General features: G+C 51.6%; 2 protein-coding genes across 3 annotated transcripts in view; both read left to right on the forward strand.

Moving 5' to 3' along the window:
• Positions 1-24,445: 24,445 nt before the first annotated feature.
• On the forward strand, positions 24,446-55,709 carry sned1 (sushi, nidogen and EGF-like domains 1; the record flags this gene model as incomplete). Its single annotated transcript, XM_079739289.1, is given in 29 exon segments — positions 24,446-24,658; positions 24,660-24,665; positions 32,032-32,319; positions 32,757-32,897; positions 33,855-34,017; positions 34,486-34,611; positions 35,228-35,341; positions 35,663-35,776; positions 37,113-37,226; positions 38,302-38,349; positions 38,559-38,666; positions 41,013-41,105; positions 41,778-41,912; positions 42,588-42,707; positions 42,986-43,102; positions 43,371-43,517; positions 44,593-44,766; positions 45,391-45,507; positions 46,941-47,249; positions 48,135-48,318; positions 49,124-49,236; positions 49,688-49,966; positions 50,795-50,915; positions 51,201-51,283; positions 52,259-52,357; positions 53,192-53,223; positions 54,496-54,581; positions 54,681-54,757; positions 55,070-55,709. Coding segments are annotated over 29 exon segments (3,768 nt in total). The 3' UTR covers positions 55,117-55,709.
• A 1,223-nt stretch (positions 55,710-56,932) lies between these two features.
• The window catches only part of ryk (receptor like tyrosine kinase), a 47,523-nt gene continuing 33,397 nt past the window's right edge, over positions 56,933-71,058 (forward strand). For both annotated transcript variants that reach the window (XM_079739811.1, XM_079739812.1), the window contains exon 1: positions 56,933-57,635. In XM_079739811.1, the coding sequence (XP_079595937.1) occupies positions 57,407-57,635 (229 nt within the window). In that variant the 5' untranslated portion in view covers positions 56,933-57,406. The remainder of the gene's footprint in view (positions 57,636-71,058) is intronic.

Below are 71,058 nucleotides of genomic sequence, written 5' to 3' on the forward strand. Positions count from 1 at the left end.
CACACAGGTAGGCCTGCTGAGACCCAGGGCACACAGGTAGGCCTGCTGAGAGCGAGGGCACACAGGTAGGCCTGCTGAGACCCAGGGCACACAGGTAGGCCTGCTGAGACCCAGGGCACACAGGTAGGCCTGCTGAGACCCAGGGCACACAGGTAGGCCTGCTGAGAGCCAGGGCACACAGGTAGGCCTGCTGAGACCCAGGGCACACAGGTAGGCCTGCTGAGAGCCAGGGCACACAGGTAGGCCTGCTGAGACCCAGAACCAGAGCACACAGGTAGGCCTGCTGAGACCCAGGGCACACAGGTAGGCCTGCTGAGACCCAGAGCCAACAGGTAGGCCTGCTGAGACCCAGGGCACACAGGTAGGCCTGCTGAGACCCAGGGCACACAGGTAGGCCTGCTGAGACCCAGGGCACACAGGTAGGCCTGCTGAGACCCAGGGCACACAGGTAGGCCTGCTGAGACCCAGGGCACACAGGTAGGCCTGCTGAGACCCAGGGCACACAGGTAGGCCTGCTGAGAGCGAGGGCACACAGGTAGGCCTGCTGAGACCCAGAACCAGAGCACACAGGTAGGCCTGCTGAGAACCAGGGCACACAGGTAGGCCTGCTGAGACCCAGGGCACACAGGTAGGCCTGCTGAGACCCAGGGCACACAGGTAGGCCTGCTGAGACCCAGGGCACACAGGTAGGCCTGCTGAGACCCAGGGCACACAGGTAGGCCTGCTGAGACCCAGGGCACACAGGTAGGCCTGCTGAGACCCAGGGCACACAGGTAGGCCTGCTGAGAGCCAGGGCACACAGGTAGGCCTGCTGAGACCCAGAACCAGAGCACACAGGTAGGCCTGCTGAGACCCAGGGCACACAGGTAGGCCTGCTGAGAGCGAGGGCACACAGGTAGGCCTGCTGAGACCCAGAACCAGAGCACACAGGTAGGCCTGCTGAGACCCAGGGCACACAGGTAGGCCTGCTGAGACCCAGAGCCAACAGGTAGGCCTGCTGAGACCCAGGGCACACAGGTAGGCCTGCTGAGACCCAGGGCACACAGGTAGGCCTGCTGAGACCCAGGGCACACAGGTAGGCCTGCTGAGACCCAGGGCACACAGGTAGGCCTGCTGAGACCCAGGGCACACAGGTAGGCCTGCTGAGACCCAGGGCACACAGGTAGGCCTGCTGAGAGCGAGGGCACACAGGTAGGCCTGCTGAGACCCAGAACCAGAGCACACAGGTAGGCCTGCTGAGAACCAGGGCACACAGGTAGGCCTGCTGAGACCCAGGGCACACAGGTAGGCCTGCTGAGACCCAGAGCACACAGGTAGGCCTGCTGAGACCCAGGGCACACAGGTAGGCCTGCTGAGACCCAGGGCACACAGGTAGGCCTGCTGAGACCCAGGGCACACAGGTAGGCCTGCTGAGAGCGAGGGCACACAGGTAGGCCTGCTGAGACCCAGGGCACACAGGTAGGCCTGCTGAGAGCGAGGGCACACAGGTAGGCCTGCTGAGACCCAGGGCACACAGGTAGGCCTGCTGAGACCCAGAACCAGAGCACACAGGTAGGCCTGCTGAGAACCAGGGCACACAGGTAGGCCTGCTGAGACCCAGAGCCAACAGGTAGGCCTGCTGAGACCCAGAGCCAACAGGTAGGCCTGCTGAGACCCAGAGCCAGAGCACACAGGTAGGCCTGCTGAGACCCAGAGCCAACAGGTAGGCCTACTGCACGCCAAGGCCCAGAAACAACAGCTGTGTTTGTTTCTGTGTGTGTGCGTGTGTGCGCCTGTGTGTCATTGAGCAAGTGATCCTCGCCAAACTCGGCAGTGGAACATTGCTTGGCCGATTCGTTGCTCCACTGTTTCTGGCTCACCTTGGTGCCAGGGAACGACACCAGCTACAGTTGTGCACAAGAAGTGACATCACCCTACAGCCCCTCACTGTCAGTCCCTCTCTCCCCCTCAACAAACACTCCCGCCTGTCCTCCCACTCCAGTCCCACACCTGAGAACAGGTCAGTACTGGTGGTGATGGTGGTGGTGGTGGTGGTGATTCTGGTTGTGGTCCACCAGGCTCTGCTCCAGAAGGAGGGGGAGAAGGCGGTGCTGGTGGAGCGGTTGCAGGGGCTCCAGCAGGACCTGGTCTCCGCCGGCCTGGACCTCCAGCGCACCAGGAGAGAGGCCCAGAGCCGGCTGGAGCAAGACAAGGTTACACCCTCCACACGCACCCACAAAGACCTTCCATAGACCCCAACAGACCTCCAAAAACCCAGCACCTTCTGTAGACCCCCTACATACCACTTGAGACCACCTCAGTCAGGGGAGTGGAGAGAGTTCAGTCAAACAGGCTGTTAGCTAGCTAGTGAGTAGAATAGCTGCCAGATGCTAACTACTAGCTCCTAACCACTAGCCAGTAGTTATCAGCTAGCTGTTGAGTAGATAGCTGCTAACTGCTAGCTGCTAACTGCTAGCAGCTAAACACTAGCCAGTAGTTAGCGGCTAGATGGTGAAAAGCTAGCCACAAGCCGCTAATTACTAGCTGCTAACCACTATCGGCTAACGGTCTGTGCTGCAGGACTCCCTGGCAGTGCTGCATGGGCAGCTGCAGCAGCTACAGACGCGCTTCCAGGAGTCTCAGAGCAGCCAGGAGAATGAGAAGCTCACCCTGACGGAGCAGATCAGAGAGCTGAGCCAGCAGAGGGACCAGCTCCACCAGGAGGTGAGTGGCACTAACCCTGACCACAACCACTATCACCACCTAACCCTGACCACAACCACTAACACTAACTATCCCCTACCAGAACCACTAACACTACCTAACCCTGACCACAACCACTAACACCACCTAACCCTGACCACAACCACTAACACTAACTATCCCCTACCAGAACCACTAACACTACCTAACCCTGACCACAACCACGAACACCACCTAACCCTGACCACAACCACTAACACCACCTAACCCTGACCACAACCACTAACACCACCTAACCCTGACCACAACCACTAACACCACCTAACCCTGACCACAACCACTAACACCACCTAACCCTGACCACAACCACTAACACCACCTAACCCTGACCACAACCACCAGTAGTAGTAGTAGTAGTGTTAGTTTAGCAGTAGTAGTAGTAGTAGTAGTAGTAGTAGTAGTAGTAGTAGTAGTAGAAGAGCCATTCAGAGAGCTTTACAGCAGGCAGGAATTTGAAAGGGAGGGGAGGGGGGAGAGAGAGGGAGGGAGGAAGGGAGGGAGGCCCCTGTTGACCTTGGCCAGGATGTCACCATGGTATACCTTCTCCACTGCCAAGAAACCTCTCTCTCTCTCTATCTCTCCCTCCCTCTCTCTCTCTATCTCTCCCTCCCTCTCTCTCTCTCTCTCTCTCTCTCTCTCTCTCTCTCTCTCTATCTCTCTCTCTCTCTCTATCTCTCCCTCCCTCCCTCTCTCTCTCTCTATCTCTCTCTCTCTCTCTATCTCTCCCTCCCTCCCTCTATCTCTCCCTCCCTCCCTCCCTCCCTCCCTCTCTCCTTCCCTCCCTACATCTGGTGTAAACAGAGCCTTGTATTTAGTGTCTGTAGCTCTGGTGTAAACAGAGTTGTGTAGTTAGGGTCTGTAGCCAGTATCTGTGTAGTTGGCGTCTGTAGCTCTGGTGTGAGCTTAGTGCTGCTAGTGCGTAGGGGAGGAATCTCCCGGCTAGGGTAGATCTACGTCACGGCTCTGGTCCTCTGACCCCCTGGACCCCAGGATTCGTAGCGCACCTGTTGACTCCTGCTCACCCAAAACAACCCAGCACCCATCCAGTCTTCTCCCTGTTGCCTCCAACCATGGTAGAGGTTATGACATGTTCAGACCCAGTCAGTCCCTGTGCAGACCCAGTCAGACCTGCCCAGACCCAATCAGACCTGGCCAGACCCAGTCAGACCTGCACAGACCCAATCAGACCTGCACAGACCCAGTCAGACCTGCCCAGACCCAATCAGACCTGGCCAGACCCAGTCAGACCTGCACAGACCCATTCAGACCTGCCCAGACCCAATCAGACCTGCCCAGACCCAATCAGACCTGCCCAGACCCAATCAGACCTGGCCAGACCCAGTCAGACCTGCACAGACCCAATCAGACCTGCACAGACCCAGTCAGACCTGGCAAGATCTGGGATGAACCCATTTTCATCTAATCCAGTTCACTGTATTTGTAATCCCCTTTCGTGCCAAACAGGAACACAGAGCAAGGGAAACACAGCAACAACGAGTTGAAAATAATGTTAGTTGAAAATCTGGTTAGTTCTGACCTAGTGGGACTAGAGATACTGGGGCCTTATGGCCTGGTCTGACTGGGACACCCAGAACCCTGTAGGACTGTAGGTCTCCCTCTGGTTTGTCTCAGCGCTGGTCCTCAACTCAGAGCAAAACACTGGGGAGGGAGAGAGGGGGGAGAGTGGGGGAGGAGAGGAGGAGGAGGTGCTCTGAGGAGGGGTGAGAGAGGGGGAGAGTGGAGGTGCTCTGAGGAGTGGCTGTGTGGGCCGATGGTAGGGACCATGGTATCGTCATATGAAATCAGACTTTGACTTAACCCCTTGTGTAAATAAACTGCAGCCAGGGCTGTTTATTTTCTAGCCAGAGGTCACTGGAGCCTCGGAGAGCCCCCCGCCGTTAAAACACAGAAATACCCCCCCCCCCCACACACACACACACACACCTCAAACCCACCTCATCATAATTGGGTGGGAAGGACTGTGGATGGGTGTTTTTGTTTTATTTGATATTTTCTTACAACTTTTTTTCGACTTAGGACAAGAAACCATCTTGTGTGGCCGTAATGAGCTATGGGGCCTCCTCAATGCTCAATCCCCTCCCACCTCCTCCTCCTGCCTCCAACTTATGATCTTCCTATTCCAGTCCCACCTCACCTCCCTGGCCTCTCTAAAGCCAGCTCCACCCTAACCACCTCCATCCCCATCACTCCCACCCAACCCCTCACTATCTCCACAATCACCTCCATCTCCCCCTCACCCTCTCTCCCCTCCCCATCTCCCCCTCACCGTCTCCCCCCTCCCCATCTCCCCCCTCACTGTCTCCCCCCTCCCACCACCACCCCAGGTCCGGCCCCCTTCCCGGTGCCTGTCCATCATGTCGTTTCGTGGTAGGAGGTCCGGTCGGCCTGCAGGCCCTGGGGGCGTCCGGGTGCAGCGCATCGGGTGACGGTGCAGAATCTACTGGTCCTACCGTCTCCCAGCTTGGCAGAGCTGGAGCTGCGTGGGGGAGGAGGGGGGGGCCAAGATCTCGTGGACATTTAGTCATGTTTGCAAACAGAGCAGCAGAGATATGAACCTGTTCTGAAGAGCGGAGGGTTTAGGGAGGATTTAAAAGCTTTTCCTCCTCTTGTAGGAGTTCTTGTGGGGGGCTGTGGGAACATGTGTCAAGCTCTCCCTCCTCCTCCCTGTAGACGGGATCCTGTGTATGAGGCCCTGTAGCAGCTCCTGGGATGGTTGTTACGTGACGACTGATGGTCGGTGTTTGATGGAGCTGTAGATGTAACGTAGCTGTGGTCAGTGTTTGACGGAGCTGTAGTTGTAACGTAGCTGTGGTCAGTGTTTGATGGAGCTGTAGTTGTAACGTAGCTGTGGTCAGTGTTTGACGGAGCTGTAGTTGTAACGTAGCTGTGGTCAGTGTTTGACGGAGCTGTAGATGTAACGTAGCTGTGGTCAGTGTTTGACGGAGCTGTAGATGTAACGTAGCTGTGGTCAGTGTTTGATGGAGCTGTAGTTGTAACGTAGCTGTGGTCAGTGTTTGATGGAGCTGTAGTTGTAACGTAGCTGTGGTCAGTGTTTGATGGAGCTGTAGTTGTAACGTAGCTGTGGTCAGTGTTTGACGTAGCTGTAGTTGTAACGTAGCTGTGGTCAGTGTTTGATGGAGCTGTAGTTGTAACGTAGCTGTGGTCAGTGTTTGATGGAGCTGTAGTTGTATCGTAGCTGTGGTCAGTGTTTGATGGAGCTGTAGTTGTAACGTAGCTGTGGTCAGTATTTGACGGAGCTGTAGTTGTAACGTAGCTGTGGTCAGTGTTTGATGGAGCTGTAGTTGTAACGTAGCTGTGGTCAGTGTTTGACGGAGCTGTAGTTGTAACGTAGCTGTGGTCAGTGTTTGACGGAGCTGTAGTTGTAACGTAGCTGTGGTCAGTGTTTGATGGAGCTGTAGTTGTAACGTAGCTGTGGTCAGTGTTTGACGGAGCTGTAGTTGTAACGTAGCTGTGGTCAGTGTTTGACGGAGCTGTAGTTGTAACGTAGCTGTGGTCAGTGTTTGATGGAGCTGTAGTTGTAACGTAGCTGTGGTCAGTGTTTGATGGAGCTGTAGTTGTAACGTAGCTGTGGTCAGTGTTTGATGGAGCTGTAGTTGTAACGTAGCTGTGGTCAGTGTTTGATGGAGCTGTAGTTGTAACGTAGCTGTGGTCAGTGTTTGACGGAGCTGTAGTTGTAACGTAGCTGTGGTCAGTGTTTGACGGAGCTGTAGTTGTAACGTAGCTGTGGTCAGTGTTTGACGGAGCTGTAGTTGTAACGTAGCTGTGGTCAGTGTTTGATGGAGCTGTAGTTGTAACGTAGCTGTGGTCAGTGTTTGATGGAGCTGTAGTTGTGATGCTGTTTTAGTTGTGATGTGGATATCGCTCAGTAAGTCAATTCCGATAGCAGATCTTTAAACCAAGCTGACCTTGGATATTAAGTTACCTCAAACGTTTCCTGACTTTGTAACTTGGTTACCATGGCTACCTGGTTACTATGGTTAGCCCTATTTGGATACCTTCCTTTGCAAGATTTTGTTATTGAATTCCTCATGAGAAGTAAGTGCGTGTGTGTGTGGGTGTGTGTGTGTGTGTGTGTGTGTGTGTGTGTGTGTGTGTGTGTGTGTGTGTGTGTGTGTGTGTGTGTGTGTGTGTGTGTGATGCGATCCGAGACCACCCCAGGAGGGGTTTCATCATCCTTACTCTCACCCAAATGTTTCTCCCTCCCCTCTTACTTGCTCTCACTTATGCACTCACTCTCCCTCCCCCTCTGACTTACTGCTCTTACTCACTCTCTCTCTCTCACTTAATTTCTCTCCCCTCTCACTCTCTCTCCATCTTACTCACTCTCTCTCCCCCTCTCTCTCGCCCCCTCTCACTCACTCTCTCTTACTCACTATCTCTCTACCCCTTTTTCTCACTCTCTTTCTCACTATCTCTTCCCCCTTACTCACTCTCTCTTACTCTCTCTCTCTTACTCTCTCTCCCCCTCTGACTCCCCCTCTGACTCCCCCTCTCTCCCCCTCTCTCCCCCTCTGACTCCCCCTCTCTCCCCCTTTGACTCCCCATCTCTCTCCCCCTCTGACTCCCCCTCTCTCCCCCTCTGACTCCCCCTCTCTCCCCCTCTGACTCCCCCTCTCTCCCCCTCTGACCCCCTCTCCCCCCCCCTCAGTGTAGCTCTAAGTGGCTCCTCTGTAGTGTAACTGGTCCTGACGGAGGCTCCTCCCCCTCTCTCCCCCTCTCCCCCCCCCTCAGTGTAGCTCTAAGTGGCTCCTCTGTAGTGTAACTGGTCCTGACGGAGGCTCCGCCCCCCCCAGGTGCAGGTGGTCCGCCGGGCGCTGCAGCAGACGGAGGGGCAGCGGGAGGCGGGGCGCGGCGAGCTGCAGGAGGCCCGCCGCCTGCACCAGGAGGCCCTCCAGGACCGGGACACGCAGCGCCAGGAGGCCCTGGAGACGAGGAGGCTCCTGGGGGACCAGAGGGAGGAGAGGGAGGCCCTGCACGCCTCCAACCAGGAGCTGAGGGCCGCCGTCAAGAGGGCCGAGAGCGACAACAACAGGTACCACCCGTCTAACTGCTCCTCAGTGACCTGTCTACCTGCTCCTTAATGACCTGTCTACCAGCTCCTTAATGACGTGTCTCCGTACTGTCTGACCCCTACCTGCTCCTTAATGACCTGTCTCTGTACTGTCTAACCCCTACCTGCTCCTTAATGACCTGTCTCTGTACTGTCTAACCCCTACCTGCTCCTTAATGACCTGTCTCTGTACTGTCTAACCCCTACCTGCTCCTTAATGACCTGTCTCTGTACTGTCTAACCCGTACCTGCTCCTTAAAGACCTGTCTCTGTACTGTCTAACCCCTACCTGCTCCTTAATGACCTGTCTCTGTACTGTCTAACCCCTACCTGCTCCTTAATGACCTGTCTCTGTACTGTCTAACCCCTACCTGCTCCTTAACGACCTGTCTCTGTACTGTCTAACCCCTACCTGCTCCTTAATGACCTGTCTCTGTACTGTCTAACCCCTACCTGCTCCTTAGTGACCTGTCTCTGTACTGTCTAACCCCTACCTGCTCCTTAACGACCTGTCTCTGTACTGTCTAACCCCTACCTGCTCCTTAACGACCTGTCTCTGTACTGTCTAACCCCGGCTGCCCCTCAGTCTGCGGCGTGCGGGGGAGGAGCAGGAGCAGAGTGTGTGTGTGCTGGAGGAGGGCAGGAGGTGCCTGCAGGAGGAGGCGTCCACCCTGCGCTCCACCCTGAGGCAGCTGGAGAAGGCCCGCATGCAGGGCCGCCGCGAGCTGCAGGAGCTGCGCAGACAGGTGACCCCGACCCCATCACCACCAGACACTGGCCCCCATTAACATCATGGTCCTGCTCCACGTCAAGTCCTTCAGCGGACTGGTGAACACACTCACCAGTATCCACTGGCTTACTGGTGGTCTGTGGTGAGGACACTCCCAGTAAGGACCAACACACTCACCAGTATCCACTGGCTAACTGGTGGTCTCTGGTGAGGACACTCCCAGTAAGGACCAACACACTCACCAGTACCCACTGGTTAACTGGTGGTCTGTAGTGAGGTCACTCCCAGTTAGGGCTATGGTTCGGCCTTCAGTCCGTCCCTCCGTCCTGCCTGGGAGTGTGGGGCCGCAGAAGGCCGTGGTTTGAGTCCGTGGTTTGAGTCCGTGCCCGACGCCCGTCCCCAGGTGAAGGTGCTGGAAGGGGAGAGCCGCCAGCAGAAGGAGGAGCTGCAGGAGGTGCACGGCCGGCTGTCCCAGGAGGAGCAGAAGGAGGAGGAGGCGCGGCGGGAGGCTTTTACTTTGAAGCAGAGAGTGGTGGAGTGCGAAGCGGGAAGGGAGGCGTCCCTGAAGGAGGTGAGCCTCTAGAGATGGCCCACTTTAGACTGGCTCTGGTGGGCTCTGCAGGCACTCCCATGGTGTTTACTGCCTGGTTAGTATTATTATTATTATATCCTTCATTTAACCAGGTTGAGTCTCAGTGAGATTAAAACCTCTTTTACAAGAGGACCTGGCCGAGATGGACAGCAGCACACAGGCGCAACATAGAACGCAAGACAAAGTACAAGTTCAATACTAAGTGCGATAGTAATAATACACTGGTTGTCTGGTCTATGTCCTTCAGATGTACAGGGCACTACAGTGTGCTAGATACTTAGAAGTCTATGTCATGTGTGTCTTAGTGTGTAGTACAGTTTGAGTGTGCTGTATACTGAGGTGTGTGTCCTGTGTGTCTCAGTGTGTACTACAGTGTGCTAGATACTGAGGTGTGTGTGTCCTGTGTGTGTGTCTCAGTGTGTACTACAGTGTGCTAGATACTGAGGTTTGTTTCTTAGTGTGTACTACAGTGTGCTAGATTCTTAGATGTGTGTGTCCTGTGTGTGCAGTGTGCTAGATACTAAGGTGTGTGTATCGGGGGTCTCAGTGCTAGGTTCTAAGGTGTGTGTATCGGGGGTCTCAGTGCTAGGTTCTAAGGTGTGTGTATCGGGGGTCTCAGTGCTAGGTTCTAAGGTGTGTATCGGGGGTCTCAGTGCTAGGTTCTAAGGTGTGTGTATCGGGGGTCTCAGTGCTAGGTTCTAAGGTGTGTGTATCGGGGGTCTCAGTGCTAGGTTCTAAGGTGTGTATCGGGGGTCTCAGTGCTAGGTTCTAAGGTGTGTGTATCGGGGGTCTCAGTGCTAGGTTCTAAGGTGTGTATCGGGGGTCTCAGTGCTAGGTTCTAAGGTGTGTGTATCGGGGGTCTCAGTGCTAGGTTCTAAGGTGTGTGTCGTGGTTCTCAGTGCGCTGGCTTCCAGCGGCGTGTCAGTGAGCTGGAGGCGGCGGAGCGGCGGAGCAGGGAGGCCCTCCAGGAGAAGGAGGCGGGGCTCCAGGACTCGGAGCGGCGGCGGCGGGAGGCGGGCCAGCAGCTGGAGCGTGCGGCGGAGGCGGCGGAGGCCCAGGCCCAGGAGCTGGCCCTGGGGCTCAGCCTGGCCGAGGGCCGGGCCCGGGGCCTGGAGGACCAGCTGGGCCTGGCCGAGGCCGGCCGGCGGGAGACGGACCTGAGGCTGAGGGCCCTGTGGTCCGTGGTCCGCTGCGGCCTGGGCCTGGGGGGCCGGGCCGGGCTGGCCCGCAGCCAGGGGGCCCGCAGAGGACGGTCCCCCTCCCCATGGAGGAGCTACCCTCCGGCCCAACGTACGGACGCACTCAGACGAGGCTGAGTCACTTTGTTTGATAAGGCCATGTCCATATATTCAGCATACAGGGAGACTTACCTCAGAACTGCGTTTGTATTTAGTCATTGAGAAGATGCTTTAAACCAACGCGACAGTGGTACACACAGTAGTATTGATTTATTTAGAAATACAGGTCAATAAGGAGCAGGTAGGGGTTAGACAGTACAGAGACAGGTCATTAAGGAGCAGGTAGGGGTTAGACAGTACAGAGACAGGTCATTAAGGAGCAGGTAGGGGTTAGACAGTACAGAGACAGGTCATTAAGGAGCAGGTAGGGGTTAGACAGTACAGAGACAGGTCATTAAGGAGCAGGTAGGGGTTAGACAGTATAGAGACAGGTCATTAAGGAGCAGGTAGGGGTTAGACAGTACAGAGACAGGTCATTAAGGAGCAGGTAGGGGTGAGACAGTACAGAGACAGGTCATTAAGGAGCAGGTAGGGGTTAGACAGTACAGAGACAGGTCATCAAGGGGCAGGTAGGGGTTAGACAGTACAGAGACAGGTCATTAAGGAGCAGGTAGGGGTTAGACAGTACAGAGACAGGTCATTAAGGAGCAGGTAGGGGTTAGACAGTACAGAGCCAGGTCATTAAAGAGCAGGTAGGGGTTAGACAGTACAGAGACAGGTCATTAAGGAGCAGGTAGGGGTTAGACAGTACAGAGACAGGTCATTAAGGAGCAGGTAGGGGTTAGACAGTACAGAGAGAGGTCGTTAAGGAGCAGGTAGGGGTTAGACAGTACAGAGACAGGTCGTTAAGGAGCAGGTAGGGGTTAGACAGTACAGAGACAGGTCATTAAGGAGCAGGTAGGGGTGAGACAGTACAGAGAGAGGTCATTAAGGAGCAGGTAGGGGTTAGACAGTACAGAGACAGGTCATTAAGGAGCAGGTAGGGGTTAGACAGTACAGAGACAGGTCATTAAGGAGCAGGTAGGGGTTAGACAGTACAGAGACAGGTCGTTAAGGAGCAGGTAGGGGTTAGACAGTACAGAGACAGGTCGTTAAGGAGCAGGTAGGGGTTAGACAGTACAGAGACAGGTCGTTAAGGAGCAGGTAGGGGTTAGACAGTACAGAGACAGGTCGTTAAGGAGCAGGTAGGGGTTAGACAGTACAGAGACAGGTCGTTAAGGGGCAGGTAGGGGTTAGACAGTACAGAGACAGGTCGTTAAGGGGCAGGTAGGGGTTAGACAGTACAGAGACAGGTCATTAAGGGGCAGGTAGGGGTTAGACAGTACAGAGACAGGTCGTTAAGGGGCAGGTAGGGGTTAGACAGTACAGAGACAGGTCGTTAAGGAGCAGGTAGGGGTTAGACAGTACAGAGACAGGTCGTTAAGGAGCAGGTAGGGGTTAGACAGTACAGAGACAGGTCGTTAAGGAGCAGGTAGGGGTTAGACAGTACAGAGACAGGTCGTTAAGGAGCAGGTAGGGGTTAGACAGTACAGAGACAGGTCATTAAGGGGCAGGTAGGGGTTAGACAGTACAGAGACAGGTCGTTAAGGAGCAGGTAGGGGTCAGACAGTACAGAGACAGGTCGTTAAGGAGCAGGTAGGGGTCAGACAGTACAGAGACAGGTCATTAAGGAGCAGGTAGGGGTGAGACAGTACAGAGAGAGGTCATTAAGGAGCAGGTAGGGGTTAGACAGTACAGAGACAGGTCATTAAGGAGCAGGTAGGGGTTAGACAGTACAGAGACAGGTCATTAAGGAGCAGGTAGGGGTTAGACAGTACAGAGACAGGTCACTAAGGAGCAGGTAGGGGTTAGACAGTACAGAGACAGGTCATTAAGGAGCAGGTAGGGGTTAGACAGTACAGAGACAGGTCATTAAGGAGCAGGTAGGGGTTAGACAGTACAGAGACAGGTCATTAAGGAGCAGGTAGGGGTTAGACAGTACAGAGACAGGTCATTAAGGAGCAGGTAGGGGTTAGGGCCTCTTGCTCGACGATGGCTACATTGCAGACATTAGTTCCACGTTTCCTGAGCGTGTGTGTGTGTGTGTGTGGTGTGTGTGTGTGTGTGTGTGTGTGTGTGTGTGTGTGTCTCAGGGGCAGAAGGGGTCCCGGACAGCCCGGGCTCCTCGTCGCCGGGCTCTGAGGACCAGGAGGTGGGCGTGGAGGGGGTACAGGGCGCCCTGCGAGCGCTCCACCAGGAGCTCCGGGACACCCAGAGAGACAGGGTACGCCCCCGTCGCCCCTCCTCACCCCTCGACACCCACACCTCACACAGCGTCCAATCATCATGAAGCTGATTGTTGATACCTCCCGGAGTAGATGATGTTCCAGATGAACGGAGTCTGTCTGCACTGGGTTTTTTATGCGTTTAAATATGGGTTTCCAAGGAGAGGACAGTGGGTTGAGAGAGGGACCGAGTGAAATGTAATCCAACCTGTCTATCACCTGCTGTGTATAGATGGCACACTAGCATGTTTAATCCAACCTGTCTATCAACTACTGTGTACAGTTAGCACAGTAGCATGTTTAATCCAACCTATTACCTACTGCTTGTGGTTAGCACAGTAGCATGTTTAATCCAACCTATTACCTACTGTTTGTGGTTAGCACAGTAGCGTGTTTAATCCAACCTATTACCTGCTGCTTGTGGTTAGCACACTAGCAGGCTAGCTGACTGGGGGTCTTTGTGCAGGACGAGGCGAGGTCCCAGACCAGCAGCCTGGGTGAGCATCTGAAGGAGCTCCAGACCAGCCAGGAGAGGTCTGCTGCCCAGCTCCTGCAGCTCCAGGCAGCTCTGAAGGACTCCGTGGAGGGTGAGAGGCCCAGGGGAACCATGGCACAGAACCACCAGATACAAGGGTTAAATGAGTTCAAGACACTGAGAAACAGAAACCAAGCTAAACAATACTGATAACATCACAGATCTCATCAGTATGACTATCACAAATCAACGATACACATTGAATACACAACCCTACACACTGATACACAAAACAAATTTATAAGCGAATGGTTCATATGAAACAAACTGCAGTGGTGGTGTTCCTGTGCTTTAACCGGTGTCTCTTTAACCTGCGTTTCCCCAGGCCAGCGGGAGGCGTCTGACCAGCTGCTGCGGGCGCAGAGCTCCCTGTGCGTGCAGGAGGAGGCGTGGCGGCAGGCCCAGCAGGAGAAGAGGAGCCTGGGGGAGGAGCTGATCAGGCTGAGGGTGGGCCTCCAGAGGGCCGAGGCCGAGGCCAGGAGCCTGCAGGTACGGGCAGGACCCCCCGGGACTCAGACCCCCGCCAGACAGACAGGGGAGGAACTTAGGATCTCACACTGATCAGGATCATTTGTGAGGTCACAAGAAGATTCGTCACAGACCGATTAGCGTACGCATAATGTAGTGTAATTTTATTTACTTCAAAGTAATGATTTGTGGAATGTAACGTGATATTAAGGTAATCTATATCTAAAGGAAAGTTATGCTATCCTCTATGAAAATGTATATAAAGTTAATGTAAAGATAACCAATATGTAAAGGTAATGTAAGGGTAATGCAAAAGTAATCTATATAGTTAATATATGTGTTAAGGTAATGTTAAGTTAATTTAAAGGTAACCTATAAAGGTAATGTTAAGATAACCTATATGTTAAGGTAATGTTAAGTTAATTTAAAGGTAACCTGTAAAGGTAATGTTAAGATAACCTATATGTTAAGGTAATGTTAAGTTAATTTAAAGGTAACCTGTAAAGGTAATGTTAAGATAACCTATATGTTAAGGTAATGTTAAGTTAATTTAAAGGTAACCTGTAAAGGTAATGTTAAGATAACCTATATGTTAAGGTAATGTTAAGTTAATTTAAAGGTAACCTGTAAAGGTAATGTTAAGATAACCTATATGTTAAGGTAATGTTAAGTTAATTTAAAGGTAACCTGTAAAGGTAATGTTAAGATAACCTATATGTTAAGGTAATGTTAAGTTAATTTAAAGGTAACCTGTAAAGGTAATGTTAAGATAACCTATATGTTAAGGTAATGTTAAGTTAATTTAAAGGTAGCCTGTAAAGGTAATGTTTGTTGTTTTGTTAATGTAAAGGTAATGTTTGTTGTTTTGTTAATGTAAAGGTAATGTTTGTTGTTTTGTTAATGTAAAGGTAATGTGAGGTAACCTCTCTGTAAACGTTGAGGTGATGTATAGTTACCCGCCCCCCAGGAGCGGCTGCAGGCCTCTGAGGCGGCGGCGGCGGCCGACCTCCAGAGGCAGCGGGAGGCCCGGGAGGCGGCGGAGGGCCGGGCCGCCCAGCTGGAGGCCGCCCAGCGGGGGGCGGAGGCGGAGCGGCAGCGGGCCGCGGGCCGCGCCGCCGAGCTGGACGCCCAGTTGGGGGCGCTGCGGGGCCGGCTGGCGGAGCGGGGGGAGGAGCTGGCCGCCAGCGAGGAGCGCGGCGCCGCCCTGGAGGAGCGGCTGGCGGCGGCGCTGGCCCGGGCGGAGCTGCAGGAGGCGGGGCTGAGGGAGGAGCTCCGGCGGGCGGCGGGCTCGTTGTCCAGCAACCGCCGGAGCGCCGGCGCCCTGCAGGAAGAGGCGGGGCAGCTGCAGCGGGCGCTGGCCGCCAGCCAGGAGGACCGCAGGGTGCTGCAGGTAACCGGGTGCTCCCCGAAGGACCCCCCGCCTAGGGACCCCGACCCCCAGGGACCGCCCGCCTAGGGACCCCAACCTCTAGGGACCCCGACCCCAGGGACCCCGACCCCAGGGACCCCGACCTCTAGGGACCCCGACCCCAGGGACCGCCCGCCTAGGGACCCCAACCTCTAGGGACCCCGACCTCTAGGGACCCCGACCCCAGGGACCCCAACCTCTAGGGACCCCGACCCCAGGGACCCCGACCTCTAGGGACCCCGACCCCAGGGACCCCGACCTCTAGGGACCCCGACCTCTAGGGACCCCGACCCCAGGGACCCCCGACCTCTAGGGACCCCGACCTCTAGGGACCCCGACCCCAGGGACCGCCCGCCTAGGGACCCCAACCTCTAGGGACCCCGACCTCTAGGGACCCCGACCTCTAGGGACCCCGACCCCAGGGACCCCCGACCTCTAGGGACCCCGACCTCTAGGGACCCCGACCCCAGGGACCCCCTGCCTAGGGACCCCGACCTCCGTGGACCCCCACCACCAGGGACCCCGACCCCCAGGGACCCCGACCTCCAGGGACCCCGACCTCCAGGGACCCCGACCCCCAGGGACCCCGACCTCCAGGGACCCCGACCCCCAGGGACCCCGACCTCTAGGGACCCCGACCTCTAGGGACCCCGACCTCTAGGGACCCCGACCTCCAGGGACCCCGACCTCCAGGGACCCACATCACTAGGGACACGGCCTCCCCATTCAGGATGGGGGTTCGTGTCTGAGGGCGGGGGGCAGATCAGGTCTGGCTGGATGGGCCATTTCACTTCTCTAGCTTCGCATTGTATTCGACCAATCATGTCGGTTCAGATCTCTAAGAACCTTATTTGTGAACACAAACTGGAGTTTTATTAGTAAACTGTAAAAATGTGTAAAGGTTTCAAATCAACAATAGACTTGCCACTGTTGGAATGCACTATACAATATAAAATCCCTGTCTCTGTCATGAAACGGGAAACAAGACGCCACTCCGTCCCTTCACTTTCTGCTGTGCAGGAGTTCTGCTGTAACCCAGCAGGACTGCTGCAGCCAAGATTACTAAAGTCACGATGAGATAGTACTCTGTCCTGCACAAAGTACTGGACAGGCGTTTAAAAAAAACAAAAAAGAAAGTTACGAATGTGAAAATATGAATGCAGAAAACATCTATTTACACAATAGGAGTAGTAGCAATGAAAATGTTTACTCAAAACAGGGCTAGTAAACATGAGAGACAGCTGAGGCGTTAATGAGCATGGTGATTCATCGTCAGGCTCCGGGACCAGAGACTGCAGCGACCGGCGGAATTAATCGGCGGCATAATATTTACCCAGGCAGGTCGCGTAAAACAAACGAACAGAGCTGTAAACCTTCTCCGTTTTTCTAAGATGTTTAATTGAACCGGGGAACATGATGAATTGCCGGTCCTTCCGTTGCCCCACTTTGATTTAAAACTAATCCGCCGTGGCGTTCTGAGTTCTGGAAGGCGCCCGGGTTGTTCTTGTTCTTGTTGACCTAGCCGTTGGTTTTCCGTGGGACACAGAGGACCTGGGCAGTAAAACACTGCCCAGAGCTCGTTAATCCTCCTCCGAGCTCCTCCTCAGAGCTCCTCCTCCAAGCTCCTCCTCCGAGCTCCTCCTCCGAGCTCCTCCTCAGAGCTCCTCCTCCGAGCTCCTCCTCCGAGCTCCTCCTCAGAGCTCCTCCTCAGAGCTCCTCCTCAGAGCTCCTCCTCTGAGCTCCTCCTCTGAGCTCCTCCTCAGAGTACCGGGCCTCTGGTTGGTTCTGCCGTTTGAGAGATGTTGGACAAACAAAAACAAAAAGTTTTTTATTCCGCTCGGAAACCCGGTCAGCGCACGCCAACGCAAAGAGGACAAGCTCTGCCCTGCTGGGCTTAGCCCTACGTCTGTCAGAGGCTAACGAGAGGCTAACGAGAGGCTAATGAGAGGCTAACGAGAGGCAGCAGGATCAGAGGCTAAACAGAGGCTAACAAGAGGCTAACGAGAGGCAGCAGGATCAGAGGCTAAACAGAGGCTAACGAGAGGCAGCAGGATCTAAGGCTAACGAGGGGCTAATGAGAGGCTAACGAGAGGCAGCAGGATCAGAGGCTAACAATAGGCTAACGAGAGGCAGCAGGATCAGAGGCTAATGAGAGGCAGCAGGATCAGAGGCTAACGAGAGGCCTCAGGATCAGAGGCTAATGAGAGTCCAATGAGAGGCAACAGGATCAGAGGCTAATGAGAGGCAACAGGATCAGAGGCTAATGAGAGGCCAATGAGAGGCTAACGAGAGGCAGCAGGATCAGAGTCTAACGAGAGGCAGCAGGATCAGAGGCTAACAATAGGCTAACGAGAGGCAGCAGGATCAGAGGCTAATGAGAGGCAGCACGATCAGAGGCTAACGAGAGGCCTCAGGATCAGAGGCTAATGAGAGTCCAATGAGAAGCAACAGGATCAGAGGCTAATGAGAGGCCAATGAGAGGCAACAGGATCAGAGGCTAATGAGAGGCTAACGAGAGGCAGCAGGATCAGAGTCTAACGAGAGGCAACAGGATCAGAGGCCTAACGAGTAGCAGAAGGGGAGCAGAAGGAGGGAATCCCAGCACAGGCTGACATAGGCATGAGGTTGATGATCATGTGGTGTTGATGAAGCCACCACAGCTTTGGATGAAGGCCCCTCAGCTCCTCTACATGCTGTTCCTCTGTGAACCCAGGTCTTCTCTATGTCTCTACAGGAGCAGCTGGACGCCCTGCGGGACGCCCTGTCGGAGAGCCAGCGGCTGAACCAGGCGCTGATGGAGCGCGCTCACAGCCTGCAGACAGCCCTGGAGACGCAGCAGCTGGAGGCTGCGGAGCTGGAGAAGCAGAGCAGCGCGCTGAAGCAGGTCACCGACGGGCCCATTTGAATATTGAATTTATAATCAACTATAATTCAATACAGTACTTTAGTGGAACTGTAGGCAGAGCAGAAAACAGGATTCACTCTGAATTGGCCCATGAGGTCCGGCGACGGGTCCAATTTAAACCAATCAGAAGCAGAAGCTGCGGCCGGTTAGTTTAGAGGTTGAAGGTTTGTCGGTTGAATATTTCCCAGGCGTTGAAGCGGCAGAAGGAGGCGGGGCTAGAGGCCCACAGCTCCGCCCAGCAGCTTCAGCAGGAGAGGGAGGGGCTCCAGGAGAGGCTGAGAGGCCTCCAGATCACCGTGACGACGCTGCAGACGGAGCGCGGCGAGCTGGAGCAGAGCGTCGCACGGCTGGGGAGGGACAAGGCCGCGCTGCGCAAGGCCCTGGAGAAGGTCCGTCTGTCCGTCCGTCCGTACAGGTCCTCGTTCCCCCAGCAGGTCAAGGCGGGAACACAGGGCCATTCAGCAGCAGCTTGTGTCCACAGTGACACACCGTTCATAACATAACATAAGATAACATCAAACCAAGTCGCCTCCCTCTCTGAGGCTGAGCATCCCTCAGAGGGTCCGACCCTGGTAGGTAGGCGGTTTGGTAGCTCAGTCTCTCTCATGTCTGGTGGAGCCCTGAGACCCCACTAGGGGGGCTGAGCAGCTTGGGGTTGGGGGGGTGGATGGGTGGGTGTGGGTGGGTACCCACCCATCCACGAAGTTGCTGGTCCATGAAGCTCAGACCAGGACACCTCAGCTGGTCCCAATTAGAACCATCCAGGCTGCTACGATGTTCCTCTAGTAATGAGGGAGAGGTGGGGTCCAGTGTGGATGAGGTGGTTCCCACGGCGACCTGGAGGGGCAGGAGGTGCAGCAGGCTGACCTCCGGGTGTCTCCTCCTTCAGACAGAGCTGCAGAGGCTAAGGAGCGAGGAGGAGGTGGTGCTGGGCGGCCAGGAGAAGGAGCGTCTGCTGGAGGCGCTGCGGGCCCTTGAGCGGGACCTGACAGAGAACCAGGTGGAGCTGCAGAGCCTGCAGGTCAGAGGTCACAGCGTCGCTGCTCAGAATTTGGATCCGGGTCTAAAGTCAGACATGGTGGCGGACGAGTTCAAAGCTGGCCGAACGGGACGTGTAGCTTTCACTCGCGTCGTATTTGTTTCGACCAATCGTGTAGCGGGAGGCGGGATCTTTGAGTGCTTCAATGCAGATTACAAACTCGGCCGGCAGTAGTCAACTGTTAAAAAGTGTCTGTTAAGGTTTCGAATCAACGTTGTTTAAACTGGCCACTGTAGAAATACACAGAAATAAGGTAAAGCTGCGTGCATTTACTTCTGACCATTAGAGGGCAGTACTCTGCAGTAGAACTCCCCCTCCCTCCCCCAACCCAGATTAATCTTCTGCTCACTCTGCAGCCATTGAAGCTGGGCTCATTACTTTGCTCATTACACCAAAAGCGGTGTGAATATACGCCACTTTGTGTTCACTCGCACGACTGTAGGACGAGGGGCTGACCTCTTGTGCACGCCTAAGTTTCTTTCCACCAATTCATTCTCAACCAAGCTGAGGGGGAACCATCAACTCGAGCAAAGTGCTCGCGTGAGTAGAATCACCCCTTCCGCCCTGAGGAGTAACCAGGAGTGGTGGCTGCTCCTCCCCCCCCAGGCGCGGTACTCGGAGCTGGGCCACACCCAGTCCCAGCGCCTCCTGGAGGAGACGGCGCGCCACGTCCAGGAGATGGAGGCGGAGACGGGCCGGCTGCGGGCCGCCGGGCTGCAGGCGGAGCGGGCCCTGGAGAGCCGGGAGAAGGCCCACCGCCAGCGGGTCAAGGGCCTGGAGGGCCAGGTCGGTAGTCCGACACCCCCACCCTGTGCATACCACTGCCCAAGGGCCACTGAGCAAAGAGGGTGGAGTAGCCTGATGTCTCGGAGGCCGTCGTTGATAGAGGCTGTTTATGGATAGTCTTTGACATGTGTTAACTGGTTGACTGGTTGGTTGACTGGTTGGTTGGTGTGTTGTTGTTGGCTGGTTGGTTGACTGGATTACTGGTTGGTTGACTGGATTACTGGTTGGTTGGTTGGTGGTTGACTGGTTGGTGGGTTACTGGTTGGGTGACTGGTTGGTGGGTTACTGGTTGGGTGACTGGTTTGTAGTTGACTGGATGGTTGACTGGTTGGTTTGTGTGTCTGTAGTTGACTGGTTGGTTGACTGGTTGGTTGACTGGTTGACTGGTTGGTTGACTGGTTGGTTGGTGTGTTGGTAGTTGACTGGTTGGTTGACTGGTTGGTTGACTGGTTGGTTGGTGTGTTGGTAGTTGACTGGTTGGTTGACTGGTTGGGTGACTGGTTGTTGACCGGTGAGTGTTGGGTTGACACTGCGTCCCTGCGTCTCCAGGTTCTGACGCTGAAGGAGCAGCTAGATGAGGACCTGAGGCGGCGCCAGGCCCGGAGCCACAAGGTGCTGGGGTCCAAACACTGACCCTGCAGCAGGTCCTAGGGTCCGAACCGGACACTCATCATTTATCCCACAAGGTGCTAGGGTTCAAACCCAGCTCTTAACACTTATCCAGCACTATGCTGGGGTCCACAACCCCAAGGTGCCAGAGTTCAAATCCAGCTCTTAGCTCAATCCTGCAAGGTTCTAGCTCTCTAACTCAACTCTAATCAGAGCTGGGGTCGAATCCCATACGGTGGTGGGATTCGACCCCAGCTCTTTCTCAGTCAATACAAAAGATGCTGATTCAAACCCAACTCCTCACTGTGATCCCAGAATGTGCCATGGGTTCCGATCATAGATATGTATGGAACGCTAGGTGGCTCGTCCGCACTGCTGGCCAATGGAGTCGAACATCCGCACTGGCGGCCATCTTGCCACAGTGAGCTGCTCATCCATAACATTGTGTTGGTAGTGGTACATGTACTTTTTAAATAACCATAACTTGCTCAATTTCCAACCGATTTTCAAACGGTTTGGTTTGTTATAAACGTCAGAGATTTAGTTGTGACACTGCATACTTATGAATAATTATGTTAGGTTCTAAAGAAATTGAATAATGTTCTAAAATAGGTACAAGATTATAACCAAGAAGAAGAAGATTGCCGTCTGTGATGACGTTCTAGACGCCGCCGTACGACATCTAGTGTCCTAAATATATCTATGGTTCCATAAGTCATCTTACAGGCTGCTGGGCTCTGAACCAAACTGATATGTTCTCAAATAAGGTGCTGAAGTTCAAGCCCACACATTTCTTGGGTCCGAACCTGACGTTGTTCCTACAAGGTGCTCGTTCCCAAAGGAACCCAGCTCTCAACTCGTTGAACCCACTTGGTTCCCTCACATATCCCTATACACTTGACCAGGGTCCATACTGTTCTCACAGCCTCTAAAACGGTTTCAGATAATAAATAGAAATAGAAACACTGCATTTTGGTGATTTCCCCTTGTTTTAAGCAAGCGCACACACACACACACACACACACACACACAGACACACACGGCCACACACACCGTCGATTCAGCGCGCGCACTGCGCTGGGGTTCATGAATGCAGGAAAGCAGAACAACAACAAACAATGGTGGTTCTGTTTATCCGCGTTCACCGCCGCCAAAAAATGTTTGGAGGATTTTCCCTGAGCTGGCAGACCACCTCTGGTCCGGTCCGATCCGGGGAGCTGGGTTATGAAACGGCCTCCGCTCAGACAGCCACCCCCCCCACCAGACCACGAGACACTCATTGTCCTAAGGAGGTCGAAGCCCTTTGTCACAATGAGTTTTGGTGCCGCTCGATGAGACGGGAAGAGAACTTAATAATCCGATGTTTACACTTCCTGGTGCTTGGGGTGACTGATGCTGTGAGAAGTTTAACGTTGTTCCGCTCTTTGATTCCTGATTGTTTAAAAGGGTCGTAGTTATGTGCCATGATTCCCATACTTGATTATTGTGAAATGTTTAGTGTGATTATGGATCACGAATGCCAAGGATGTTTGTGTACTAAATCCTCTTAAGTATTTGTGTTTCTTGGCGACTTAGTATAGCTGAGACTAATGGTTATCAAATGAGCAACATTAAATCAAGTGTGTACTGAAGGGGTCTCATGTCTTTGTACGTGTGTGTGTGTGGGGGGGGGGGGGTTGTGAGTGTGTGTGTGTGTTTGTCTGTGTGTGAGTGTGGGGCTAAGAGGGGGCGAGAGACGTTGAGCGGCTGTGTGGTGTTTATGTAGAGTCCGTGGGCAACAGCATGACCTTTGCCCTCTCTGGTCTGTATGATCCTGTCTCTGTGCATATGTGTGTGTATGTGTATTGGTGTGTGTTTGTGTGTGTGTGTGTATACATGTGTGTGTGTCTGTGCGTGTATTTTGATTTGTCCGTCCCTGATTCCTCATTCAATGTTCCATTAGGACCAACGCAACCTAGAACTGTTCTCCTCCTTTTAGAACTGTTCTCCTGATAGAACTGTTCTCATGGTATAACAGTTCTCATCCTGTTCAAACTGTCCTCCTCCTCCTGTTAGAACAGTTCTGCTCCTGTTAGAACTGTTCCGTGTGTTCCTGAGAGCACTGTAGCGTGTGCTGGTATGCTGGGAAGCTGCACGCTCCTCCACCGAGAGAGAGGGAGGGAGGGAGAGAGAGAGAGGGAGAGAGAGAGGGAGGGAGGGAGAGAGAGGGAGAGGGGGAGGGAGAGAGAGAGAGGGAGGGAGAGAGGGAGGGAGGGAGAGAGAGGGAGAGGGGGAGGGAGAGAGAGAGGGAGAGAGAGAGGGAGGGAGAGGGAGGGAGAGAGAGGGGGAGGGAGAGGGAGAGAGAGAGGGAGGGAGAGAGGGAGAGAGAGAGGGAGAGAGAGAGAGAGGAGGCGGAGCCAAAGCCCTGAGCCCCTTTTAAATGCTGCCCTTTCATTATCATAGCTCCGCCCACTGCTTATCCAGTTACCGGCCCCTCTCCCTCTATTGGTGGGAGGGCTTTAATTATGCAAGGTAGCTGGTCCCTGTGGGGGGGGGGGGGCGGGGCCTGTGCTGAAAGAAGTCCTTTGGCAGGCAGAATAGGGCTTTTATTGAAGAACCATTAGGGACCAAATCGCTTGTTTAGAGAGAAAAAAAAAAAGGGAAAGGGAAGAAAAAAAAAGCTGAACTCCTCCGCTGGAGAAGGCTTCTCCCACTTCTGCTCTCACTGGTGGAGCAGCAGCAGAGAGAGGAGCAGCACACACAGAGAGCCCAGCCACTCTGCAGCAGAATGCCAGGAATCCAACGCAGCCTAGTCCCACCTTACACCCGGACCCCCTGACTCCTCCAGCGCCAAGACCACCACCTGGCAGACCGGGAACAGAGAGACACCGGGAACAGAGAGACACCAGGACCGGAGAGACACCAGGACCGGAGAGACACCAGGATCAGAGAGACACCAGGATCAGAGAGACACCAGGACCGGAGAGACACCAGGATCAGAGAGACACCAGGACCCGAGAGACACCAGGACTTGACAGTCCACTACCAGAGGAAGACCAGAGCCTGAGGGAGAGACCAGGATCAGATTAACCCTGGAACCAGAGAGACCTGAGTGAGACAGGAGTCCAGAGAGAGAGCCCTGAGACAGGACCACAGAGACACCGCTCCAGGATCAGACCGAGACTAGAGAGACCGGAACTGGAGAGACAGACCAGGTGTCCGCCACCTGAGAGATACTGACCGGGACTTTGGAGAGAGAGGCCGGAGAGACCAGAACCAGAGAAAGACTACAATTTGAGAGGGTCTAGAACAAGAGACAGAAGAACCAGAGAGACCAGCACCTGGGAGAGAGAAGAACCAGGGAGAGAGACTAGAACCTGGGAGTTAAAGACCAGAGGACCAGAGCCGGCACCAGAAAACACGTGAGAGGAGCTGCCACTGACCTCTCTCCTGTCCCCCCCTGCCCGGGTCGACACAGCCACAGGTGTCCCTCCTCCCTCCCTATCTCCTCCTCTCCTCCTCTCCTCTCTTCTCCTCCTCTCCTCCCTCTCCTCCCTTTCCTCTCCTCTTCTCCTCTCCTCTCCTCCCTCTCCTCTCCTCCTCTCCTCCCTTTCCTCTCCTCTTCTCCTCTCCTCCTCTCCTCCTCTCCTCCCTCTCCTCTCCTCCCCTCTCCTTCCTCTCCTCCCTCTCCTCTCCTCTCCTCCTCTCCTCCCTCTCCTCCTCTCCTCTCCTCTCCACCCTCTCCTCCTCTCCTCCCTTTCCTCTCTTCTCCTCCTCTCCTCTCCTCCTCTCCACCCTCTCCTCCTCTCCACCCTCTCCTCCTCTCCTCCCTTTCCTCTCTTCTCCTCCTCTCCTCTCCTCTCCTCCTCTCCACCCTCTCCTCCCTTTCCTCTCCTCTCCTCCCTCTCCTCTCCTCTCCTCCTCCCCTCTCCTCTCCTCTCCTCTCCTCCTCTCCTCCCTCTCCTCCTCTCCTCTCCTCTCCTCTCCTCCTCTCCTCCTCTCCTCTCTCGCTCCGGGGGGCCTGGGGGGGGCCGTGTGTGTCGTGGCCCAGAGAGGCGATGTGGGCGAGGGGGTGTCTGGGGGACCTGGCGGTGGTGCTGTTGGTCGTGGGGGCCCTGCTCCCCGGGGCGGAGGGGGTGGTGGCCCTGGAGGACATGTACCCCTTCGGCCCCGAGCAGGGCGACACGAGGACCAGCGCCCAGGACGACGGGGGGTCCGGCCTGGTGGAGATCTCCCTGGGGTTCCCCTTCTTCGGGGACAAGCACAACGGCCCTCTATGTGAGTACCCCCCCCCCCCACACACACACACACACACACAGAGCTCACACAAACACACACACACTCAAGCACACACTCACTCAGAAAGAGCATCCTGAGGTGAATGGGTTTGGAGCCTGTGTGTGTGTGTGTGTGTGTGTGTGTGTGTGTGTGTTTTTGTTAGCACATGCACTTTGTATGTGTGTGTTTGTGCATAGCTCTGCATACTTTGCGTGTGGTGTGTGTGTGTTTATTTAGTGTGTGTGTTTGTATGTACATGGCAATATGTTCCTTGCGTGTGTGTGTGTTTATGGGGTGTATGCATGTTTGTATTTGATGTGTGTGTTTGTGTATATGTGTGTTTAAACATGTGTACATACATTTGTGTGTGCGTGTGTGTGTGTGTGTGTTTGCATACAAACACACACATAGAGGACACAGAGCAATTTCAACACACACATCTACACAAACACACAAATAACATGCAAACATACATAAACCCAACAAACACACACAAGCAAGGTACATACTGCCACACACACACCCTCACACACACACACACACAGACACACACACCTAGCGGGAGCAGGGTGTGTGTGTGGATGGCTGCGTGGCTGCAGCATCTGTGAGCCATTCCCTCGCAGGTCGCAGCTCAAATATGCGGTGCGGCGGGCGGAGCTGAGGCTCTCGGAGCTTTGATCAGAGGCTGCAGCCTGCAGCCGCCCGACCCACAAATCAACCCCACCTGCTGGGCTCGCAATGCACCGCAGCCCGCCTCACTCACCGCCCCGTACCTGATGCTCGCTCACACACACACACACACACACACACACACACACACACACACACACACACACACACACACACACACACACACACACACACACACACACACACACACACACATGTGTACAAGTCCTCTCACTGGCACACACACACACACACACATACACACACACACGTGTACAAGTCCTCTCACTGGCACACACACACACACACACACACGCACACGCAAACACACGCGACGAGACCCAGTGAGGTCATGTCCCGACAAGGCCCCGTTGTGGCCCACGCATGGACACGCATGGAACCTCCAGGGTTAGCCTGCTCGCGGCGTGCATGCGTGTCCAGGGGTTAGCCTGCTCGCGGCGTGCATGCCTGTCCAGGGTTAGCCTGCTCGCGGCGTGCATGCGTGTCCAGGGTTAGCCTGCTCGCGGCGTGCATGCGTGTCCAGGGTTAGCCTGCTCGCGGCGTGCATGTGTGTCCAGGGTTGGCCTGCAGGGCTAGCCCTGGACACCTGCAGCCCAGATTGCCTTGGTTCTGCTGCGGCCGCTCGGCGGGGAAGACCAAAGAGGCGTGCACTGGCTCACGATCACAACACGCTACTGACCCTCAGAGGGAGAGGAGGAGGGGGAGAGAGGGAGGGGAGGGGGGAGAGAGGGAGGGGAGGGGGGAGAGAGGGAGGGAGGGGGAGAGAGAGGGAGGGGAGGGGGGGAGAGAGGGAGGGGTTGGGGGGAGAGAGGGGGAGGGGAGGGGAGGGGGGGAGAGGGAGGGAGGTACGAAATGTGGAGGGAGAAAAAAAGGGGCAGGGAGAGAAGAAACAGAGGGAGAAAGAATGGGATAAAAATAGCACATTTGTCGAAATCCAATACAGCATGTTGCGAGCCAGCGGTGAATCAAGACCTGATAAGAAGAGGACAGAGAGCTACAGTGGGTTTCAGTCCCTCAGATCTCGGTTCAAGTCCCGTAAACACTAGCTACAGCAGGAGTTGAATCGCGGTCAGACCTCCCTTCTCATCTGAGAGAATCAAAGGCGAGGCGGGCTGTTGAAGTGATTCTATGAAGCCCTGATCTGGCTGAGCGGCTCCGCTGGATCCACCCAACATCTGCCGGGCCACATGACTGAGGCGAGCAGCCCTACGGCTTCTGCAAGCAGGGGATATTTCAGCCGCCGCCCAGCGCGGATCCTCTCGGCCTCCCCGGGGGCGAGCTGGGAGCGATTGGGCGTCTCTCTCACCAGCCTCCTGCGTCCTCGCGGCTGCCTCCTGAGACACCTCTTCCTCAGCCTCCTCACCAGGGCCTCCTGAGACACCTCTTCCTCAGCCTCCTCACCACGGCCTCCTGAGACACCTCTTCCTCAGCCTCCTCACCAGGGCCTCCTGAGACACCTCTTCCTCAGCCTCCACACCACGGCCTCCTGAGACACCTCTTCCTCAGCCTCCTCACCAGGGCCTCCTGAGACACCTCTTCCTCAGCCTCCTCACCACGGCCTCCTGAGACACCTCTTCCTCAGCCTCCTCACCAGGGCCTCCTGAGATCCTGGATATCATCAGCGTTCCATTCAAGGTTCCCTCCCAGCCCCCAGCCCCCCTGTGGGGGTTCCCACACATCACTGGGAGTCCCCATGTTCTTCCACCCCCTCCACCACCTCCTCCCCCTCCCCTTCACCACCACCACTCCCTCCTCCACCTCCTCCACCTCCTCCCCGTCACCCCCGTCTTTAAAGCGGTCTGGAGGCCACACGGCAGGGGTCCCCCTCCCTCCCCACCCCTCCCATCTGGACCCGCCCTGTCTAGCTGGGTCAACTGGGAGGGTACCGGTCCCATCGCGGCTAAGCGGAGGAGAGAGTGGAGAGGAGAGAAGGGGAGAGGGGAGGAGGAGAGGAGGGGGAGGGGAGAGGAGAGAGGAGAGGGGAGAGGAGAGAATTGAGAGGGAGGAGAGGAGAGAGGAGAGGAGGAGGAGGGGGAGGGGAGAGGAGAGGAGAGAAGGGGAGAGGAGAGGAGGAAAGGAGAAGAAAGGAGGACGGAGGGATGGAGGCAAGAGGAAAGGGGAGGAGAGGAGAGGGCAGAGGAGAGGCAGGAGGCTGGAGGGCAGATCTTTGAGGAGGTTGACAAGGAGCTTATGATCAAAGGCTGTGACTGATCGCATGCCGATTGGATGGATGCACACACACACACACACTGTGAATACATATTTATGTAGCATAATGTTCAAAAACCACACGTACCCTCACACACACTGTACAGATTGTGGTTTGTGGGGGAATCTGACGGATTAGCGCTGGCGCGTCATGTGAGCTCACGGCCGAGTGGAGCCTGAACGTATTGGGAACACGTAGCTCCTCGCGCTAACATCTGCTAGCGCTCATCTGAGCCACCGCTAGCCGAGTGCCCTGGCTCTCGCGGGGGGGGGGGGGGGGTGTTAGTGTGAGTGTGTGGGTTGTGTGGTCAGTGTATGTAGCGTTGTACATCAATATGTGTTTTTTAAAGTGTGTGTGTAAGTGTGTGCGCCGACTAGAATAGCTTCTGATTGTTACAACGACGGAGTCACGCCTTTTTCCCTGTTTCGTTACGTATCTACGAAGAGAAGTGGCCGGTCGACACGTTGTGTATTTGAAACCCTGTACAGAATTGTGACTATTGTTTACTGCTGCTGGCCGGCTTTAGGTTCACTGTTAAGGGCCAATTTTGTTTCTACAGAGTCATTATTTTTCTTCCAGCGAGATTGGTGGCAAAAGAAAACATTTCTGAAGCAAAACAAAGAAAAACCTCTTTTCTTGAGCTCGTCAGCCACCAGACTTTACATCAGTAACCGGAAGTCTAATTTGTGAGACTAGAGTGAAGTGGAGGAAGCACCCACCTTGGTGAGGTCAGGGTGTTGGTGAGTGTCAGGAGGAGGCGGCCATATTGTTGATGTCAAGATGTTGGGAAAGGAGAAGGCGGCCATATTGTTGAGGTCAGGGTGTTGGTAGAGGAGGAGGCGGCCATATTTTTGAGGTCAGGGTGTTGGGAGAGGAGGAGGCGGCCATATTGTTGAGGTCAGGGTGTTGGGAGAGGAGAAGGCGGCCATATTGTTGAGGTCAGGGTGTCGGGAGAGGAGAAGGCGGCCATGTTGTCCGGGGTCAGTCTGCGGGATCCTTCGACATCTTGGCGGTTTATTTTGGCTCTCCATTTCCAGATTAAAGTTTGTTTTGCTCCTAAATACTCGACTACTAAGCAAACGGCCGCAGTCCAAACGAGCGAACGCATCGGAAAGAACCTCGAACCAAGAGCAACAGTTAACGGCGAGAGAGAGAGAGAGAGAGAGAGAGAGAGAGAGAGAGAGGAAAGGAAAGGAAGAGTAATGGTCTGCATTTGGACAGCACTTCATAAGGCACTTTTCCTACCAGTGGCCACTGAAAACACTTTACAATTATTGCATAACAATCACCCATCTTCCAAGAGAGCGAGAAGGTAGGGGAGAAGGAAGAGAGAGAGATATTGATTGTCAGACTGACATCTGTCACTCACGTCATGAAATACAGCAGACAAAACATAACTGGTTTGCATGACAGTTCAGATGTCTGGTTCCCAGTATAACCAGGTATGGTTCCCAGTGTAACCAGGCATAGTTCCCAGTATAACCAGGCATGGTTCCCAGTATAACCCAGCATTGTTCCCAGTATAACCAGTGCATCCCTGCAGTGTTCAGCCCAGTCCGACAGTAGGTGTGCCAGTTCCTTGTGAGGTCAGCTCTGTGCCAGAGTCCGTATTTAATAGGACTGTCAAACAGGAAGGAGAGCGCGTTCCTCTAAACTCTTCCAGATGCTCAGCAGATTGGATTATGGGACTAGAGCGTGGAGCGCTCCCAGGTGACCCTGGCCTCTAACACTCCCCTCTCTGTACGACGCTCCAGGTCCACAACCACTGGCACCCGGAGTCTGTCCGTACAGCCCGGGCTCTTCATGGACATACACTCGCTCTCTGCTCTCATCCTCGCCTCCCAACTCCTCTCACCCTCTCTCTCCTCTCCCCTCTTTCCTCCGTTTGTCTCTCCTCTATCTCATCCCTCCTCCCCTCACCGTATCAATCAACTCTCCCTCTCTCTCCCACCCCTCTCTCCCTCCCCTCCTGTGGTGTACCATGCTTCTCTGCTTGACCTCCATCTCCACCTCCACCGCCTCCCCGCAGCAATCCACCCCTGGATGGGGTACTGTCAGCACCACTCTCCCCCCGCCGCCGCTCCCGGTCAGGGCAGCTGCGGTCGGCCAATTAACCGCCAGGCCAAAGAAAACTTCCTCTGCTCTGGAGACCTTGGAAGTGCTGGTTGCCATGGTTCCCGTTTGACAGCCCATAACCCCGGTGCCGTGGCGACACGGCCGTGTCACCGCCGGTCACATGGTCCAGGGCGCTGAGAGGAGGAGGAGCTTAGTTCATGGTCAGGGTCACAGCGGGGAACCAGATGGCATTATGGGTAATAGATCTCAACCTCATCAAGAAAAGACTGTTCACGTGAATTCTCCTCCACCTTTGACTAGGGTATACTCTACTACGACACTACCACTATACTTAGAATTAGATAGGAGATAAGACTTTCTAATTTATTATTAAAACCAAAGGTAATGAAGTGCAGCTTATCCTGTTGTCGTTCTGCTGTGTTGGAGCCGTGGTCTTCCTCCTGGTGATGCCCCAGGGAGGTGTAGCTCCTCTGTGTTCTCCTCTGATCGGATCAGGGCTCTCTGAGAGATAGCCTTCAGACACCCTCACTTCACATCACCATATCTCAGCAGTCATTAGGATCTGAACCATCGGTGAGTGTGTGCGTGTGTGTGTGTGTGTGTGTGTGTGTGTGTGTGTGTGTGTGTGTGTGTATCTGTATGTGTGAGTGTGTGTGTGTGTGTGTGTTAGTGTGTGTGTGTGCGCGCATGCCTGCATGCGAGTGCATGCACCTTGGTATGTGTGTCTGAACAGAACGCTCATCTGTTTCTAAAACATCTCACATGTGTACGACCTCGCCCCATCCTCCTCTCCCTCCCCCTCTTCCTCCTCCTCCTCTCCCTCCCCCTCTTCCTCCCCTCCTCTCCCTCCTCCTCCTCTCCCTCCCCCTCCTCTCCCTCTTCCTCCCCTCCTCTCCCTCCCCCTCCTCTCCCTCCCCCTCTTCCTCCTCCTCCTCTCCCTCCCCCTCCTCTCCCTCCCTCTCTCTCTCCCTCCCCCTCCTCTCCCTCCTCCTCCTCTCCCTCCTCTCCCTCTTCCTCCCCTCCTCTCCCTCCCCCTCCTCTCCCTCTTCCTCCTCCTCCTCCTCTCCCTTCCCCTCCTCTCCCTCACCCTGCTCCTCAACTCTCACCCGGTTGGCTCCAGGTGTTGACTAGACCTTCTGTTGCTGAGCTCTTTAAAACTCTGTTCCTCTGGACTCTGCCCAGCTGTCTCCATAAAGTGAAGAGGCTCGATCACCACAGGATAGAAGTCTGTTTGTTTGGTTTGTTTAATCCAAGGTGAACGAGTGCCATCAAAGCATTAGTAAGAAGCTCCACCAAGGACTGTCCTGTCGCCTGTCTAGAAGAGACAGGCGACAGGACCCCCAGCAGGTCTCAGAGGGGGGTGTCTCTCTCTCGCTCTCTCTCTCTCTCTCTCTCTCTCTCTCTCTCTCTCTCAGTGTGAGTGGGTAGGTTTTCACAGCTGCAGCTGTGAGACCGCATGAAGGTAGCGTTTGTTCGCTACATGGGAAGTTCAAACATCCGTTGTGGCAGCAGCGGCCATGTTGGGGCCGGCTCCTGTTTGCTGGTGCTCGGAGCGGGAACACCCTGACCCGTGTTCACCCACTCGTCCTGTTTCTCCCCGCCCGGGTTGAAGGCCTGGAAATACTGGCAGGAAACCCCCCCGCCCTAGAGGCCTTGATGCAGGCATTAAACACTCTGATACCTTGTTGGACACAGGGAGCACCAACGCAGCGTGTGACTGTACCTGCTGGTACTTCAAACACATGATCTTGTTGGGGAATGTGTGAACGTGGAATGTGTTTTCCCATGGTGTGTTTTTAAAGAGCCGACGTTCCTCAGGTGGTTGCTCTGGTTCTGGGAAGGCGGTCCGGGGGTCAGGGGTCATAGATAGCCTCCCTTTTGAGAGCCCTCTCGGTTATAACTGGTTGCAATGGCCGCATAACCAGACAAGACCAATTCAAGAACTAAATGTAAACCCCTTTTAATGTAAACACAATGTCAATGTGATGTAAAAGCAATGTAAAGATAATGTAAACGTAATGTAAAAATAACTTAAACGTCAACAAAGTTGACGTTTAAGTTGAGTAAACAACGTCATCGTCACGTAAACTAGTGTAAATGCAGTCTTAACAGAATGTGAAAAGAATGTAAACAGAATTTAAACCTGGTGTAAACATAGTTCAAACGTAATGTTAGCAGAATGTAAACCTGGTGTACCTGTAGTGTAAAACTGGTCTAAACATAATGTAAACCTGGTGTACCCGTAGTGACAACCTGGTTTAAACATAATGTAAACCTGGTGTACCCGTAGTGGAAACCTAGTGTGAACATAATGTATACCCGGTGTAAACCTACTGTACACGCAGTGTAAACCTAATGTAAACCCTGTGTCCCCGCCCCGTGCGTCTCCAGGTTAACAACAACGGACTGGTGTCCTTCCTGCGGGAGGTGTCCCAGTTCACCCCGGTGGCGTTCCCCATCGCGGGGGACCGCCGCGTGGTGGCGCCCTTCTGGGCCGACGTGGACAACCGGCGGGCGGGGGAGGTGTTCTACCGCGAGAGCCTGGACCAGGGCACCCTGCAGCGGGCCACCGCCGACGTCAGGACCTACTACTCCGAGTTCCCCAACTTCAGCGCCACCTGGGTGCTGGTGTCCACCTGGCACCGTGTCACCTTCTTCGGAGGGAGCGCTGTCACTCCGGTAGGTCACACGCATGCATGCACACACGTACACACACACGCACGCACGCACACTCACTCACTCACGTACAACAAGTACATTTGTCAGATGAAAACGACACAATATATCTCTGTCGGTACAGTAAGTATGTTTATAGAACCACGTGCCAAGCACTAACAATCACTAGGTGAATCCGTTCCCCGTACACAACAAAGACAGCTAGGATAAGATGTCTACAGTACTTATGGTGATATGACTTATTTACAAATAAACACAGACCAACTCAACACTTCAGGTCCTCTCTCACCACCTCCTTCAGCTGTTAGCTCACAGAGATCTTGTCCAAACCCTGGTCCACAGTCAGATCACACGATTGGATCACAAAGCCTCTCCTCCAGGCTCTCTGAGACCATGGATGATGTTAAGTCCAGGTTGTCCTTGTGGATGTTCTTCTCCAGGTAAACACCTTCCAGGTGGTCCTGATCACAGACGGAGATCTGTCCTTCACCATCTTCCAGTACAACAACATCACCTGGACCACCGGCATGCACGCCAGCAGCGGGGGGGACGCCGCCGGCCTGGGGGGCATCGCCGCACAGGTAACATCACCTGGCTGCTAACCAATCACAGACCGCCTCACCTGGCTACTAACCTATCACAGGTAACATCACTTGGCTGCTAACCAATCACAGACAGCCTCACCTGGCTACTAACCTATCACAGGTAACATCACCTGGCTGCTAACCAATCACAGACAGCCTCACCTGGCTACTAACCTATCACAGGTAACATCACCTGGCTACTAGCCAATCACAAGTAACCTGATGCGGCTAATATCAATCCTAGGTCACATATGGCTACTAACTAGAATTATTGGCTTGATTCTTCCAGAGGGTATTTAGCGTGAGGGCTCCCTCGTCAAATGTAAACAACGGCAATATGGCCCCCATCTTCAATGTAGGTCGACCAGTATGGCGCTTACTTTAGAAAATGTCTTCATAAAGACCAAAGTGATGTATTGCTGTTGTTTACATACCTAGCAGGCGCATTTAGGAAAATACCCGTAGGCAGAATCGGCACATCAAAGAGTCTTAGATAATGATATTGGTAACAGATGTTTTAGTGGAGTAAGGAGAGACGGTTATGTATGAACGGTTTGATCCTTCAACCTTTAAGCTCTTACACTATGCTGAGTAAATTGAAAATGGTGATGTTCTGTAAAGTTTGGTGTTGTTCTGTAAAGTTTGTTGATGCTCTGTAAATGTTGGTGTTGTTCTGTAAAGTTTGATGTTGTTCTGTAAAGTTTGTTGATGCTCTGTAAAGTTTGGTGTTGTTCTGTTAAGTTTGGTGAAGTTCTGTAAAGTTTGTTGATGCTCTGTAAAGTTTGGTGTTGTTCTGTTAAGTTTGGTGAAGTTCTGTAAAGTTTGTTGATGCTCTGTAAAGTTTGGTGTTGTTCTGTAAAGTCTGGTGATGTTCTGTAAAGTTTGCTGGTGTTTAGAGATGTTTAGTGATGTTTTGTGGTGTTTCGTGCTGGCTGATGCTGTCTGTGTCCCCAGGCAGGTTTCAACGCCGGCGACGGGAAGCGGTACTTCAACATCCCGGGCTCGCGGACCCCAGACGTGGCGGGTGTGGAGGGGACCACCAACGTGGGGCACCCCGGGAGATGGGTGTTCCGGATCGACGACGCCGAGGTGGAAGTGGGCGGCTGCAACGACTCTGGTTATAAAGATAAATCAATAACAATAAATCCATGTGAAGATCTACCTGTACTGTGTGGTCCGTTTGCCAGAGTTGACCGACATTGGGGTGGCCTGATGAACATTCGGTTGATTGCTGACTTTTAAGCTGTAGACTTGATGATACATTTTTTTGTAAAAAACTGTTGGAAAGGTCTGGAAAAGGTCCTGTATATAGGAACACTCCTTAGTCACAAGCAAACTACTACAAATCACTTAGTACGGCACAATGCACATACCTTGTCAATAAGGTTTCAATTATGTGCACAAATGTACCTCATTTGAACAAAAATGTAAATGCACGAAAATGGAAGAAGTTAGGGGTCCACAACATTTTCAAACTTAAAAATGGGGTCCCCAAAAAAGGTTGGAAAAAAACACATTGGACACAAGCAAAAGTGAAAGTAAAAGTGAAACTGAAAGTGACCCTGGTTTCCCTGTCTTCCCACAGCCTCCGTGTGTCAGCACCTGCGGCCGTGCCTGAACGGAGGCCGCTGCATCGACGACTGCATCAAGGGGAACCCCTCCTTCACCTGCTCCTGCCTTGCGGGCTTCACCGGCCGGCACTGCCAGATCGGTGAGGAGGAGGAGAGCCCTGGGTCCCACTCCAATACCTGATGTTTAACATATTAAGATAAAGTTCAGACATTGAAGGAATAATTTAATCCACAGTGTACAAATTCAGTCATGAGGGAGCAGGCAGGGGTCTGAGGATTAGATGTTGGTTAGGTCTTGGTCAGAGGTTGTTTAGTGAACCTTGTGATTGGGAGTTGAAATAGCCACTCTGCTATCCTGGCTTCTCTTAGTGAAAGTTCATGATGAGGTGTTTGGATCTGACCTCACGTTGGTTAACGAAATAGTAGCAAGATAGACCGAAGAAGCGCTTTTGTTATTGAAAGTGAATCAGTAATAACCCTGATGCCCTTTACAATCAACGCCTCACACCCATACTTAACATTGCAATGGGAACAATAGGAATGGACGTAGCTAATGGTGTGCTGCTCAGGGATCAAACCAACAACCGTCCAGTTGATAGATGATCCTCCTCGTGTTCCTCTTCCTCTTCCTCTGATAACCCATCCGGTTCCTCTCCGGTTTCTCTGTAATCCTGAATTAATGAACCCCGTCCTATCTCAACTAACCCTTCGCCCGAGGCCTCCAGGCTGTGCGCTGACTCCGTTCCTCTCCTCCAGACGTGGACGAGTGCTCCTCTGGGCCCTGCCAGAACGGGGGCACCTGCCTGGACCGCGTCAACGGGGTTTCCTGCACCTGCCCCCAGGGGTTCAGCGGCCCGCTCTGTGAGACAGGTAGCTGCGGGGAGACCCCCTCCTTCACCTCAATCACCTTCATCACCACAACCAATCAACACAGTTTAGACCAATCACCAGAACCAATCAGCACCGTTTACACCCGAGCTCCCAAACAGTTAAACTGTTTGTACTGCAGCTATGAAGGAACTTTGTTTTCCTGACTCCTCTGGAATTTCTGAGGCCTACTCCAATTTAGATTGGCTGCCATGATTGTTCACTTTGGATGAAAACTTATATACGTGTGTGTGTGTGTGTGTGTGCGCGTGCGTATGTGTTTGTTTGTGTGTGTGTGTCTGTGTGTGTGTCTGTGTGTTGCAGACGTGGACGAATGCGGGGACACACCGTGCCGTAACGGGGGTGTGTGCGTCCAGGGCGTCGGCTCCTTCAGCTGCACGTGCACGCCAGGCTTCACGGGCACGCTGTGTGAGACAGGTGAGCCGGGGTCACAGAGGTCGCGCCGGGGTCACTGGGGTCGCGGGTGGGAAGGGCGGGATTTCTACCGGTTTCAAGATCGAAACTTATGACCTTAAGACCACATCCTCCACGCCATGCCCGTCGCTTTTGAAAAAACCTTTCTCAAGTTCATCCATGCTGAAATTGATTGCTGTGTTTTCGTAACCTGAGAACGAGTCCTTTATATCAGCATTGGGAGGGGGTCCTTTTTGACGGAGGGCGCCATGTTTCTACGGTAGCCCAGAACGGACATTCAGCCTCAGATTCATGTTTTTAATATTTTATAACAATCCCTATTTCTTTTGTAAATTGTGACTGATGGTTTGACAGACTTAATGACTCAATGCAATTTCTAGCTCTATACACACTGTGCCTCTAAACTGCTCACAGGTGTCTGGATAATGTCACACTCATACGTCACGTCAAATAAGGTTTTCCCGTCCATCCAGCGACGCCGGACACTCATATTGATCCTCTTCGGAGGGCCTCTTCTGGAATGTCTGCTTCCGGTGGTTAGGAATTCATTTTTAGTGAAGACAGAAAAGGGCAAATCTATGAGTTTGGCAACAGATCTGCATCAGTGTAGACGTATCCTCCTCTCTGCAGCAGAGGGTCGTAACCTTCTTAGTTCCACTCTGGACAGATGAGAGGTAATCCCCGCAGGGCTGTGACCTGAACATCAGCACGGTTCTGTCACAGAAGACCCAGCGTAATGAGAAGGTATCGCTACGGAAACTAAACGCAGAGATCATGTCCTGCCGAATCACCAAAGACGTTTCATTTATGTTTGGTTTGTTGATGAAACGCAAACCTTTTGGGGAATTTAATTATGGGGCTCCTGTCGGGTTCAGGGTGCTGTTATTCTACAAGGGCCGCCGGATTACATTTTAATAACAGACACCTGGTTCTGTGAAACCGGGCCGGCCCGGGGGAAGTGCAGCCGCTAATCCAGCTCAGTGTCTCCTAACCCCATCACACACTCATTCACACATGCACACACTCAGACACACACACAGTCACTATCACACAAAGAGTCAGACACACTCAAACACACTCAGACACACACACACACCTACACATAGACACACACACACACACTCAGACACACACACACACGCACACACAGTCACTGTCACACACAGACTCAGACACACTCTAACACACTCAGAAACATACACACACACACATACACAGACACACACACACCAAGGTTTGCTCTCCCTGGGCTGGAGGCTCCATGGTCTGAACCCAAAGCTTCGGGCCCTCTGAGGTTCTGAGCGTGCCCTGACTCTGTCTCCATGGCGTCCGGCTGCAGATGTGGACGAGTGCGCGTCGCAGCCGTGTCTGAACGGAGGGGAGTGCCTGGACCGGGTGGCGGCCTTCGCCTGCGTCTGCCCCCTGCTCTTCACCGGGCACCGCTGTGAGACAGGTGACCTCTAACCTTCCGTCAGGAACCACACGCTCAGCCGACACACACCGGTACTGCCGGGTCGTTCAGCGCCCGCCCCTGTCCACTCAGACACAGGGTCAGGAGGAGGTCTCTGAGGGGCAGGGAGCAGAGCCCAGGGCGATGGGCACATTGGGGTTTGAACCAACAGCCTTTCAGCTGGGGTTCCAACGCAAACGGAGGTTGAGGAAACACAGTGTTAAAGTACAGAAAGGGCAAATGTGAAAGAAAAACATACGGGTCATTTGTACCGTATCCCTTCTAAGGAGAGAGATGTGAATGGGATATTATTGAGGACATTACTGTTGAGGAAAACCACATCGGATCTGTTCTCAGAAACCCTGCATTTCCCTCTCGGTTCAGCCCGGTGATAAAACGTTGTCTTCACCGAGGCAGGAACGCTAGGAATGCTGACCGGTGGCTCCGAGAGAGAGGGAGGATCGGGGGAACAAAGCCCGAAAAGTGTTGAGCTCGACGCGTTTTATTGGCCTTTTACGACATCCTATTTCCTTAGCGGCGCCGCGAGTGGCAGTGTGAAACCACACGATAGCTTCCGCCGCGCGCGGCCAACTCAAACAGGATGCGCCGCGGGATTCACTCCATTTGGAGAGACGGTTTGAGGATTCCAAAGCCAGAGGACTGGGCTAGAGGACCCAGCGGTGGTGTCAGCGCTGTGATTGGTCGGAGGGTTGTCAGAGCCCGCCCACTCTGTATAGCGTTAGAAGGGGAAAAGTCAGTTCAGGTAATAAAGTCAAAAGAAAAAAGGTTTTATAGTGCTCTTTTCTGATTCAAATCGTTGTTAACACTTTATAATAAGGAGTACGTTCAAGAGACATTAATTAACATTAGTTAATGCAACAGTAAATAACCATTGATTAACAGTTTATTAAGAGTTAACTGACGGTCTATAACCATAACTTGTAAAGGGTGTACCTTTATTATGAAGTGGCTCCAAATGCTTCTCAGTGGTCGTCCCCTGAAGGAAGCCTCTCTCTCCGCAGCTAAGATGGAGGCCTGAGATGTGGCCCTCTAAATGACTCTTCCTCTCCCTCCTCAGAGATCCTCGTCGACCAGGTCAACTCAACACAGGCTGACAATCAAACAGGTACGGCGGGCTGTTGGTTCTCGTACACGAGGCTCATGGGGTCAGAAGGGGAATTATATAGACTCTGTCTTGGTCTGTGGGTTGGTCTTGGTCAGTGCTGAGCAGAGGTGGCTCGGGGAAACATGTCCGTGTGTTTGGGGGTCGGTCCATGTTCCAGTTAGTTCCGGTCCTGACCTGCCTGTTCCTCCCTCCGGTTCCCCCCCCTCCAGAGGCGTGTGCCGGAGAAGATTGTGGGAAGCGTCAGACCTGTGATCAGACCCGTCAGGGAGCGGTCAATTGCAGCTGCAGCCCGGGCTTCTACGGAGACAGCTGTGAAGGTACGCCCCCCCCCGGCCTGTTCCCCCCTCCCCCGGTCCTGTACGGCCCCTCAGGTGGTGTGAGGGGGCGTGGCCAGGGGGAGAGCATCACCCCCCCCCCCCTATAGTACCTAACCCTCTTTTGTAGATGCGTGTGTAACAGTGTGTGTATAAGATGTGTGTCTGTGTGACACTGTGTGTAACAGTGTGTGTATAGAGGTGTGTGTTACAGTGTGTGCAGCAGTGTGTGTGTGTGTGTGTGGAGGATCAGGGAGCGTGTCTCTGACCCCCAGCTGTGTGCGGTGCTATGTGGTGGTAATCACCGCCACACCCTCGCCTGCTGTGGCACCAGGTCCAGGCCGTGAAGAACTCTTAACCAGTGGCTAGTCGGCGGTTAACGGGCGGTTAACGAGCGGTTAACGAGCCCTCCACCCAGAGGAAGCGCCCGTCTAGACTCTGAAGGCCGTCTTTACGAGTGGATGCGGGCGATCGGTATGCAGGTTGTTCCTTCAGAAAGAGAGAGAGAGAGAGAGACAGAGAGAGAGAGACAGAGAGAGGGAGAGCGAGAGAGAGAGACAGAGAGAGAGAGAGAGAAAGAGAGGGGGAGAGAGAGAGAGAGGGAGGGAGAGAGACAGAGAGAGTGAGGGAGGGAGAGAGAGAGAGAGAGAGAGAGAGAGAGAGAGGGAGAGAGAGAGAGAGAGGGAGAGAGAGGTTGCAGGAGCGATCAGCCACACTCTGCCCTGGCCGTCAGCCACACCGCTGTGCTCCTCTCAGCTGCTCCAGCGCGGCCGCAGGGAAATATGTCCATCAGGGCCAAACCAGGACCCACCTGCCACTGCTCATGAGCTCCAGGCGGTGGTACGCCATTCAGGCCTTTAGCAGACGCCTTCATCCAGAGAGAGAGATGAGGAGAGAGAGAGAGAGGGATGAGAGAGAGAGAGAGGGATGAGAGAGAGAGAGGGAGAGAGGGATGAGAGAGAGAGAGAGAGAGGGGGGGGGGGGGGAGAGAGGGATGAGAGAGAGAGAGAGAGGGATGAGAGAGAGAGAGAGAGAGGAGAGAGAGAGAGAGGGATGAAGAGAGAGATAGAGGCATAGACAGATCTCCCCGATCTCGTTGGATCTGTTTCCCTGGCCCTGCTCTCTGAGCTCTAGTAACCATCAGGGTTCACGGAGACGCTCCTAAATCTCCCAAATTCCTTCCTGCCGGCTCACTTGGACCAGCCAGTGGAAAAAGGAGTCGGGGTCTCCCGGGAGGAGACACAGGGGCCGCCTAATCAGGGGCCCCCGGATCAAAGGCCCCGCGCTGCGCAGGTGGCCAATGAAAGCGCCTGTCGCAGATTAACCCTCCATTAACCGGCCCCGGGGTCATGTGTTTGGATCCCCAAACGGGCTCCATATCATCCCAAAAATAATAGCATCCTCCTCCGCGCCGCGGGCCCCGGGGACTTCAAAGAGGAGTCATTTAGCAGCGCTACGCCGCCGCCGCCGTTAGCTTTGATCCACCGCCGCAATTAGAAAGCAACCGGGAAATACAAACATTCTCCGGGATGGAGAGCGGGCGGATCCGGAATGTGCTGAGAGTCAGGAAATTAAGTGTGATCGAGAGCGGATGTAGCGCGCGAGCTAGGAGCTCTCTGAAGTAGGATCTGCCGAGAGCCAGCGGACCTAGCATGTGCTAAGAGCTAGCTGATGAAGCATGTGCTAAGAGCTAGCTGACAAAGTATGTGCTAGGAACTAGTTGATAGCGGAGATAGCATGAGATATAAGCTAGCGGATGTAGCGCTTAGAGCTAGCTGATGTTGTGTACAATAAGAGCTAGCTGATGTATCATGTGCTGAGAGCTAGCGGATGTAGCGCTTAGAGCTAGCGGATGGGTTACGGGACGTGGGAGGACAGGGCTTACAGTAAATCACAGGAAGGAGCCAATAAGGAATCAACAACACATGAGTGGGTTATTTCATCACAGCCTTGTTAGCCTTTAGTGTCGTGAAGTTCTGCTCTGGGCCTGTTTGTTGTGTGTCTTACATTTCCTTTCTCCCTCTTTCTGGCATGGAAAATAAACACTCATACTGCCAAAGCAGTTGCTCTCTCTCACACACGCATGCAAACGCTCGCAAGCACACACGCACGCACGCGCACAGACACACGTGCACGCATGCACGCAAACACACACACGCACACACACAAAGATGAAAAACATATCTGGTAAAGTTCTGTGAAAGTCACAGATCACATAAGATATGAAATACTTTTTATGTGCAACACCCAACCATTACACATGTGATAATGATGAGAGGATGAGGGGATGATGATGGTGATGATGATGATGATGATGATGACGATGACGATGATGACCTTGTGTTTCAGAGGAGTGTCTGTGTCAGAACGGAGGCGTCTGTGTGGACCTCAACGGGACGTGTGAATGCTCTTCAGGGTTCACTGGACTTTACTGTCAGTTTGGTGGGTCCGCTCTTCCCCTAGCCTAGCATGTAGCATCTCTCTCTCTCTCTGTCCCCCCCCCCCTCTCTCGCTCTCTCTCTCTCTCTCTCTGTCCCCCCCTCTCTCTCTTTCTCTCGTTCTCTCTCTGTCTCTCTATCTCTCTCTCTCTCTCTCTCTCGTTCTCTCTCTGTCTCTCTATCTCTCGCTCTGTCCCCCTCTCTCTCTCTGTCCTTCGCCCTCTCTCTCTCTCTCTCTTGCTCTCTCTCTCTCTGTCCCCCCCTCTCTCTCTCTGTCCCCCCCCTCTCTCTCTCTGTCCCCCTCTCTCTCTCTGTCCCCCCCCCTCTCTCTCTCTCTCTCTCCCTCTCCCTCTCCCCCCTCTCTCTCTGCCCCCCCCTCTCTCTCTCTCCCTCTCCCCCCCTCTCTCCCTCTCTCCCCCCCTCTTTCTCCCCTCCTCCCCTCCCCCCCCTCTCTCCTCCCCCCCTTTCTCTCTCTCCCTCTCCCCCCTCTCTCCCCCCCCTCTCTCCCTCTCTCCCCCCCTCTTTCTCCCCTCCTACCCTCCCCCCCTCTCTCCTCCCCCCCTTTCTCTCTCTCCCTCTCTCCCCCCCCCCCCTCTTTCTCCCCTCCTCCCCTCCCCCCCCCCCCCCTCTCTCCCCGCCCTCCCCCCTCTCACCCTGTGTGTCCTGCGTTCCCCAGAGGTGACCAAGACTCCCTGCAGTAACAACCGGCCGTGCCCCGACGGGGGTCCGTGTCTGGAGTACGGGGGGGCGTACCTCTGCACCTGTCAGACCAGCGGGGGTGAGCTGGACCCGAAGGACATCTACTCCTATGGTAAGACCCAGAAACACCCCCCAGCCCCGGGGACCCCTCCGGCACACGCAGGGTACCCGCTGGAGGAGGTACTACTACATTCAGGGCGTTCAGCAGGCGCTTTTACACAAAGCGATTTACAGTAAGTCCATTCGTCAGAAGAAGGAGAAACAACAATATATCTCTGTCAGTACAGCGAGGACGTTTATAGAACCAAGTGCCGAGCACTAACCATCACTAGGTTAACCCATTCCCCGTACACCACAAGGATAGCTAGGGTAAGACAATGCTAAGTACTTTTTTTAATCGCCAGGACGTACGACATACAATAAGTGCGTAAGAGGGGTGAGGGGGTCTGACCTCCTACCTTAACCATCCCATAAGGGTCTTGGCCCTCATGCTAACTGCAGGAAACAAACGTTATTGCTTAAATAGGACTGATGTCATTGTTTGAATCATCGAAACTTTGTTCTGCTTCTTGGCCGCAAGAGCGGCTTGTTTATTTCCAGAACAGTTTCTGGAAACTTGAGCGTAACGATGAATGATTCTTATTTTAACTGAGTTAAGACCCGGAGTCGTCCAGTAGTTTTGCCGAGTTGCGTAACATTGAGGCGCCGTTTGTTTGTAGCGGTGTCACGGCCTCTTCCCATTGGCCATCCAATGGGACACAGTCAAGTGTCGCTGTGTGTTCTTCAGTACAGCCCCGCTCCGTCTGCGACTCCTCCCCCTGTATGAACGGAGGCTACTGCTACGAGCGCCACGGCGGCTACTCCTGCGACTGCAAGCACGGCTACTTGGGGAAGCACTGCGAGAAAGGTACGACGCCGAGCTAACGTTCAGGGTACGCCGTGTCGATGGGCGCACTCTGGTGATCGACGCGGATGCGGTCAGGTGTGCACCGACACGTGCACGGAGAATTTGTCTAAACCATGAAAAGTTGTGTTATTAATTATTTCTTTGGTTAGATGTTGATCTGGGTAGACGGTCGTCGGGTTAGGTTCTGTTATGCATCGGTCAGGTTAGGTGTGACGATGGTGATGGTGTTAACACCTGGCTCTCTGCTGGTGCCCCCCCCCCCCCCCCCCCCCCCCCAGTCCGGATAAACACCTGCGCCTCGGGCCCCTGTCGGAACGGAGGGTCCTGCAAGGAGGAGGCGGGCAGCTACCACTGCGTGTGTCCCTACCGTTTCACCGGGAGGCACTGTGAAGTGGGTAGGTACCCCATCACCACCCCCGGCTGGGTGTCAGCCGGTAAACGAGGTGTGTTAGACCCAAGGAGAGGTTCTCTGGGTGTACATCTGAGTCTCCTGCTGTTGATGTGACCCTTCCCTGGGATCTCAATCAGACCTGACGCAGTTCTGATCTCCGGCCTCCACGGGGGCTCATTTAGAACATGGGGGGGCCGTAGAGGTGGTCCTGGTGTAGAGGTCAGGACCTGGTCCCCCCCTGCCCCCCTCACGCTCTGGGTTCTGGTCCCCAGGTAAACCGGACCCGTGTGCGTCCAGCCCGTGTCTGAACGGCGGGACGTGTTTCCACTACATCGGCAAGTACAAGTGTGAGTGCACCGACGCCTTCGGAGGACGCCACTGTGAGGCCGGCATGACCCGGCCGCCCGGCCCCAACGCAGGTTAGGACCCCTACCTCTATGCTCACTATCTACTCTGTGCCCCACTATCTACTCTGTACCCCACTATCTACTCTGTACCTCACTATCTACTCTGTACCCCACTATCTACTCTGTACCTCACTATCTACTCTTTACCCCACTATCTACTCTGTACCTCACTATCTACTCTGTTCCCCACTGTCTACTCTGTACCTCACTATCTACTCTTTACCCCACTATCTACTCTGTGCCCCACTATCTACTCTGTACCCCACTATCTACTCTGTACCTCACTATCTACTCTGTACCCCACTATCTACTCTGTACCTCACTATCTACTCTTTACCCCACTATCTACTCTGTACCTCACTATCTACTCTGTTCCCCACTGTCTACTCTGTACCTCACTATCTACTCTTTACCCCACTATCTACTCTGTACCTCACTATCTACTCTGTTCCCCACTGTCTACTCTGTACCTCACTATCTACTCTTTACCCCACTATCTACTCTGTACCTCACTATCTACTCTTTACCCCACTATCTACTCTGTTCCCCACTATCTACTCTGTACCTCACTATCTACTCTGTTCCCCACTATCTACTCTGTACCTCACTATCTACTCTGTTCCCCACTATCTACTCTGTACCTCACTATCTACTCTTTACCCCACTATCTACTCTGTACCCCACTATCTACTCTGTACCTCTTTATCTACAATGTACCTCACTATCTAATCTGTACGTCTTTATCTTCTCTGTTCTTCACTATCTACAATGTACCTCATTCTTCTTTAGTTAATCAGGTCAGGACCCTTACCTCCACTCATAACCTCACCTCTACTCTGTACCTCATTACCTACCCCGTACCTCTTTATTCAGTAGTTGGGCGGATCAGGACTCTTTCCTCTACTCATTATCCGTCTGTACCTCTTTATTCACTAGTTATTCAGCAGACTCTTGCCTTATTCCCAAGTTAATCAGATCAATGTCATTAAAGAGCAGGTAGGTAGGGTTCAGGGGTCTCCTAGCTGTAGGATAGGTGTGTACGTGCATATACGTCCTCCTGACCCCGAGGTGTTCCGGTGTGTTCCAGGGCCGGGCTGCGGTCCGCCCCCCCAGGTGGTCCACGCCGAGGTGCAGTTCTCGTCCACGGCGCCGGGCGCGGTGGCGCAGTACGTGTGCCGGCCCGGCTTCACCGCTGTGCCCCGGACCACGCGCACCCTCTGCGGGGTCAGCGGCACCTGGAGCCTTCCCCCCGCCTGCCAGGGTACGGCTGGACCGCTGGGCTCCCAGGATGCATCACTCTCCCCCAGACACCAGCGTTAACTGAACCAAACCATTCCCACGATGCATCACTCTCCCCTGACCCCGACATTAACCGCACCGAGCTATACCGATGATGCATCACTTACCTCTGACTGCGCAATAACCACACCGGACAATTCCCATTATGCATCACTCCCGCCCAGACCCCGACAATAACCAAACCGAACCATTCCCATGATGCATCACTCTGCCCTAGTCCGCAACCTTAACCGCAACGAAGCATTTCCTGAACTTGACCAGTGCAAAACACCTACCCTTAAATATGTGAAAATGGGAGAATATCTTAACTTAACTAGTCATATTTGGATAACCACAATCACCGAATGAGTTCCACTCCGACACAGCGGAGGTGTCTTTAAGGGGTTAACAAATTACTCTCGTGGTCCTGACTGTGAACCAGTTGGTTCACACGACGAAACAACCTTAAACTCAGTGTTGTTCCTCTTCATGCGGGAGAACGTCACCCCCTGGTGGCCGTTAACGCTCCGCTCTACACATCGTGCTGATAAATGGTCGTCTGTGGTCCGACAGCTGATCTGAGCTGCTTGTGTTTGTCGCCCTCTAGTGGAGAACCCGTGTGTACTGCAGCCCTGTGGGAACCGCGGCGCCTGCAGGAGCGACCAGCAGGGGAACTACGTCTGCACCTGCAGGGTCGGACACACGGGCAAGGACTGTGACAAAGGTCAGAGGAAAATAACAATGCACATAACAATTCAATAACAATAACATTTTATAAGAATACAAATCTCTGCCCCTTATTCTATGTCATTTAAAGTAGTGAGAAGAATAAAATAATGTATTAGAATGAACAATTATAAGTAAGCTTGAAGTACGCCTATCGTGTCAAAGGTTTGGGCCACTATGGGGACTGTAGGTTGAAGCTTAAGGTGGTGTACTGTAGTTGAAGTTAATGTTTTGGGTGGTGTAGAGTGTCTATAGGTCTTAGGTTAAGGAGGTGTACACTCAAAGGTCCTTCGGTCTCAGCTCTCCCCTCTCTCCCCAGACCTGCTGCCTCCGTCTGGGCTCCACCTGTTGTAGTTTATGTTTAGGTGGTGCAGTGTAGTTTATGTTTAGGTGGTGCAGTGTAGTTTATGTTTAGGTGGTGCAGTGTAGTTTATGTTTAGGTGGTGCAGTGTAGTTTATGTTTAGGTGGTGCAGTGTAGTTTATGTTTAGGTGGTGCATTGTAGTTTATGTTTAGGTGATGCAGTGTAGTTTATGTTTAGGTAGTGCGTTGTAGTTTATGTTTAGGTGATGCAGTGTAGTTTATGTTTAGGTGGTGCATTGTAGTTTATGTTTAGGTGGTGCAGTGTAGTTTATGTTTAGGTGGTGCAGTGTAGTTTATGTTTAGGTGGTGCATTGTAGTTTATGTTTAGGTGGTGCAGTGTAGTTTATGTTTAGGTGGTGCAGTGTAGTTTATGTTTAGGTGGTGCAGTGTAGTTTATGTTTAGGTGGTGCAGTGTAGTTTATGTTTAGGTGGTGCATTGTAGTTTATGTTTAGGTGGTGCAGTGTAGTTTATGTTTAGGTGGTGCATTGTAGTTTATGTTTAGGTGGTGCATTGTAGTTTATGTTTAGGTGGTGCATTGTAGTTTATGTTTAGTTGGTGCAGTGTAGTTTATGTTTAGGTGGTGCATTGTAGTTTATGTTTAGGTGGTGCATTGTAGTTTATGTTTAGGTAGTGCGTTGTAGTTTATGTTTAGGTGATGCAGTGTAGTTTATGTTTAGGTAGTGCGTTGTAGTTTATGTTTAGGTGGTGCATTGTAGTTTATGTTTAGGTGGTGCATTGTAGTTTATGTTTAGGTAGTGCGTTGTAGTTTATGTTTAGGTGATGCAGTGTAGTTTATGTTTAGGTGGTGCATTGTAGTTTATGTTTAGGTGGTGCAGTGTAGTTTATGTTTAGGTGGTGCATTGTAGTTTATGTTTAGGTGGTGCATTGTAGTTTATGTTTAGGTAGTGCGTTGTAGTTTATGTTTAGGTGATGCAGTGTAGTTTATGTTTAGGTAGTGCGTTGTAGTTTATGTTTAGGTGGTGCATTGTAGTTTATGTTTAGGTGGTGCATTGTAGTTTATGTTTAGGTGGTGCAGTGTCTCTGGTTCTCAGCTCCCCTCTCCCCCAGACCTGCTGCCTCCGTCGGGCCTCCACGTGTTGCGGGTGGAGGAGGGCGAGCTGGAGATCCGCTGGGACCAGCCCGACCCCTCCCCCGTCCCGGTCACGGGCTTCGCCATCACCTACGCCCCGCTGGCGGCGGGCGCGGGCGGTGCCGGGCGGGGGGGCCGGCAGACGGACTTCCTGGACCGGCAGCAGAGCAGCCACCTGCTGCAGGGCCTCACCCCCGGGGAGCTCTACAACATCTCCACCTTCTCCATCAAACGCAACGCCAACAGCAACGACATCAGCCAGCCCGCCGTCGCTCTCATACGCACCCGTGAGTCCGCAGCCAGGCTGGGGGTGGGCCAGGCTGGGGTCAGGCCAGGGTGGGGGTGGGCCAGGCTGGGGGTGGGCCAGGCTGGGGGTGGGCCAGGCTGGGGGTGGGCCAGGCTGGGGTCAGGCCAGGGTGGGGTTGGGCCAGGGTGGAGGAGAGAGGGGGGTGGGAGGTGACAGTGATAGTTTGGGAATCAAACCATGTTTTATACCTAGATATGCCTTAGCTATGTTCACCTTTAGGTGTGTTGTGATGATGTAACTTTGATTCCTGCCTCGTCATTAGAATTCCATGGTACAGAATGAGCTGACATGTTAGTAACATCTGATACTAAAGACGAGCTGCAGGACGTTCAGTGTTAAATGTGGTAAAAATATATGGGAGTGAAAGGTTTGGCTGTCATATATGGATGGGGGATAGATGAATGACAGATTGAGGAATGAGTGTTAAACTGTGACAGATGTTAAGCTGTGACAGATGTTAAGCTGTGACAGATGTTAAGCTGTGGCAGATGTTAACCTATGACAGATGTTAAACTGTGGCAGATGTTAACCTGTGACCGATGTTAAACTGACAGATGTTAAGCTGTGACAGATGTTAAGCTGTGACAGATGTTAAGCTGTGACAGATGTTAAACTGTGGCTGATGTTAAACTGTGACAGATGTTAACCTGTGACCGATGTTAAACTGACAGATGTTAAGCTGTGACAGATGTTAAGCTGTGGCAGATGTTAACCTGTGACCGATGTTAAACTGACAGATGTTAAGCTGTGACAGATGTTAAGCTGTGGCAGCTGAATGATCGATGGATGAGTGAGTGAAGAGTTGTTCTTCGTGAGATGGATGTATAAGTGGAGGGTTCATGTCTCCACCGGCTGTGTGCTGCAGGTCCGCGTGCGGTGGAGCAGCTGGCGGTGGTGAACGTCTCGTCCACCGCGGTGTGGCTGAGCTGGCTGGTGCAGGCGTCCCGCCACGCTGCCACCACCCAGCTCCACCTCTCTCTGCTGCCCGCCGGCGGAGGCAGCGCCCGCACCGCCCTGCTCAACGGCAGCGCCACCCAGTTCAGCTTCAGGTCCGCGGCCCGCTGGGACCGTCGTGGGGCCGCTCGGTTATGGGAAAAATCATGTTCACGATTATTTTGGTCAATATTGAAATCACAATTATTCAAACGAACATGTTGTGTTTATTCAGCGTGTCTCTCCCAAAAAAAACTTTGGAACTGAGAACTTTGAAATCTCGCCTTCAAAAAATACACAAAATGGTCAAAAAGAAAATGTTCCAATATTAAATAATATAAAGATATGTATCCAGCTGTTCTGCCCTTTCTATAAAACATAAAATTGAAAAAAGAGAAAAAAACTTTTTTTTTAAATCGAAAAACTCGGTTATGTTAATTTTGTGAACGTTAGGGTTATCGAAATCGCGTCAATCAAAATTCGATTGATCGCCCAGCCCTACAACATTGTCGCTGAAATGTTTTTTCATTCAAAGTAACTTCACATTATCCCGGGGAGGTGTTAGGGGTGAAGGGTGTTCCACTCCCAGCCTAAAGGTACTGGGTTCGATACCCAATGTCCGCAGTCTTCTTGTAAACCACCCGTAATCAGATCCCCTAACCCCTACCTGATCAATAATAACGTTGATTTAAATAATCCCTAAAAATCCCTTAAAAAAAGATTACAAATTAAAAATGATATAACAGATTGTGTGTCAAATCTGAAATAGTAAGTTGACCTTAAACGGTTTTGGTGAAAAGAACCAGAAAGTAACAACTTCCCCTTCATAGGAATATTAAAGAGTCAACTGACAGCAGCCCCATCGTACACAAAGCCCGCCTGTTTTGACCGCTAGTTAACGAGGTCACTTCCTGTCCGCAGCGCGCTGCTTCCTGGCCAGATGTACACGCTGGAGGTGCTGACCCAGAGCGGCGTCCGGGCCGAAGAGTTCCCCTCCACCAGCCGGCCTGCCGGACCCCTGCACATCTGGACCCGTACGTCAACACCTGTCACTCAACATCTGGCCCACGTTGGAGCTACTATTATGGGCTGTGCAGGGTGATAGATGGATGGACGCATGACAGATGGATGAGAGATGGATGGATGAATGAAGGATAGATAGCTGAATTATAGATGGATGAATGATAGGTGGATGGCTGAATGATGGATGAATGGATGATGGATGAATGGATGATGGATGGATGAGAGATGGATGGATGAGAGATGGATGGATGAATGATAAATAGATGGCTGAATTATAGATGGATGAATGATAGGTGGATGGCTGGATGATGGATGGAGGAATGATGTTTGAATGGATGAATGATAGATGAATGATTGATAACAAAGAGCCTAATGCTCTTCTGGTGGAAACATAAAGCGACAGAAGACGCATCCCATCGTCCTCAACTCAACGTCTGTGCCCCCCCCCCCCCCCACACACAGGGCCCCTCCCCCCTCAGAACCTGTCCCTGGCCCAGGTGACGTCCAGCTCCGCCCTCATCACCTGGGACCGCCCCCCCGGCGCCGCGGCGGACGGCTTCGTGGTCAACGTGACGCGGGGGCTGAACACACGCAGCCGCTTCCTGCCCAGCGCGCTGCAGGGGGCCTACACGCTGAGGGAGCTCAGCCCGGGGCAGCACTACCAGCTGACGCTCACCGCCGTCAGGACCCCCGGGGCCGAGACCGTCCACAGCGCCCCCCGCCACCTGGCCTTCAGCACGCGTGAGTGGCCCCGCCCCCAGAGCCCTGATAGGCCGGTCCCAGAGCCCTGATAGGCCCAGAGCCCTGATAGGCCCAGAGCCCTGATAGTCCCAGAGCCCTGATAGGCCCAGAGCCCTGATAGGCCCAGAGCCCTGATAGGCCGGTCCCAGAGCCCTGATAGGCCCAGAGCCCTGATAGGCCCAGAGCCCTGATAGGCCCAGAGCCCTGATAGGCCCAGAGCCTTGATAGGCCCAGAGCCCTGATAGGCCCAGAGCCCTGATAGGCCCAGAGCCCTGATAGGCCCAGAGCCTTGATAGGCCCAGAGCCTTGATAGGCCCAGAGCCCTGATAGGCCCAGAGCCCTGATAGGCCCAGAGCCCTGATAGGCCCAGAGCCCTGATAGGCCCAGAGCCCTGATAGGCCCAGAGCCCTGATAGGCCCAGAGCCTTGATAGGCCGGCCCGGTCGCCGTCAGCCCTCAATCTCAAACCGTTTTTCCACTTTGAATCTTTTGAATGATTGCTGCCCATCAACCATGTTGAATTTATCTTTTATTCTTTGAATCTTTGAATTCAGAACTTTTTACTTAGTTCATCATTGTACTTAAATTGCCAAATGAATAGCTAATTTATTTTTGCTTTAAAAGCTGTACCTATCCATCGACCCGTTCGTTAACCATCCATTATTCAGAATGCTAAAGTTGATTTGTTTGTTTAAAGCATGTAGTTGTATTTTAAGACTAGTAAGAGCGTCACCCTCTCTGAGCAGGAGGATGTAGTTCCCTCTGAGCGCCAGCAGGGGTCAGTATTAACCGCTCTAACTAAACCCTTTCCTCCTGTGTTGGGGAACAGTTCCGATGGAGGGGCGGATGGGTAGGAGAGACAGGTTGTCCTCGCTGGGTCACGGGCGCCCCAAGACCCCTCCTCTGGACCGGGGGGGCGGGACCGACACTGAGAACTCTGACGAACACAGGTGGGGGGCCAATCAGGAACCAAACACAAAGCTTTAATTAAAAAGCTACAACAGAGAATGTTGATCTAAATCTGTAAGTCGTTTTGGTAGAAGCCAAATGACTCGATGTTCATGTTCTCTAAATTATATTTAGCATTTACAAACTTTTATCCAAAGTGACTTGCAGCAAATTCTGAGTGTGCAGAGTGTGTGTTTGTCTGTGTGTACCTGTGTGTGACGGTGACGCCTAACATGCTACTAAAGTCCCGGGTTGAACTGCTTCCTGCTCCACTTCCTGTCCTGTAGGTATAAAGAGCTGATCGACCGGAGGGGGAAGATCACAGCCCAGTTCACCAACCTGCCCCGCAAGATCCTCCGTCACCGGACCAGTAAGACCACTACAGATATATATATATACACCATATAGGATGCCTCCATCTCCCAGTAAGAAAGCTCTCTATACATACCATGTGTTATAGGACCAGTGAGACAGCTCTATACATACCACGTGTTATAGTACCAGTGAGACAGCTCTCTACATACCATGTGTTATAGTACCAGTGAGACAGCTCTATACATACCATGTGTTATAGTACCAGTGAGACAGCTCTATACATACCATGTGTTATAGGACCAGTGAGACAGCTCTATACATACCATGTGTTATAGGACCAGTGAGACAGCTCTCTATACCATGTGTTATAGTACCAGTGAGACAGCTCTATACATACCATGTGTTATAGGACCAGTGAGACAGCTCTATACATACCATGTGTTATAGGACCAGTGAGACAGCTCTATACATACCATGTGTTATAGTACCAGTGAGACAGCTCTATACATACCATGTGTTATAGTACCAGTGAGACAGCTCTATACATACCATGTGTTATAGTACCAGTGAGACAGCTCTATACATACCATGTGTTATAGTACCAGTGAGACAGCTCTATACATACCATGTGTTATAGTACCAGTGAGGCAGCTCTATACATACCATGTGTTATAGTACCAGTGAGACAGCTCTGTACATACCATGTGTTATAGTACCAGTGAGACAGCTCTCTACATACCATGTGTTATAGTACCAGTGAGACAGCTCTGTACATACCATGTGTTATAGGACCAGTGAGACAGCTCTGTACATACCATGTGTTATAGTACCAGTGAGACAGCTCTCTACATACCATGTGTTATAGTACCAGTGAGACAGCTCTCTATACCATGTGTTATAGTACCAATGAGACAGCTCTCTATACCATGTGTTATAGTACCAGTGAGACAGCTCTCTCTATACCATGTGTTATAGTACCAGTGAGACAGCTCTCTATACCATGTGTGACCGTACCATCGTTCCCCTGCAGGGCCGGAGCCCCCCGTGCGGTTAGAGCGGATCGAGGAGACGACCAATAAGATCAGCCTGGCGCTGGAGGTCCCGGAGGAGGGCGTGAGGACCCAGCCTGGTAGGTTCAGGGCCAGGAGGGGGCGGGGCCAGGAAGCCACGGCACCTCTGATTGGCCCGTCATCTCTCCGCCTCGGAATTAGACTGAAGTGGGAGGGAGGATAGTGAGGAGGTGGGGGAGTATTAGGAGGTGGGGGGGGGGGAATGTGAGGATAGGGGAGTGTTAGGGGGATGGGGGAGGAGGAGGGGGGGGCGTTAGGAGGAGGGAGGGGGGAGGAGTGTGAGGAGGAGGAGGGGGGAGTGTTAGGAGGAGGAAGGGGGAGTGTTAGGGGGAGGAGGGGGGAGTGTTAGGAGGAGGAGGGGGGGCGTTAGGAGGAGGAGGGGGGAGTGTTAGGAGGAGGAGGGAGTGTTAGGAGGAGGAGGGGGGAGTGTTAGGAGGAGGAGGGGGGAGTGTTAGGAGGAGGAGGGGGGGTGAGTGTTAGGAGGAGGAGGGTGAGTGTTAGGGGGAGGAGGGGGGAGTGTTAGGAGGAGGGGGGGAGTGTTAGGAGGAGGGGGGGGGCGTTAGGAGGAGGGGGGAGTGTTAGGAGGAGGAGGGGGACAGTGTATAGTGGAGTGGTACCAGCCGTAGCCCGGGTCCAGCTCTCTCAGCCAGGCTGAAATGTGAGCACCGTGCCGGGGAGCTGAGGACAGCTGGTGGTGGTGGTGGTGGGGGTGGTGGTGATGATGGAGGTGGTGGTGGTGGAGGTGGAGGTGGTGGTGGAGGTGGTGGTGGTGGTGGTGGTGGTGGGGGTGGTGGTGGTGGTGGTGGTGGTGGTGGAGGTGGAGGTGGTGGTGGAGGTGGTGGTGGTGGAGGTGGTGGTGGTGGTGGTGGTGGTGGGGGTCTGTGACGGTACAGCTGGCTGGGTGGGAAGGCAGTGTGAACTATTAGTAAGGTAATGTTATCATTGATGCATGGAGATGCACATCTCAGCACACACTTGCACGCACACACACACATGCACCACATATACACTAAAACACACACACAGGCAGCTAAAAAATAAACACACATACATGCATATGCTAAACTTAAGTGAATACATTTGGGCCCAGGATTTGAGTGTAGTTAAATTCCCCCCCCCCCCCCCCCCCCCCCAGACCCTCTCGTCATGAGAACCTGCACTGTTTCCTACAGCTTGTGGTTATGACCTCACCCCTTCAGGACGGCCTCCCTGTTACAGCGCTTAGCAACCCCCCCCCCCCCCCGCCTCCTGAGGCATCATGGGAAATGAGCATGAGCCACCGGCCTAGGAAGCTATAGCCATCATGGAGCCGCTGAGCCGGGCACAGCTCGGAGTCGACGGTTCGAAGATCCGCTTCACCGGCTCAGGATAACGGTCTGGGTCCAGGCGAAGGGTTCTGGGTTCGATCCCCACTGTCAGCAGGCTACCTGTACACCTACCTGAGGAAGATGCCCTAAGCCTTACCCGATCCATGTGCCTAATGGCATCAACATCACACAGACTGGGGTCTCCATGCACCAGCAGAGAGACTGGACTGGGGAGTTTAAGGGCTGCCCCCTGCCCCCCATCTCCGAATGTCTCCTCACCTCACGCGTCCCGGTCAAGTTGTTTAGACATTCCTCTCCTGCAGCATTCCTGAGTCCGTAGCCCCCGGCCGAGACCAGCCTCTCCTCCTCTCCTCTGAACCTCGTTAAACCGCCCAGAGTCCCTCACTCACACCCCTTGTATACTAACACACATGTACACAATGAAGTGTGTTTCCCTGTCTCACTGGTGATCTCTCCCTCTGTCTCTCTCTGTCTCCCCACTCCTCTCTCTCACTCTCTCTCTCTCTCTCTGTCTCCCCCCTCCTCTCTCTCTCTCTCTCTCTCTCTCTCTGTCTCCCCCCTCCTCTCTCTCTCTCTCTCTCTCTCCCTCTGTCTCTCTCTGTCTCCCCACTCCTCTCTCTCACTCTCTCTCTCCCTCTGTCTCTCTCTGTCTCCCCACTTCTCTCTCTCTCTCTCTCTGTCTCCCCCCTCCTCTCTCTCTCTCTCTGTCTCCCCCCTCCTCTCTCTCTCTCTGTCTCCCCCCTCCTCTCTCACTCTCTGTCTCCCCCCTCCTCTCTCGCTCTCTCTCTCTCTCTCTCTGTCTCCCCCCTCCTCTCTCGCTCTCTCTCTCTCTCTCTCTGTCTCCCCCCTCCTCTCCGTCTCCCCCAGCTTGCCAGCGGGTGCCTCACCCCTGCACTCGTCTCTTCTCAGAGACGAAGAGTGTCCCGGTCTGGGAGGACGGAGTGTGTCACTACCTGTAAGTCCTCACTTTTTCGTCCAAAGACCTGTGTGTGAGTTCAGTGTCCTCACCAAGCCCCTGAACCTGACTGGTCTCAACCCCCCCCCCCCCCCACAGGTACAAACGGACCTACAAGGTCCAGCAGGACGTCTGCTTCAGGGAGATCTGTGAGCCATCACTGCCCAACAAAACTCGTACGTTTGAGAAAGATCGGCTGTGAATAATCAAGTTTTAACATTACACGGTTTTCTCCAAACAAAAGACAGAAATAGAGTGAAAAATAGGCTTGGATTGTAGTCAAATACATAAATATGTAATAATGTTTATTTCAAGATCGCTCACTATAATATTGACACTAGTATTCTACATTGTATTGACGATTATTCACTGTGCATCGAACCCATGATTGTGTTATGTTTTAACAAGCTGCCTGTGGATTAGATGTCACTCTGTGTTGATGGTTATTTTTCTGTCGATTTTCTTTTATTTCCTCTCTTTCCATCCAGAGTCCTCTGTCCCCGATGAAACAGCTGTCCCTGCTATCGCCGCATAAAGACACGTCCAGGCGTCATTAAGGACAGAAACTACGTCCTCCATTTGAGAAGAAGGTTCAGTTTGTGTTGGTGTTATGTCAGCGCTCGGCCTCCAGAGGGCGCTGTTTGTCAGAGACGGACCAACTCTGACTCTTGGAACAGCGTGTGGCGATGAGGACCCCAAACACGGCAGACCAAGAGGGTTGAAGGCATCAACAGAGATTCAAAGCCAACTATTTTTATTCGTATCGCCCTTTAACACAGTTACGGACTCATAGATTATCAGGGGCCTGCATTAGACCACGCCCACTCCAAGGAAAACTCCCCAAAACCCATTTCGGAAATGAATATCAACGTAGAGAAGGAAAAGGGGAAGGATACCTCCTTCCAGGGATGGTTAGGAGAGGAAGAGGTGTGACTAGGCAGACATGTAACGATGAGAAAAATAATTCAAAATAACCAAGAAGTCAAAGTTTATTCAAATGGTTTCTGGTGTTTCAAAGTAGGATTGGCAGTGCACACTGCGCCCGGCCGCCGTATACCTCACTGACACGCAGCCCACGCTGAACCATAGGAGTTTTCCGGAATATTCCCTCTGGGGATTCCCTCAGGGAAAATTAGCGACAGACAAAAAAATCGATTCCAGTCGATGCAACACTGTACAGGACTGTAAAGTAAAGCACATCCCATAATTCATCCCCCTCCCTCCAAGAGAAAGATGTTCCTCACCAGTTTCTGTGTACATTTGTCTTTTACTCTCTTGCCTTCCTGTGTTTTCTGAGCGAGCGTCTGTTGCTAGCTACTGTGTAAATAGTGTTCATAGGTGTTTTGTAGGTGAATATTTTAATAATAAAATGTAAAACCTACTTTTCTGTGGTTGGTCTGTTCTTGCAGCAGTTGATGAGATATTTCCCATTGTTATGCACCAGCACAACCACTTCACTGCATTGATCATAAACGTGGGTATTCAAGTAGAACTATGGATCGAATCTATTGGTCACATTGTTCAATCGCAATAGATTCAGCCTGATGTCAGACCCATATCGGGTATTATCAAACAGCCTCCATCCCAAGGTACCCATGTTGCGGGCTACAAAGGGGGGTGACATCATCTTAATGCATCAACAGGGTTTAAATGAGAACTTTCTGTGGCCGAATGTTGACCAATAAGAGGCCTTTATTTCGTGAGTGTAACCAGAGTTGGCCCGTCTTATCACATTAGTCAATACAGCATGGACATCAAATATGACAGGAGCATAACATAAAAGGTATTTTTTTAAACACATGAGTTATTTCGTTTTTTTAGCAGAGCTCAAAATGCAAGACTTAATTCTGGGGTAACATGCCAGAGCTGATTTGCCTCTCTAAACAAATAAGCCTTCTCCTTGTCTCTTATTTGCATTAATTCAAATCAATCGTTTCTCAAAGCAGTATTTAAAGTTACCGTTATGTGTTTTATTCATCGTCATTCATTCGTTTTTAATTAACTTTGAAGGGACTGAAATGCTATCAAAGCATTTGAGTCACTTTATGTTAATGACTATATGTGAATGAACATTATCCATATCTCTCTGTTTATTGCTTCCTATATATTTAAGATTTGTATTGCCATCCTCTGGCCACTATTTTTGTGTTTCCTATTGTAGGACTACTTATATTACATTTTAAACATCTTGAGCAGAGCATTTTTTATTAAACAATTTCCCTGGGGCTTAATAAAGTACCATGAATCTAGATGTGGTTCCGAATCAAACGAACCCGCGCTTCTTCGGACCCTGTCGTCAGAGCAGCGAGCGCATGCGCAGAAGCCCTCTCTCTCCCACAGACCGAAAAGTGGGACAGCGGGGAAGGAAGGAACCGTGGAAGGGAAATACTGGCTCCACTAGCGCGATAACTTTTTTGAGGCGCTTTTATCGTGTTTACTCGTACAAGTATGAAACTTTACCGGACCTCAACATCTGGTGGGTGTGAATAAAAGCGCTGGGATTTAATTCAACACTGGGAAACCCGAGGACGCCCGACCGCGGCCGATCACCCCAGTCTGGTTATCATAGTTAGCTGGTTGCTAGCTGCGCACCGCGAGAACAACGCCGCCGACTACCATAGACAGCTGTGGATCTCGCGAGAACACCCATTAAAAGGTTCGTAAGTCTCTGGATAAAAAGTGCGGTTTTTATACGTTATTAAGTCCAGAGTAATGTTGCCTCCCGGGGTTACCTTTAGATACGGATGAGAAGTGGTTAGTTTCAGGCGGGGACCACGGAGAGAAACACAAAAACTGCATGCCAGACAACAACGAGCACCACCGCTATGTTGGGGTCGAGTCCCGGCTGTGAGCCCCGGGTCCCGGGGCTTCGGGTCCCGGGGCTTCGGGCCTGGCCTCACTGGGTGCTGTGGAGGCTGGGGGGACTCCTGTGTCTGCTCGGCCTGGAGGGGGCCTTCTGCCTCGCCGGCCCCAGCAGCTCTCCCCCGGCCGTCAGCAACAACAACCAGGGGGTCAACGTCTACATGAGCCTGGAGGAGGTGAAGAAGTTTCTGGGTAAGTTTTGTGTTTTTTGTTTCGCATTACTCTTTGATCCCAAGGCTGTCTCTGTCACGACTTCCCAGCTGAAGCAAGACATTACACAACATTAAAGTGTAAAAATACCAAACACCAAAGTAAGATAAGGCAATGGAAATATAGACAAGGTGTCCACATAAAAATGTGCATACACACACTTGCATGTTATGATTGTGTACAATAAACATGAACGTTATTCATGTGCTTGGGTATTGTATGCAGGAACGACTGGAAGGAAAGTACACCTGGGTGTTTATCTAGTGTTGAACGGGTTTGAATCCAGTTGATGTGTTTGAGACGTGAATGTCGATGTGATGGCTGTCGTCTAATGCGTTACCAGGTTCTGTAACGTCTTGCAGATGGGTTATTGTCTTTAAGTTGACAACTGTCGACAATACTTGCAGTCGCTTTGCGTATTTACTTGCATATAGACGTATTAAACAAGCCTAATGCAATGTGAGTGAGACATCATTTGTATTTTGAGGCAGTATATCTTGGTACAGCATGTATTGGGTCAAGAACTGTGCCCCTTTCTATCAAAAGAAGACTGCTTACTGTTGCCCAGGTGCGCGTCTTTTACTGGCAGTGGCCAGGGATAATTGCACGTCGGGGTAACTGCTGAAATAAAGGCACGCTGGACTAAGTGGTCGGATGAATCACGTAGAGCAGGTGGGGTCCAATCTATGCCGGCCTGATCTCTACACCTGCAGGGAAAATGACAATAAATGCATCCTCAGGAAACACTGGCCTCTTATTATTCGTTTTCTTTTTTTTTTTTCCATGATTGGGTAGACGGAAGGTTGCTAGTTTGATCGTCTCCTCCAAGCTGAGTGTCAGGTGTCCCTGAGCAAGACCCCTAACCCTAACTTCTTCAGACGAGCGGGTTGTGTGGGAATTGTGGTAAATCGCTTCTGATAAAAGCGTCTGCTAAATGCCCTAAATGTAAAATGAGTGGATTACCGTTGCCCAATGACTGTTAACAGAAAGAATGATCAACCCTCCTCATTGCATTCGATTCAGTTTCATTTATGTCGGGGCCTTTTCATCCCGATCCTAAAGTGAAAGGATAGGATTCCTTGGGGATGACAGATGTAATCTATCGTAGGATAATACTAGACAGGGTTTAACGACTGTCATAGGATTAGGAGGATGAGGATTATTTAAAATCTCGCCAAAGTCTAGATGCTGTCTCTTCAAGCCGTTTAAGGGTTTATCGCAATAACCTGATCCTATTTACTTAGCTGATGCAGCTAAACAGTTCCTGTCTGTGTTTTTATGGTTGAATCGTCTAATTTACCATCAGGTATAAAATCAGACATGCAGAAGACAGAGGAAAGCCTACAACATGTAACAATTCGTATCCACGAAAGCAGAATGAATCATCAACTGGGACAATTTACCAGTAGTGTTCCTTCTCCGCTTACACCTTGGCCTAAAAAAGACTGACGCCTTCAACAGACATTGTGATAATAACAGATCTGTTGGCCTTCGCCTCTCTCTGGTGTCTCATATTTTACTATGGCCTCTGGTACCTGGAGAAACCTCCATTATACCATTCCACACTAATCCCCCCTGAACACTTTGCCCAGTGGTTCTTTTTCCAAGCAGTCTGTCATGGCGACACAGAGAACGCTTGAGGAATTGGGAGTCCTGATGCTTCAAGGATTTAGGGGCGGTGGAGAGGCAAAACTAGATGACATGCTTTTAGTTTGATTAACCATGCTAATATCCCCATGCTTTTATTTTGAAACAGTCTCCCAGTGTTTCACAGAGGTGCGGGGGGGGGGGGAAGGAGATAGTTCATTGTTTTTATCAGAGTTGTTAATGTTGGGTTAGCTTTAATTGTGTGGGAGGCACTGTTGGAAGCTAGTTGTTAACAACGTGAGCACCATGGCACAGTCTAATGATGGGGCGAGAAGTTTAGATTACAGTGGAGGGAGAGAGAGAGGGAGAGGGAGAGCTGGCTTCACACATTAGCTACTTTGATAAACACAGCCCAGCTTGAGACTCTCTACAAGCGAGGGTAGTTGTTAAAGTCTTTCCGTCCTGTTAACTGTGTCGCTGAAGCGTATCTGCTGTCTCTTCGGTGTATGTAACTAATGGAAATGTTTGGTATTTTTAACAACGGTAAAATTATAGTTTTATTAATGAGTTTGGATAATGCATGGTCTGCATCTGGCCTGTAGAGATGGATCGTTGAATTGACGAATGGATGCAGCCCTGATGCGCTCCGCCTCAGCGCTGCTCTCTGTCATGTTTAGCTGAGGCCCTTGAATAAGACAAATAGGAACCCATCAGTGTTAGTGCCCTGGATCCCCTGTTGGGTCAACAAGAGCTTCCTGTGAGTGAGAGAGGGTCTCTCTCCTCTTCAGATAGGGCTGTTTGGGGAGATGTCCGCCATTCCTCAGCCGGAATCCTGGGTTAGATCGACATTTGTTTTCCTTCTTCGCTTCCCCTTCCCCTCTGTCTGTCTGTCTGTCTGTGTCTCTCTCTCTCCCTCTCGACCTGTCTTCCTGGGTCTCTCTACCTTTTTCTCTTTATCTTCTCTGTCGTCTCCCTGCCTCCTCTCTGTGTTGCCCCTCCCTTTATCACTCTTATTGCCCCCGCTCTCTCCTACCCCCTATCTCTCCACCTCCTCTATCTTAGTATCTTCTCCACCCTCTCTGTCTCTCACTCTCCCCCCACCTCCCTCCCCCTTCCTCCCTTGGGCGTCCATAGTTGTGTGATCTCTTCTGCAGATCTCAGTCCGTCTGTTTTCTACAGGATGAGCGGAACAAGGTTCTGGATAACTGGATAACCTGGCTGGTCTCCCTGGTTCTTCAACCAATCCCACGCTCTGTCCAGGGGCGGGCCCTAGCGTTCCGACCAATCGGAACACACACTTGGATGTGGCTTCCCTTCTTTACCATCACCTTGATGTTCTGGAGCTTTTATCTTAAAACAGCGTGTACTGAATTGAGATGCATGTCATTAAGGAGCAGCTAGGGCTTAGGGCTGCTTGGGTCAATCTCCATGTAGACAGTGGGCATCGGGGCTGGAACCGTCAACCTTTTGGACGAGTGTAGCAAGCCTTAACCCCTACACTATTCTACCTTCCTTGACCCTTGATAATTGTAAGGAGATCAATAGGTAATGTGATTATCGTGTACCTATGAATCTATCCGCCTACGGTCCAACCACGGACGTCTGACCTGGTCGATTCAGGTCGTTGAACTGAAACCCAGCGACGCTTTCAGCCGCACCTTCTGGCACCGGGCCGTAAACTCCCAGCACCCTCTACCTCATATAAAGACTGGATGTGTTTCCAGAGGGTAGGGGGCTTTTACTGTGGAACGTCATGTGTGCGTCCAGTCCCATGTTGGCGGGTTATCCGTTATCTGGTGACGGCCCAGAGAGCACGCCAGAGTTCAGCTGCAGTCCACACGGGGTCTGACAGTTTGGTGCAAACCTTTCCTGAAGCGTTTTAATTTCATAACCTTAACGAACATGATTCCCGCGGGACGGGAACGGGGAAGTGCACAGGAAGACCCTGGCGGTTCCTTATTTATAGATTTGTCTTTGGGTCAGGTACCCGCTGCCTCCATGAACGTTTTTACACATGTGAGTAATGGGAAGGGAGTTGTTCTCTCCGTAAATCCTCCGCAACGACATGACCGGCCAGCTAACCTCCCATCCTCCCCCATCATCGCCTGCATTCCTCTCCCCCCCCCCCCCCCCACACACACCTCGCCAGCAAGCAATCAGTGGAGTGCCTGGCTGATGGTCCTGCTGAAACTGAATCATTATAACTTAATTTAATGTCTTAATGCGTTCCCCAAATGGCCCCTGACTGCATAAGGACACTAAACGTGTCCCTGCTCAACAGTTTTATAAAACCCTGCCCTCTGTTTTGTTTTTTGACCATTCCACAAGTATAATATCATTATATTAATGTATAAATGATTGATAGATATCCTCTACATTGGACTTCACAGTTCAGCGAGTTCTTATGTTTTTACATCTGAACGTTGGATTAGATTACCTGATAATTGTCAATCTTAAATTCCTTCTTGATTAAAGACACGAAGGCACCAATGAATGGTGATGTTATAGAGGAGGTCAGAGCCAAAAACAGAAACCTGCAAATCCTTGTTTTAAACGCTTGCTTGTCAATGCACCCCAGAAAGGTGATTTGCAGTACCATATATTTCCCCAGGTGTGGAGCTATCTGCAAAGTTAGTACTTTTGCATTTAGTCGATCTTTTAATATGATGTCTCCTCGCTAATTCCAGTCGCTCCATCGCTTCCCTCCCTTTTCTCTGAGCAGCTCAGTATCGGTGTGATCACTCAGCAGTAGACTGAGTGTGAAAAACAGCCCGTAGGAAGCCTTCTGCATGGCCAAAACCAGGCAAGCCCTTCCTGATAATAGCCGGGTGTTGGAGCCAGGTTTTCCATGGAAGACCCAGCTGTGGGATGTTTTCCAGTCGTTCCGAGGGGAATATTCCCAGTCGGCGGAACACTGGAGGAAGCCTGTTCCCCGGCCTTCAAATGGTTGGTCACACTGCCTCACCTCTCCTGCCATATTAGCAAATATCGGTGAGGAGGAATGAAAGTGAGTGCAGTGATTCCGCCGGTTTCCCACCAATAACCATTAAAAGCTATTTAAACTATATTTAAGCCATTTTGGTTTGCTTCAACGAATGCCTTTGTGCCCCAATGCCCCTGGCAGGGCGCTGAGGGCTGACCGTGTGCGCACCGTATCAAACACTCTGTTTGTAATCTGACCATGGCCTATTCATTATGGATGTGGTTACCGTGGAGCTAGATGTGGAGTCATGAATGAATGAAACTGCAATACAATCTCCGACTTTCAATTGTGAATGGTACGAAACCTTTTCAATGGCTTCTTGTTTTCAATATCTATATATGAGTCTCTGAGAATGTTTGACCTTAAACAATCATGGTGACAAAGGTGGTGACTTGTACCATCCCACAGTTTCAAATCGTGCACCCGTACTAAGGCCCTCCTATGTCAGCTGTCAGCCAATCAGAAGCCTGGAAAAGATAACAAGCCAGAGAATGATTGACAGCTGTATTCATTTCCTTCATGCCTGATACCAAAGAGTCTGCAGTTGAATGGTGGGCGTTGGGGGGGGGGGGGGGCACTGATGTCCCCTTTGTCCATAAGTGGCCATCTTGGAGGGAATGTATTTATAGTTGGTTGCGGTCCTGTTTTATTCAGATCTGGTCTTTGTGTGTTTATGACTGTGGTCTGGATCCTCGATGGGATTGGAGAGAGTGGTGTGCTGAAGGCCAGGGTAAGACCAAGCTGGACGGTGTGTGTAGGAAACAGCAGATATGTAGAGCTAAAGGCAGTGTTTGGGTACCTGATACACCCCAAAACAATTTCATGATCCTCCTTGAATTTCATCATGCTGGAGTCTGTTCTCACCTTCCCGATGCTGCTTCCAATGGCGGGTTAGACAATGCACCCTTTCACCACCTCTGTTCAAATCATTTGAACTAATCCGGTCTCTGCGTAGCCCTGAGAACCCGGTCTGTAGTGTACACACACAGCCATATTCACGGGCTGCCATGTGAAAACACAGCCCTAAATCCATGTCCGGGTGGCGTGCCGGGTCTTCTCAAGCACCCTGTGTTCCCCACCTCCACCCCAGGCCCATCCGGACCCGGACGCTGAGGATGGCTCTGTTAGTCCAATAAAGCAAACGTTGTTTAGTGAGTGAACCCGGTCTTCCTGTCCACTGGTAACGCACCAGTAAACAACTGCTGGGGAGCACTGCTCCTCACTGGACGGGGGTGGTGGCGTGCTGGTCCGATTCGCAGGCTGGTTCCCCTGGCCCAAGTGTTGTCAGTGTTTCCTTAAGCGAGATGCCGGAACCGTAACGGTTCCCAGTGGAGTGTGAGAGAATGTGAGCGTTAGAGCTCTTCGAGAGCAGCCACAGTGGCCACCAGAACAGCAGAGTATAAATGCCGTCCATTCACCCTCTCCTGAGATGACGTCCCTCCCCTGGTCTCTCTCTGCCTTGGGGCTGATCTGGGGTACGGAGCGGCTGGGTGATGCATGGCTTCTTTGAAGTATGTTAAAGAAAACCTCAAACACGGTGACACTTTCTACTCATTGCTGAGGAATGTAATCCACCAAAGCTCCAAAGCCAGGCTGCGATTTCATCTCGGGCCGGAGCAGAACTGGTGTTTGGGAAGGTTTGTAGGAAGGCCTGGTCGATTTCAGATTCTCCTCGCGTGACTGACTCCACCTCAGGAATTGTTTTGGTTTGTCGGAGGTTCCTCTCGCTGTCCCATGCTGAACCCTGTAGTATCTGCCTCAAACGGGTTCATTTTACACTCCCAGGAACACCAGAGAGGATCTCTCTCACCAAAGGATATCTCATAATTTTCCATTATTAACGGTCCACTCCAGTGTTTATCACTGGGTTTCAGTGTTTTTTATACAAACTCCCGTTTCCTGGAATGGGCTTTGGAATGCTTATGCGATGACACATGCTAGGCAGTCGGGTTGCCTATGCCAGACATTGCAATGCCACTCAGACCTGTGCTATGCTATTATCCTCTACTAATAACGCAGACCTATGCTACGCTAGATTAGAAAATGTGTGCATTTATACCATCTATTTTGTCTGGGTTTGTACCTTTTTATGGGGAAAACAAGCGTATCATTCCCTGTAGCATAGGACTGCATAATTTAATCAAACCTGCCTTGCTCAGAGGCACCGTCTCCCTAGCGCATTGAGCCCGCCAGCTGCGGTGTTGGTGGTATTTGTTTGATCAAGTACATCCCTGGTGAATCCCGCTTCTCTGTGTCTCGGTAGGGTTACATCTTCAGTGTTCCCCTGCTGTAACCCACGACGACATGATAGACTGTGAGTCATTAGCCTCCCTCCATCTCTCCCCCCCCACTTACATCTGGTCGGGGTTTCCCTCATGAACAAAGTCGCCCTCCCAGGTTAACGCAGACGATTATCTACCTAGTGAGGGGCCACAGCCGACATCTTTTGTGGCCTCCGGAGAGAGGTTGGGCCCCCTGGGGCAGAACGAGGCCCCTGTAGTGTAAGGGTCCCCATGAAATGGGTAGAGGCCTTTGGTGTAGACGTAGGGGCCCCTGGTTTAAAGGTAGGGGCCCTTGGTCTGTCGAGATAGGGGCCCCTGGTTTAAAGGTAGGTGCCCTTGGTCTGTCGAGATAGGGGCCCCTGGTTTAAAGGTAGGGCCCTTTGTCTGGCCAGATAGGGGCTCTTGGTTTAAAGGTAGGGGCCCTTGGTGTGTAAAGGGCTGATTATGGTCCCACGTTGACGCAACGCAAGGGCCTGACGTGCGCCTCCAAAAAATTGTAACCTTCCTTCTAGGGGTGGGAATCTCTTGGCACCTCCCGATTCCGATTATGAGGTCAACGATTAGATTCTAAAGCGATTATCGATGCATCTCAATGCAACAATTTTTTTAATGTACATTTCCATGCGTGTTTTTCAAAAATATACATGTACATCTGAGTTTGCTACTCAGTTTGCTAATCACTTCCTACTTTTGCGATGATCATTAAAGACATCAATGATGATGAATTAACTTATCTAATATTTTATTAGAAAGAAAGAAAAATATGACTTTCTATGAACATTGCAATAATCAATGCAGCTTGCATTAAAACACAATATTGAAGTATGTAAAAAAATAGGTTTTAGTTTTGTTTTCTTTCTAATCTTTCTTTTCTATGTCATTTTAGAAAAGGCTGCTCTTGAATTAGGAGTTCTTGTGTCTGGCTGTGAGTTTGCGTGCATGCTATGCATAGGCTGAATCGCAATCGTGTCAAGACAAATCAGATCGGCAAATTCACACTGAAGATAAATTAAATAATTTAAAAATTACTAAAATTATCCCCCTCTGGCGAACAGAATGTTGCAGCAGGTGAACAAATAAAAAAAGAAAAAAAAAGTTTTATTTAGATTTATTAATTTATCTGCATCGAGACAGAATCGCTCCAGAGAGAATCGCGATGCATCGAAGAATAGATTATTTTTCCCACCCCTACTTCCTTCGAAGCGACGCAGCAGCAAGGGCTGTGATTGGTCCCATTAATAAAACCCCACGCAGAACCATAAAGGTTCACAACTGCGTCCAAGTGTCTGCGTGGTCATTGCGTTGCGTGATCGTGGAACCATAATCATCCCTTTAGGATAGGGGCCCTTGGTGTGTAGAGGTAGGGGCCCACAGTGGTACAGAGGAAGAGGCCACGGGCCCTGAGGTAAGAACCTCGACCGACAGGGAGAACACAGTCCGGTCTGTGTAGCACCTGGTCGCCCCCCCTACATGGACAGGGATACCTTTTTGTTCTGTGGCTACAAAGCCTGCAACACGAGCCACCGCTCACTGAATGTTTACCCTCTTATACTCATTATATACTTCACTAAGGTATTAGATATTCACTATTGTACTCACACACTCATAAATTACCCCGTTATGAACTTGTTTATACTTTACTATAGATTACTAATTATACTCTCTTATGTTCTCTGTTATACCCTATATTATATACTTGATTATACACTGCTGTTGAACTTTGTAATGCAATAATGTACTGTTTTATTCAATTATATTTTATACATTCTCCTCATTTCTTAATATACAATATTATATTCTCTTTTACTTGTCTTGCTTTACTTTATACAATTATTCCAAGATATGTTCTACTCTATATTCTATACTCGTTTATAATTTAGTATATTAAACAATATGAAATATTTTTTGTATTTGCTGTAGTTTATTTGTGTGGAGGAGTTTGTAGTCACATGCTGCTTGTGAGTAATCCAATCCTACTGCATTTAATCAGAGAACAAGCCACTCTCCCAGCATGGTTTCCAGGGTTGTGTTCGTGTCTCCAGATTAAACTAGATACTACTCCAGATACTAAAAAAAATCCTGTTTGACAACACAGCCCAGATCAAATGGAAGTGGGGCTGTGAAACAACATGGTGTTTCTGTACTAGAAAGGCTATTTATATTCTTCTCTGATATGATCCACTCCCCGTGATAGAAACGTGTTCCCTCTTCAGCCCTCCAGGCTTTGAAGTGAGGCTTTCTAATTATATGAGCACTCTACCGACTGAAGTGAGTCTTTTATTGTGAAGAGTAATAAAAGTGTGTGTGTGTGTGTGTGTGTGTGTGTGTGTGTCCTTCAAGAAGCCTCTCATCTCTGCCCAGCCCCCTCTCTGCTGCCAGTCTATGTGATTCACAATAAGAGCCACTAGCCTGTAGCTATGGTAGCTTGCGTCCTACACTTCTTGTGTTTATCTTGGGTGCTCTCAGCCGGTACTAGGTCTATCACCTTCAACAACACATAACTCATGTGCATCTGGTTATCTGATCTACAGTACAGTCGGAATGGGTTCCATAGAGATAGTATCATACTAGGTGGGGTTAAAAACTTAGGTCAAAGTATGGCGATATTTTTTATTCTTTGCTCAAATATCGATCTTTTCTTGCAAATATATAAATTAATATTTTTGGTATAAGATTCATAATTATTTGCTTTATTTATATGTTGAATGCGGAAGGCTGGTTTCTAGGGGGTAGAAAAGTTGGGGTTTGTTCGGTGGAATTCCCTCACTTCAAGTAGTTGATTTGTTTGTTCACTTGTCAATGGAGCCCGAGCGACTGTGCATGGATGATACAAAGATACAAAAGAGTATAGACACATTCAGACGCACAAAGTGTAGAAGTACACACTCGCCCATAAAGACACGCACACCCTCTCTAAATATCCCCAATGTGGTAGACGCAGTGGTCAGTGTGACAGTTTGGTAGTAGTTTCACTGGGAGCCGGTCGGCTACCTGGCAGGAGAAGCATTGCCGGAGCCCACGGGTCTGTTATGAGCTCGCTGCCAATGTTAAAGGAGAGCTTGAGGGTCTCTCAACCCAGAGCCTGTTTTCCGATAATTTTGGGTCGAGGATACGGACAACGAGTTTTGAGATCGGTCCAGTATTGAACGAGAACACCGCTGACGTCCTCCGCGAAAAAACTGGCTGCAATTGAATCCTTTGGGTAATGAAGCCCGTCACAGCCTCTTAAAGGGCGTGTTCCTGACAGGCTCTGGTTCTGTCCCATCATTAAGGATCCCTACACAGGAATACTACTTGTTTCTTTACCCTTGGCTTGATCACGGTATGTTAGTTGTTGTGCTGAACCGGGTCTCGGTTGGACACGCCTAACCCTAACCCTTAATGAGAGGTGTTTATTGTCATCTAAAAGATTCGGTGGTTGGAGGGTTAAGATTGTAACAACAATAGGGAAACATCCTGCAACCTGAGATTCCAGAGTCTGGCTTCTCCTTGAGCCAGACTTGGTTGGACACGATAACAAACAGACGTCATCAAGTGAAATGTGAAGAAACAACTCGTATTCCTCTGTGTGGGACATCTTCATAATGTTATGTTTATTTATGTTATTATATTAATATTATGAGCCCGTCGGTGGACAAAACAAGCTCTTTAGAGGACGAATATTGACTGGGTGCTGTGAGGGGTTGGATCGCAGCCTGTTTTTCGTGGATAAAGGCAGCAGAGTTTTTGCTCATTACTAGAGACCTATCCTATTCCCCAAGAAAACGATCGGAAAATTAGGTTGCCAGGTTGAAAATCCTGAAGTTTTCCTTTAAGCTAGCACAAATCATTCTGACGTGAGCTAACCAGCATGTTCCCTCCATCCCTCCCTCCAGTTTCTTTGGGCATTCCCAGTGGAATTGCACAGAGAGACACACAGCAGTTTTTAGTCTTTTTGCAGCTGATTCCAGGATGATTTAAATGTCTGGCAGCCCGCCCTGATTGCTCAAAAGACCTCCGGTAGAGGGTGAGTGTTGACAGGAGCGTGATTGACTCCATGTTATCACAGATCGGTGACGTTGTTACCAGTGTTCTAGATATGGGTACCAAGCCGATTGTGAAATTCACTCTGCTTTGTTTTACAAGAAGATCATATCACTTTACATTTTATCACATTCACAAGGCCTTTAATATCCAGAAAAGAGCCTGTAGGTAAACATGTGGCGATCCCGCTCTCTCCATATATACCTCCCAGCTTTACGCCAGTGATCCACACGCCAGCCCTTCTCATGTAACGTGTGAACAACCTCATGGCCGCCGCAGACAGCTGTCATAATTACGCTGCAACGGGTGTCCGTACCACACAGGCGTCTGTACGTCTGTCCTCTATGCGTTAACACCTGTATTTTTAGCCCCCGGGTTAGAGTGGGACGCACAGAGAGGTATTTTAATACAGAGTCTAAATCCGGTCTCGGTCCTGTCCTTGATCTGGGCGATCCGAAGATGTCATCGTGTGCTTATCGTCTTTGAGTTGTATGTTTGATTTGTGAAATTAATTGTTTGAATTAATTAGGATGTGAAGGTATGCCCTTAAAAACTGTGTGGAGGTCTTAATTTCATTTCAATTACATATTATCTGTATAGCCCGTAATCAAGGGTACAGTCTCAAAGGGCCAAACAGGCCATATGTTTACCTGCCTTTACAACCTCACACGTTCGGCCCTTCGTCGGAAACCTCAGGCCTCTTCCAGTCCAGGGAGATACCTGGCTGGCTTTGTTTCTGCAACCTTTTCGGTGGGACCCTGTAATGGGTGAAATTACACAGTGGTCCTCAGGGACATTTAAATTAACATGAAGTTATTTGGCTGAAATATTTTAAACTTTAAGTTAAAAACTTTTTTTTTAAACTTATTTACCCTCACCAAGACCCTCACCAGACTAGGGGTGGGAAAGATAATCGATTGTTCGATGCATCGCGATTCTCTCTAGGACGATTCCGTCTCGATGCAGATCAATTAATAATCTGAATGAAAAATATTATTGCATTGTTCATAGAAAGTCATATTTGTGACAAAAGCTTTCTCTCTAATAAAATATTAGTTAAGTTAATTAATCTGTTGATGTCTTTAATGATCATCACAAAAGTAGGAAGTGATAAGCAAACTCTGATGTATATATATATTTTTGAAAATCACTCATGGAAATGTACATAAAAAAAATTGTTGCATCGATAATCACTTTAGAATCGAATCGTTGACCTCATAATCGGAAACCAAATCCTGAGATGCCAAGAGATTCCCACCCCTACTCCAGACCCTCACTAGACCCCCAGCAGACCCTCCCAAATCCCTCAGCCGACCCTCACCTCACCTTAACCATCGCTAACCTCCTACTTGATCAGAACAGTGAACAAGGTTCCCCGTTCTGTACTACGCTACCATGTTCTTTGCATTGCTGTGTGCAGAACAGGGCAAAGGTTGACTCCTTGCTCTCCAGTCCTTGGTCTGAGACTCGAGTCTCTTCTTGCTTTTAAGTGTGTTTCTCCCGGGCTGTGTGCATCGCCTGGTCATGCAGCTCAGGATGCTGACCGGTACAGAGTATACCCTGGTGGTGCAGCTTGTGAATGGATATCGTACTACACAAATAGAATCTGGAAAAGGCTTGCCCTGTTCTCCTGTCCTTCGTCTGGGACGTGGAGTCTTATCAAAGCAGAGTCTCTTTCTTGGGTTTGCTGTATTTCTTACTCTAGTCCCGGGCTGTGAAACGCCACAAGTGCTAGCAGATGGAGCTGTCTTTGTCATTGGTCGGGAACTCGGGGACACTAGTGCTGTCTTTCATGTGGCTGAGTGAGGCTTTCTCTGCTCTCATTCTTCTTCTGAAAGGAGCCCGTCTGTGGAGAGCCAGTCCTTTTGTCGTGGTTCCGAACCTCGTCATTCCTGGTGGTGGTCGACCACTTTACAAATGAGCCAATTAAAAGGTCTACACACAGTGGGAGGGGAGAGTGGTGGAGAGTAAACGCTGTAATTGCGAACATTCATCGCACATCTAATAATGTTAGAAGAACAGAACATCTTGTACGGTCACAGCGTGCCTCCACGTCTTTGTGACGACAGTACTTGCACAGAGATGTCTTTCATGTTATCACTAGACTAGATTCATCCTGCTGCATTCAGATACCTTAGAAACATCCCTGCTCAGTACCCAAGAACCTCAGCACTATGGGGTCAATGGAAGATTATCCAGAAGCTGGGCTCCAGTCCCAAGACCCTTCAGATGGATTCGACCACCTTGTTGCTGTGCCTTTTTAAACAAGTAGTAAGGCATTTGGCTCAGGAAGTAAAACAGGTTGGCTGGTAACCGGAAGGTTGCTAGTTCGATCCCTTGCTCCTACCTGTGAGTGTCGAGGTGTCCCTGAGCGAGACGCCTCACCCTAACTGCTCCTGACGAACTGCATGGTTGACTTGGCCGTCGGTGTGTGAATGTGTGTGTGAATGGGTGAATGTGAGGCAATATTGTAAAGCGCTTTGAGTGGCCACTGGTGAGAAAATGGCTGTATAAATGCAGTCCATTTACT

The sequence above is a fragment of the Pollachius pollachius genome, assembly GCF_949987615.1.
Source record: "Pollachius pollachius genome assembly, chromosome: 7".
In the NCBI taxonomy this organism is placed as follows: Eukaryota; Metazoa; Chordata; class Actinopteri; order Gadiformes; family Gadidae; genus Pollachius; species Pollachius pollachius.